The sequence below is a fragment of the Rattus norvegicus genome, chromosome 8, assembly GCF_021556685.1.
Source record: "Rattus norvegicus strain SHRSP/BbbUtx chromosome 8, alternate assembly SHRSP_T2T, whole genome shotgun sequence".
NCBI classification, from domain to species: domain Eukaryota; kingdom Metazoa; phylum Chordata; class Mammalia; order Rodentia; family Muridae; genus Rattus; species Rattus norvegicus.
In genome coordinates, this window is record NC_141541.1 from 131,461,992 (window position 1) to 131,534,080 (window position 72,089).

General features: G+C 40.0%; 1 protein-coding gene, 1 long non-coding RNA gene and 1 pseudogene across 2 annotated transcripts; all 3 read left to right on the forward strand.

Moving 5' to 3' along the window:
- Window positions 1-4,430: 4,430 nt before the first annotated feature.
- LOC120094308 (NADH dehydrogenase [ubiquinone] 1 beta subcomplex subunit 4-like) lies at window positions 4,431-4,832 on the forward strand (annotated as a pseudogene).
- Window positions 4,833-7,583: 2,751 nt separating this feature from the next.
- Window positions 7,584-13,769, forward strand: Ccr5 (C-C motif chemokine receptor 5). The gene is given in 2 exon segments (NM_053960.4): window positions 7,584-7,645; window positions 10,283-13,769. A coding segment is annotated over 1 exon segment (1,065 nt). The 5' UTR covers window positions 7,584-7,645; window positions 10,283-10,293; the 3' UTR covers window positions 11,359-13,769.
- Window positions 13,770-26,292: 12,523 nt separating this feature from the next.
- Window positions 26,293-38,743, forward strand: LOC148004406 (uncharacterized). The gene is made up of 5 exons (XR_015628179.1): window positions 26,293-26,561; window positions 27,206-27,476; window positions 30,341-30,452; window positions 31,268-32,938; window positions 35,441-38,743. It is a non-coding gene; the product is annotated as an uncharacterized LOC148004406 (long non-coding RNA).
- The last annotated feature ends 33,346 nt before the right edge of the window (window positions 38,744-72,089 follow it).

A 72,089-nucleotide genomic window follows, 5' to 3' on the forward strand; every position in this document is an offset into this window, starting at 1 on the left:
TTAAACCCCACTTAAAGCATTTAATTACTTTCCTAATCCAAAATCCCAAAGTCCACATCCTGCCAACAAGCATCATGGTTAGGCTTCTCATAGAACACTTTGCTCCTTGGTACCAACTTTTGTCTTAGTAACTGTTCTATTAAAGTTAAGAGGTAACATAACCATGACAATCTCTTTTAAAGGAAAGCATTTAATTGGGATTTGCTTATAGTTTCAGAGGTTTAGTCCATTAAGATCATGGTGGGGCACACGGCAGCATGCAGACATAGTGCTGAAGAAGTAGCCGAGAGTTCTATATCTAGATCCCAGGCAGAAGGAAGAGCAAGACACTGAACCTTGCTTGGCCCCTTGAAACCTCAACCCCCAGCCCCATAATCACGAATTTACTCTAAAAAAGGCCACACCTACTCCAACAAGGCCACAACTCCTAATCCTTTCAAGTGGTGCTGCTCCCTGGTGACCAAGCATTCAAATCTATGAGCTTATGAGAAGCCATTCTTATTCAAACCACGACACGTATTATATGTAACATTGAGAAGGTTCTGTTATGGTGTGGCATGTAGTGTGTGTGTGAGTGTGTGTGTGTGTGTGTGTGTGTGTGTGTGTGTTTAGATAAATCAAGACCTGTATCCCTGCTGGCCCCAGCATAAAGTTTGTTCCACATCAGCTGAGTAATTTTTGGTCCATTGACAGTGACTATTAAACCTTTTAGTGTAATCTATGTGCAATATGAAATAGTTTTCTTTCTCTTGAATAAAGTTCAATTGGTCCTTAGAGTCAATTGGATTCTGAAAGCCTGTGCCAAAAGCAAGTATGGGTTCTGCCTTTTCTGTCTCAACTCCACCCCTATCTTCAGCCCTGGTTTGTGGTCTGCCTCAAGGCGACCTCCTGTGCTTCTCCTTTCCAGGAATAGGCTAGCCACAAAGAAAGAGGATATGGCCAGGAGAAGGGCACACATGTGTTTACATAGCTGTTCCCTGCCACAGGCCCTTTTATGTTGACAAAGATGCCCAGAAAGATGGACACTAATTTGTCCTTTCTTCAGAGGACCCAGAACTAGTGATGATCACCATGACTCCTATTAGATATGAAAGATTTTCTTCAACTGGGCTTCTTCCAATCCACCATTTCATTGAGTGATAATATTACCTATCCGTGTTAGTGGGCTCTCAATACAACTGTAGACTTGCTGCCTCCTTTGATAGCCATGCAACATAGTGAACATGCAGTATTGAGATAGCTTTGCTTCTTCATTTATATTCCCAGCATCTATCTCCTACCTCCAATTCCATCCCTTGGTTCTCTGTCTAGCTGAACGACTGCCTTATGAAGAACTGTGGTATAAGAAATGCAACCCTTCCCTATCATAAGCCACTATTTCTAATTTTCCACCTAGATCTGAAGGGAAGGACTTTCAGGAGCCATCTAAGAGAAGATTAAAAACTAGCAGGTGATCGTCCTGAGACAGTTCACTGAAGACTGTGAAACTATGGTGGATGAGCCCTTTTAGGCAAGGCCAAAGGGACTACATTTTAGGAAAGATTCCTACTGTTAATATGATTGTCCTTTTGTTTATATATATATAAAACAATCACTTTTGAGCAGATTTCTGTAGATCAAACAAAATGTAGTCCTGTAGTGATGCTATACAGACAAATAGATTACTTCTTAAATCTCAATTATGATCCTATAAGAATTCCTGAAAGCATACCAGTAATTATTGAGCCCTTTATAACAGGAGTGCTGTTAAAGCCCTTTCTGACATGAAACTCGGCCAGTCTTCAAGTGTCATCAGTTAATTGCTTCTGAGGTAGAAAGAAGGCATTTACTACTTACATTACAAGAGGTCGAAAAACAACCTCAGGTTATAAAAAGGAACTAATGATTTATTGTAGGTACAAGGACAGAAGATGAAATATTGACTGGGTTTATCTATACAAAACTTCAATGATAGCTTAGTTTAACTCTCCATGAACCTGTAGAGCTAATGACAGATAATTAATGTCTAGTCTTAATGGGAACATAAGCAAACATTCTTTGCTGTAAACTTCTTATTTAATTTATGATTTGAATTTATGTTTGAACTTTTAGCGAACTTTTGTAAACAACAACTAAAAAGGATGCTTGGAAAAAATGTGATCCATTCCATTAGAAAAGGTATAAAGGTAATTAGAAAAGGTAACATTGCATGGCATTATTACATCAGAACAGCAGAGTAGAATAATTTAGAAATTAAAAGGGACTTAGAAATTAAGAGAAACTTTTTGGAGAATTTTTATAGTTTTTGGAGAAGAGAACATTTTTGGAGAAAAACTTAAAAATAAAAATTAAAATCACTTTTCAATGATTCCCCTTTTGTTCCCTGTGTCTTTCACTTTCAGTTTGAACCCCAAAGTTCCTCAGGAGATAAGAACAAAGGTTACTTTACTTAATACCCACCCACCACCCCCCACCCCCGAGGAAATACAGGCAGGCCAGCTACCTCTGCAAAGTAAGTAACTTAGACTTAAGACAAATAAATGTTTTCATATTAAAACGCAACCCTAATGCCTCTCAAGACCAAGTCTTGCTCCTGCTGACATTCTTTCCCTACAGCTACCTTCAAGAGTGAACAAGAACACTGGAACTGGCCTCTGATAAGAGGCCTCATCAATCTTGTCCTCCCCTAATTGACTATTTATACAGTATTAGGAAGAGTTGATGAGACAGCACAGGGATGGTTCTGTCACTTCTTAGTAAGCCTAAGAGAGGTGTCTAACCCCAAAGTGTCAGTGGTTTGCTCTATATTGGTGAAGCACTTAACACTCTTACCCTGAGTCGTAGGTTATAATTACCGGTTCCAGAGTCATCAGAAGATTCTTATGTAATATCCTGTTATGCATAGAGCTGCAGGTGTGATCTGACCCACTCAAGGTGATAGTAGCATGTTGTAAGCCTTAACTGGTACTTAGAACCTGTTACCATCTCCAAGATTGCCTTAGATTCATGTCTTAACACAGTTTTAAAATAAAGATTCCAAATACATTGGGAAGGATTCTAAACTCAGCTAAGTAGTTTATATGTCCAGACATATCTAATGAATGTATACAGCAGACACTGTCTTAGTATTTACATGTTTTGTTATTTTCCATGGTGCATACAAGTGGTATATAAGTTGGGGAGAAAGTTATATTTTCCATTACAAAATAAAGAAGACAAAGACAGAAATGAGAAAATAGCATAATACCTCCCAATTCCACTTTCCGTGACAGGGGTGTGAGGCAGAAGGTAAAAAGACCGGGAGTCATTGAACCCAAGCATCATTGTTCAGTCACAGAGATGACAATGTGTGACATTGAAAGGTGGTGAGTAGAATTTTCTTATTTCTGTAATGATTGAGAGGAGTTTCTGGCTACCCTAAAGGTAGTCTTGTGGGTAGTAAGGACTCTTTTCTCAATATGACAAAATAACGTTGACAATGACAGTTAGCAAGCCATTGTTCCTGTTAGTAAGTCACAGAAAAGACTCTATCTGCTTTGTAATGCAGTTAATGTTGTGATGTGGAGCTAAAGACACCAGGCAGGAGGAAGGAAGCATCTGGGATTCCCTTTTCATGAAGTTAAAAATCACCTGATCTATCTAAGGTCAGAATGATCCTCACAGGGTAGCAAGATAGAGGGCTCCTTCCTGGGCCATATGGAGGGTACATTCCTTATCACCAGATCTTCATGGTGGTTTTATAATTCTATGCAAATCAGAATTGGAAAAGCTATACAAATAAGATATAAGCCCTCAATTAAAACTACAATTAAAAATATATTCATAATAAAACATTTTTTACATAAGGTCTCACTATTTAGACCTAACTGCCCTGGAGCTCACTATGCAGAGTGGGCTAACCTCTTACTCAAAGACTAAAGGTGTCCCATTTTGCCTATCCAATAAACAAAATTTAAGAGCACAAGTAAATTACTGTGCTACAATATTGAGAAAACATTACCAAAAAAAATAAAAAAAAAACAACAAAAAAAAAAAACACCAGATGCTAAAATGGTATGTGTGTGAGAACAGTTTTAAAAGGTTCATGGGAAAGGGTAAGTATTAAAATGTATTTAAAAGGCTAGTTTTTTAAATTATGAGAATATGGCTAGTTTTTCTTATTTTTGTTTCCATCTACTACATATAATAAGCATAGTTGATGTTATAATTAGACATTTGTCTTGTGGGTCCATGAACCTACATGTGCACATGTGGAGGCCAGAGCTCAAATTAGTCATCTCCCTCTATCATTTTTCACCTTAGTTTTTGAGAGAGCATCTTTCACTGGACTGAAATCTCTCTAATTGTTAGTCTGGCTAGTGGTCCTCTAGGATCCTCCTGTCTCTGTCCCTCAGGACTGGGATTATAGGTATGCACTACCACATTTAACTTTTTTCTTTAAAAAAAAATCTGGGGGAGCCAAGATGTCGTTTTCCAAGTATAAGCCTGCACCCCTGGCCACTCTCCCCAGTACCCTCAACCCTGCCGAGTATGACGTGTCTCCGGAGACCCGAAAGGCGCAGGTCGAGCGCATGAGCATAAGGGCCCGGCTTGAACGGGAGTATCTGCTTCAGTACAACAACCCCAAACGCCAAACGCACATCGAAGATCCTGCCTTGATTCGTTGGACCTATGCAAGATCAGCAAATGTTTATCCTAATTTCAGACCCACTCCCAAGAACTCACTCTTAGGAGCGGTGGCAGGTTTAAGACCTCTCATCTTCTGGTATTATGTTATCAAAACAGACAGGGACAGAAAAGAAAGAGTTATCCAAGAAGGAAAACTGGACAGAAAATTTAGCATCTCCTACTAAGCTCGGCAAGGATGCCTCTGTTCTTGCATCAATAAATCTCCTATTGATTAATCACTGAAAAAAAATCTGAATGCTGGGGATCCAAACTCAGGTCCTCATACTTTCACAGTAAGCAGTTTACCCACTGAGCTGTTTCCCAAATCCTAGATACTTTGTTTTTTTAAGATTCATTTGCTGTTTTCACAGCTCATTTTACTACTGATAAGGACTTAGAATGAAGTTGCTGTGTCCTCATATTCTTGTTGAGTTCCCTTGAGCTCAAAGGGAAGATTGGCATCTCCCTATTTGTCAAGAATGCTCTGCATATTGGTTCAGTGATACTGTTGGCAATGAGAGCAAATCAAGGAGAGGGACATTAATACAATGACTAGAGATAGGGAACTTGCTCAAAGACTTACTGGTGTCCCAGAAGAGATGGCTTGAGATACTCCATATGGGCATTGAGTCTAGAGTGACGAACTAACCATAAGCATTACTTTGTTGAAGTCTAATTACAACATAGATGAGAACGAAGTCATGCAAACTAGGATGGACAAAGCAGTGAGATGAGCACAGAACAAAATCCAGGCTGCAGTACAGTGTGCTGTGGTTGTGATACACATAAAATGTACATTTATTTGCTAGTGAAGACTTCTTCATGGGTCTATAGTCCCTCACTTCTTTGTATATACCTGAGGCAAACTTATCCAGGAGGTGACTAGAACACACCTCTGGATCAGACACTTAACAGTGGGTAATGCCTTGCTTAGCTGGGCTTCTTTCTGCAAACTGCAATCCTGTCCCTGGCTGTATTCCAAGGCATACTTTCCAAACTGCATGGTCTCTCATAGCATTTATTCCTTCACATATCTGCTAGCACATCTTGAACAGGATTGGCAATGGAATTTCAGAAGTGAAGTATCTTGCCAGGGCCACTGGAGGCTGTATCTGAGTGACTTTTGAGCCTGTATAGCTGTTCCACACTGCCCTCTGGGGGGGTGAGCTAGATCTCCTAAATCTTCAGCTACCCTACTAAATTATCTCTGCACAGAGCTAAGCCCTAGATCTACTTGTTGACAATAAGAGTAAATAGTATTCACATACAAAATTATAACATTGGTATAGCAGCAGTGAAGAGGTCTACCTCAGAGAATGATTTTAAAACATAAAGATTTTAAATTGTGTTTATTTGGAAAAGATTACTGAGTATGTAACTAAGAGATTGTTTTTATTGTGTTGTGGTTTGTCTATAAACTTGCTGTGAGTGCCTCCGATTGCTACCAGATTCAGGTCTGGACATTTACCTTACAGAAAATTAATCACCAGGAGAAACAAATTGGTTAAGAACAAAAACAAAAACAAAAAAACCAGTGTTTACTGACAGTCACACAGAAGGAAGCAAACTGATGCCTCAACTCCCTCCTTCCAAGGTTTAGGGGGAAATGGGAGTTAGGGGTTATGTACAGATTAGCATTCCCAGGAACTTGAGTTAGACAATCCTATGCTAGCCAGAGTTATTAATCTCCTGGTGATTAGTCTACCTTGCTGACAAGATGCTCTGGAGTGCAAAGAGAAAGCCATATTTTGGGAATGAGGAGTAAGAATTAAGAAAGATAGAGTTACTAAAGGCAACAGCCTGTTATAACAAATCATGAAGTAACTACTGTTATTCAGCCTAACACACTGGCTACAGAAGTCTTGCTTGGGTCCATGTGTAAAACTGCCTCCTGTAGATTTAGGGACAAGTAATTCTTTTTCTGTTTGAAGTTTCCTTTGTCTTCCTATAGATTGCAAGTCAAAGCTGTTGCTTTTACAGTGAAGACCAAAGGGTCTCTTGTGTCTTATTGGCAGCTCTGTGCTGTGTTATTAGCTCTGCTGTCATTTCTTGATTTTTTTTAAATTCCACCAACCACCCAGTGGATCTGACATAGTCACATGTCATTATTATATTATTCTGAATTTTATCATACACTTCTGTTCACTGTTAAATGAAAATTCCTTCATGGTTCCAAATAAATTATGTTCTTGGAGTTAGATGTTATGTTACCTTCAAATCTTGCATAGAAAGGCACTCATGAATGCCTACTTGAAATGCATAATTTTGTATCTCACTAGCTACCAGATATATGGGTGGGGGAAGAGAAATATGTTTAGTTTCCAGGAAAATATATAGCAAACTCATTTGCTAACCAGTTGTTTTAGTTTACACAGATGAGTCATACTGAACAGTAAAAATTATGTGTATGAAATATAGGCAGGGAGGGGAAGATGAGTAAAAGAAGGAACAAGGTTAATGTCTGGAATAAAGCTCCTATCTCACTTTAAATTGGCTGGAGTTTACTTTAATCAAGAGCAACATGAGAAGAACAAATGCTCCTGCCATTTGGGATTTACTAGTGAGAAGCAGAGATATTGTGTGCATTATTTGTCTCTTGTCACTTGATTCAAACATGGGCTTTAATTAATGGAAATAAGCTCTCTTCTGTCAGTAATACCTTTAATTTTTTCTAATTTCTAACAAACTGTGTAGTTGAATGAGCAGAGAACATAAGTAAAAGAGTCTGAAGAGGGAAACTCCTTAGAAAACTTTCAGACCAGAGCTGCCTTCCATTTTCTGCTTTAAATGCAACTTTGAAGTAAAAAAAAAAGAAGAAGAAGAACTAATCTGACACCCCCAACCCTGAACACTACGTAATAACTTTTCTCTTAAACTCCACCCTCTCTGAAAGAAACTGTGTTTCTTACTTTATGCTTGATACTGTCTTTATATTTGATTTGTACTGCTCTCCTAGCAAGAGAAGGTGAGACATCCGTTCCCTCTACAAGAAACTCTGGTAAGTTACTTCTCAGCCCTTTGTTGGCTAGTTAGCTCAGTTTCTGTGATGAGTAAAAACTTGAACAGGAAATCCTGAGGGGACGTCTGTCAGCACCAGGTGCTCACAGAATTATCTGAAAATATAATCTTTAAGATACAGGAAAGGTAAGAATTTAGGATATGTTTCAGTATGTGATGACAATAAATATACAAAACATGATTGTGGATGAAAAACTTGAAAGAGACCATTTAAAAAAAACAAGCAGAGTCCTTACCTTTTAAAAATAGCTTCTAGAGCAATGATATTGGGTGATATCTGGTTGGATAATCATTATCTTCAGCTGAAAAGAGGTGAAGTCTCTCCATGGGTCATGTGTATATCCTTGAACATGTGTGTAATTGAAGCTCTAAGTTTCTTGTGTTCTCTTGTTCTCTCTTTTTCTCCTTGCCCTGCCTGTCTCCAAGAAAATAGGGAAACCTAAAAATTGTCTAAGTTCATATCAAATCACAAACATCAAAATTTCTATAGCACACTTAGTAGAGAATTCTTGTTCCGGCTTAATTCTTGAAGGTTAGGTTTTCTTTTTTTTGTTTGTTTGTTTGGTTGGTTGGTTTTTGTTTTTTTCAGAGTGCTTCTCTCAGCCACCTAAATGGGAAGAACTTTAGAGAATTAAGTAGAGAAATTTTTCAAGCAAAGCAGTGGAATTTAGATAGGACAAGCCAGTTGGTTGTACAGGCTGGACATTGAAAATCATGTAATATATTCACCCATGAAAATGGAAGAGTCATTTTCTACTTGATCATCTCTTCTACTTATATGCGAACTCTTGATGATGGCAACTCAGGAAGCAGATACAACTTTAGAGAAAAAATGAGGATGATTTGCTTTAATTACTGATGCTATATTCTATGACACTGTTAGAGTATTTGGACATTAGCCTGTTTCATCCTGACAACAGAGAAGCACTGCTGTCAGGAGCCATCTAGGAAAGGAGGCTAACAGGTGACCTTCATGGAGGCAGCTCTCCTTTTTGCGTGAACAAAGATGGGTGAGCTCTGAGAGGCAAGGTCCCAAAGAGCCTTCACCTCAGGATTGCTTCATGTAACTGATATGCCTTTTCTTATCACTATCACATAGCCTAACAATTCGTGGGCATCTGCCCACCCTGTTGGTCAGATTTCATGAATTAATTAATGCTATTTAGATGAATTAATAATTTTATAGAGTTCCTGATTTGATTCAAATAATCTTAGGAAGAAAGTTTTAAGAGATGGTTTTAGTTGTTTTCTAGAAAGATGTAACAAAGTTAAAATCAAGAATAGGATGTGCCCACTCCTCATAATAGTATAGTAGGTGAAGACTGCATAATAAGAAATACAATAAGCTCTCATCACTACACTAAAAAGAGAAATAGGTTTGGGACAAATTTGTGTTCAAGGAAAAAGCAGTCAGGTGGAAGGACGAAGCCACAGGTCTGTACTATGATAAGGTAAGTCTATGTGAAATGTTACTACGAACTTATAATGAGCTTATAGAATGAAAAGCTGCATTGAACTTAATATCAACAACCTTTTGTAACTCCCATTTTGTGTAACATTTTATCTATGAGGTAAGTTTTTAAGAATGTTTGTCTACAAAAAGATCAGAGAAAAGAAATAAAGATGAGGGGGTGGTTGGGGGGGGTCTGTGCCACCACCCACTCACCTATCCATCTATCCATTCACTCATTCACACAAATGTAGTCAGTCATGCAGCCATTTTCCTCTTCACCCAGTGTGTATGTGTCTGTGAGAGTGACATCTTTCCTTTCCCTTTTCTCTTGGGTTCAAAAAGAGTTAACCAGCCGGCCAGTGAAGGGAGCACTTGCAATAAATCTTTTACTTAATTCCCTGTTGTTAAGCAACAGGTGTTAATTTCTCTGAAACCAATGGCTTCTGGCTCCAGAATAATGAAGAATCAAGGAAAGTGAATATTATTTATACTAAGCAACATTTATTCTTGGAAAACCAAGTTTTGACCCCCACCCTGCCAATGCTCTCCATACAGAAAAAGCCAGTGGTTTGGAAAGCTCAGGGCAAACCATGTTACAAAAAAAGGAAAAAAATGCTTATTAGTTACCAAGGAGTAACAAATAACACGTGTCAGTTAAGGTTTCATACCGTCTGAATTCAAAACCAGTTACTTACTGGTGGTGTGGTTTTTGTATTAGCTTCTTTATTATCTCTGTACTTGGAGGGGGGGTTGTCTAGAAAAACATGAACAGTATATTGCCTGTCTCAAAGAGTTAACTCAAGCATTTACCAAATGCATAAGGAGCTTAGAACAGTAATTAGCACCCACTACTCATTCTTTCTGGCACTTGTGTGAAATCTAACATGTGTAGATAAATGCCTAGGAACAGCATCTTCAAGGAGCCCATGAATTACATAGGACCTGACTCAGTTTCACAGGTTAATTTACCCCACATTGATATGGAAAGCAAGATTTTATTTGATGAAATGCATCTTTGGTGAATTTTGACTCACCTGATAATGGGGAAATTAAATGTAAAAATCTATGCCTCAAAGACCTACTAAGTTATAAAACAATTTGAAATTGTGTTAGGCCAGTAGCTGCTTTAAACTTTATTAAGCGTTGTCTTTTATTTATTCATAGGCTCTTGCAGGATGGATTTTCAAGGGTCGATTCCAACCTATATCTATGACATCGATTATAGTATGTCAGCACCCTGCCAAAAAGTCAATGTGAAACAAATTGCAGCCCAGCTCCTGCCCCCACTCTACTCTCTGGTATTCATCTTTGGTTTTGTGGGTAACATGATGGTCTTCCTCATCCTGATAAGCTGCAAAAAGCTGAAGAGCATGACTGATATCTACCTGTTCAACCTGGCCATCTCTGACCTGCTCTTCCTGCTCACACTCCCATTCTGGGCTCACTATGCTGCAAATGAGTGGGTCTTTGGGAATATAATGTGCAAATTATTCACAGGGATCTATCACATTGGTTATTTCGGTGGAATCTTCTTCATTATCCTCCTGACAATTGATAGGTACTTGGCTATTGTCCATGCTGTGTTTGCTATAAAAGCCAGAACAGTCAACTTTGGGGTAATAACAAGTGTAGTCACTTGGGTGGTGGCTGTGTTTGTCTCTCTCCCAGAAATAATCTTTATGAGATCTCAAAAAGAAGGTTCTCATTATACATGCAGTCCTCATTTTCTACATATTCAATATCGTTTCTGGAAGCATTTTCAAACATTAAAGATGGTCATCTTGAGCCTGATCCTACCCCTACTTGTCATGGTCATCTGCTATTCAGGAATCCTCAACACCCTGTTTCGCTGTAGGAATGAGAAGAAGAGGCACAGGGCTGTAAGGCTCATCTTTGCCATCATGATTGTCTACTTTCTCTTCTGGACTCCCTACAACATTGTCCTCCTCCTGACCACCTTCCAGGAATACTTTGGACTGAATAATTGCAGTAGTTCTAATAGACTAGACCAGGCAATGCAGGTGACAGAGACTCTTGGGATGACACACTGCTGCCTCAACCCTGTCATCTATGCCTTTGTTGGGGAGAAGTTCCGGAATTATCTCTCTGTGTTCTTCCGAAAACACATTGTCAAACGCTTCTGCAAACACTGTTCAATTTTCCAGCAAGTCAATCCTGATCGTGTAAGCTCAGTCTATACCCGGTCCACAGGAGAACAGGAAGTTTCTACTGGTTTATGAACTAGGTTGAGTTTTGTGTATCACTTAGTTTTTTATGTAGCTTGAGGGTAGAGATGGTTCTTTTAGAAAAGAAATTAATATAGAGGGCCTAAGGTACGTGCATTGTTTTAATATTTATTTGAGATAGATTGGGTCTTTGAAAGCTGAGTAGTTTTATAAACGTGAATGAGAATGTATTGATGAGACAGTAATTTCTGGCTTCATTCCTATTTAACTACAATTATTCCCAAACTCTTCTTTAGCCACAAAAGTTCACTATTAAAAAATACTGAGCATTGGGATTTTTTTTTTAGAGCTTGAGTATCTGACCAAAAATAACATCATTTTTTCCCTATATAAAGCAAAATTCAGGCTACTTAAATCAGGTCTTTGTCTTGCCCTGAGAAGAAAGGATGAGACCATGACTAGTTAGGGAATAGATAACCAAGCTATATGAATTGCTTTATAGACTTGTATGATCAGTAAGTGCTCTGTGGCCTGAGAAGGCTGGGAACAAGTCTTTATAAAAAGAGATTTGAACTGGATCCTTGTTAGTAAATGAGAGGGAAGCCATTCTCTGGGTGGTATGGCTATATGAGTGAAGCAAGGGTAGAGCTGTGACTAGTTGAAGAGGACATGAAGAGAATGGTCAAGGCCGAATCCTAAGGCATCATATCAGCATTGCTTCTTCAGAGTTATGAGCATGGTGGGGAGCACCTAGACAGGTTTGTACAAAGCTTGTTTCATGGCTAAGAAAGTCTGGCAATGGTGAGCATTGAGGGCTAGTAAGTCAGCAGTAATAAGGTTAGGATGAAATCATGTCACCTGGGCTAGGCAGAGGAGAATGTTAGAAGAACAAATTACATCATGCAGCATGTAGGTCTCATGTGGGAGGTTTACTGGGAGGAGGAGACAGAAGTAGATTGTTGTGAAGTCAATTCTAGCTGTCCACGGATGTGCTTGATTGCTAACAGGGAAGAACCACTTCTGCACATAAAATATAGAGTCAGCAGAACTTGGGATAAATTGCAGTTAAAGGTGAACAAGAACCCCTAGGCTTAATTAGGTTGGAATAACCATTGAGGAAACAACAAATACAAAGTGAGAATAAAGGAAAGAGCTTGTCCTAGGAAGATGGTCTCATTTTGCAGCCTGAATATAATGTCTCAGGCTGTCATTTTGTTCCTGCATTCAGATGTAAATCCTACCGTACCAGCTTTGATCCTGAAGGGTCACCAGGGGGCTGTGAAATACCTGGATTAAGAATCATGAGCCTGGGGGTTGGGGACTTAGCTCAGTGGTAGAGCGCTTGCCTAGCAAGCGCAAGGCCCTGGGTTCGGTCCCCAGCTCCGAAAAAAAAAGAAAAAAAAAAAAAAAGAATCATGAGCCTGAGGTCTAGGAGTAATATGAACCCCTTGTGCTTCTAGATAAGGGCTGTTTACATAGTTTGAACCCAGAACTTTATAACCTTGAGCAGAGTCTCCAAGAGATGAGAGAAGAACGTCAATTTTCTCTATTTACTTAGCAATTATCAAATCTGGGAGATTTCTTTTAGAAACAAGTTGTTGTGCACTTCAAGAGCCATGAAAGTATAACCACTGCCCTCTGTGTTCCAGGCTGAGTGTGAGGGCTTCAGTCACTCTTTTCAGATGGCTTCTCCACACAAACAATGCTAAATTTAGTCATTTCAGAGAGCTTTAGGATTTTTTGTTGTTTTTGCAGTTGATATTGTTTTGAGTTTTAGAGAAGTTAAGACCTTCATAGTGAAGACTAGGGGAAGAAACAAAGGTATTAAAATCTCCCGGAAGATTAAAGTATTTGCCTAACAAGAGGTGCTACTGGTTTTTCTCAAGCTCCGACTCTGAAACCAGAGTCCTGTGACTGTGAAGGTTTGCTTCTTTCCTCCTGGGATCCAGCTCATGATCCTCCTGCCTACATCCCAAGACTGAGATTACAAGTATATATGAACATACCTAGCTGTAGTTTTATATTGTTTATCATATAGAAAGTAATAAATTCTTTGAAGATAATGAGTCTTATAAAAAGTGCTTTTTTGTATTTTATTTTTTCAATTGAGTGTACATTTAGTGAATAGTACATAAAATTATGAGAGTATTTTGCAAATAGTTGTTTTGGAGAACGCCCCCACATAATTCTCTATTCAAATATAGAGTTCTTAGATTAAATGAGTGGTGATGGTGATATTTCCTTTAAAATATTTTTAACAGTTAGCTTTCCTCCTGAAACAAATTTTCATAATACTTTGCTGTTAAAGATGTTATGTCTAAGCATGCAGTTTCTGAGCAGTATTGCCTTGAAAGATTGTAAATTTTAAATTGTGCTTACTCTGAATCAAAAGAGTTTTAACATATTTACAAATTTATTTCAGAAGAATCTGTTTGAAAATAAAGATATGCAACTTTGTAGTCTGGCATTTGAGTGGGAGTCACATGATAGGGAGGGTGGGCATTGCCTTTGTTTCTCTTTCTTCTTTCTCTCTCCCTTACTTCCTCTCTCTCTCTCTCTCTCTCTCTCTCTCTCTCTCTCTCTCTCTCTCTCTCTCGTGTGTTAATGATTTCAGTAATGGCAATTCTATAACACTGGGATTTCTGTGCATGTATTTCTTGTTCAGGGAGAGGATAGATGCTCCAAGGAGAGTTTGGAACACGTTGGTTTTCAGTCTGCTACAGACCCAGCTTCCAAAAAGGCTATGCAAAGATTTTGGGCTGTTCATGCTCCTAATGGAAGAGAAAAATGAGTAGGAAGTAAAACAGGCTCAGAGCAGTTCAGTAACTTCTCACCAGATTCAAAGGGTTTCTTTCCATCTCTTAGATTTGAAGGTAGAAAATGTCAAAGAAGAGCGGAAAGCAGTTAGGCTTAGAAGAGAGAAAAGAGCAGAGGAAGGGAGCCAGCCCTCTATCTGCTATGATAAAGCCAGCTTTTGTGGGGATGAAGGGAAATGTGCTAATAATTTATCTTGTTGCTATGACAAAATATCTGACAAAGGCAGCTTAAGGCAGGAGAGTTTACTGTTGTTGGTAGTTTGGAGGAATACACTCTATTGTCTGTGAGGAGTGTGAGCTTGGTGGTCACGTCACATCTGCATCCAGGAAGCAAAGAACTGAATGCTGGTGTCAGCTCTCTTCCTCCTTTTTATTCAGTCCAAGTTCCCAGTCCATGGAATGATGTTGTCCATATTCAGAGTGGGTCTTCGTTTCTCTGCTAATCCTTTCTGGGAACATCCTCATAGATACAGCCAGAAATATGGATCCTAGGTAATTCTAAATCCAGTAAAGCAATCAATCAATGCCAACCACTACAAAAAGTGTCCATTTCTTTCTTTTTTATGGCTGATATACACACTCCTTCTTACCTTTACATGTGTTAGATGAATTCACAAAGAAAAACTGCATGAGGTATCATATGAATCTCATAATTTTCTAAGTATTTTAATGTCCCATTTGGCTCCATATTGTTACTATTTAGATGAATTATAATTTCTGTGTTATTATAATTCTGTCATGCCTCAAGAGCTTATTTTGTTTTTAAAATAGGGAGGTTTGTTTGCTTGGTTTGCTTTGAGAGTTTCTCTGTGTAGCCCAGGCTGCACTGGAACTTCCTCTATAAATCAGGTTGGCCTCAAACTCAGAAATACGCCTGCCTCTGCTTCCCAATTACTGGGATTAAAGGCGTGCACCCCCATTGCCTGGCTCAAAAATGAGTTTTAAAGCATACATAGAGAAAAATGACCCTTTTTCCTGCTTGAGTCTAAGGGAAGGCTATCAAAACTGTGAATAGCCTAGGCTATATTGATTTTATACCGCCCTCCAGTGGCCAACTAGCAAATAACAAGGATGTTTGGCAACCAGCATGGACCACACCATAGGTTTCACTGAGTTGTTACTGTTTGTGTCTTTAATTCCAGTATGGACCGAGGCATATCCAGAGCAGCTCAGGGTAGATGACACACAGCTGTTTCTCACTGCTTCTAAAGAACAGGAAGAACATCAGTTGAAAATACAAGTTGACACTTTGAATGAAATAACTGTTTCAGGTGGATCTGTAGAATGCTGGAGCCCAAACCTTGAAAAGGCTCCAGAAATTGTTTATAAGCAGGTATTTTACATGCTTGAAAAGCCCCAAACTCTCCTTGCATTCCACTCTAAACATACATGTACCAAGTGTTTGCAGTGTTCCAATATAGTTGAGATGCGTGTGGTTTCTTTGATTCTTTTTATTCACTTTTCTTCATTACCATTATTACTCCACGTGGATGAAACACTCTTACAAAACAATATACCTTTAAAAAGGAAAATCTGTTGAGGATCACTCAGTCCAGGTGCCTCTTTGTGTAGGTGAAAAGCAGAGTCTACTCCATTCCCTGAAAGAGGGTTTCAGAAGGCCCAAGAATTAGCAAGTTATGGCAGTATTTTCCGATCTCAGTGTGCAGTCAGTGATAAGCCATTGAGTGAGTAGGTAGGGAGAGTCTGATACCAACTACAATTATGTCTAGATAAATTCAGGAGCTGGACTTAACAATTAATGAAGGCTATATCCTAGCCCTGGCTTAATCTTAGCTTTACTTTGAAATGACATGGGGAGTTTTAACACTAAGTCCCACTCCAATTCTACACCAAACAATTCTGTTTAATCAACCACATGTGCCTGTGTTTCTAACTCTTAGAGACTCCCAAGGTTTGAGACACTGGGAGTGAAGACTGGGTTGAAGTCTGTCCTGGGTATGATGGCTGGAGTCTGAGCATTGTCATCAAGAGTGTGAGGGTTGGGGGCGTGAAGGAGATCATAACCTGGTCAGGCAATATTAACTCTGAAAAGATTGAAAAGTTAGCATTAAGATAGTAACCCTTAGATGGCCTGGCTCCTAATTTAAATGTATGCACACATACACATGAAACAAAGCATGGCTTGTATTAGTTACTTTTGTATCTCTGTGACCATAGTACTCAGCTAAAACAACTGAAGGTAGGAGAAGTTTACTTTGGCTCATATTTTTAGTTCATTATGGGGAAGTCATAACATTGTATCAAAGTACATGGGTATGTACACCAGAGACTGTTCATGTTACAGAAGATCAGAAAGCAAAGTCCAGAAGCAGGGGCAAGCTCTGATTTTCAAAGGATCATCCCTAGTGCCTTAAAGCCAGCCCTCACCCCTAAAGAATCGATGGGCTTATCTATAATGCCACCCTCTGAACATGTTTTGCTACACACAAAACAACCCTGTGAAGGGTATTTCTGAAAAGCAGATGTAAGTTGCTCTTTTTGTTTTGAGTCCAGACAATGTCCCTTTGTGAAACTAAGTATCGCTGAACGTAATGCAACCAAGTTTAAAAATAAAAACATAGTGGAAATGCTTCAGGATAGTCTATATTTACTCCAGATTTTTTCTACTTACATTTACTTCCATTATCTTAGATTACTCAAAAATATCCTATAAAGAAGTTATAATGTTTTCTCAATATATAATCAAATCAACCATCTGTTGATTGGACAACTCAGTCTTTTCTACATGGTAAAGACCAAACTCTGGGCTCAGAAGGTAAGAACTTAAAAGTCATATTGGCCTGAATATCATCTTGAGGCAATGGGAGCTTAGGAAGTAATCTGAGTTCTTATAGCCTTTGGTTCCTTTTAATAATTTGAAGACTACTAATATCAGCTGTCAGGGATGTTTTGGATAGAAAATGTCTAGACCAGGCTGCCAAATAGAATTTCCCTGATGTCATGCTTTCTTTCTGTATCTTCTAATATGACAGCATATTAGATTGTAGAATGTGGCTAATATGGATTATAAATTGCATTTAATTTTAATGTGGCCAGAGTTATATTGAATATTCCAAGTCTGGTGTGCATATAAATGGTATAGTTTAAGTTGTGTTTGGTCATTAGGGTATTGAGTTACTATGGAAGTATACTATTTTTAAACCTTGGCTTTCTTGAGTATAATAATATCTGTCTCATAGTTTTGAGTAGGGGATAAGTAAGTTATTGCTTGGTAAGACCTTAACATAGTGTCACCTAGTTCACAGACATCCTTGTAGATATTTGCTATTGTAAAAGTTTTCTGAGACTGTCTATTTCCTTTTTAACTGGAAGCACATAAAGCACATAAAACACTAAATGACTGTGTAAACTGTCTTATGGTGTAGCTCAATGAGAACATGAGCCTTAAGAGTGAGGGCTCCAACATCTACAGTTATAACTGCGCAAACGACATATGCTTTAGAATCCAATATTAGTATCTAATTCCACAGTTTTGGGGCATATTCAAAATATGTAGAATTTTTTTTGTTTTGTGCTCTCTAATATTATTTCTTTCTTATTTAATCCACTGTTGTTTCTCCTAGAGCAGTTATTCTCAATGAGAGGATGTTAATACCTTCGGGATATCCAGCAGTTTCTAGATACATTTTGGTGACTGAACTGAGAGAATTTTTACTAATAGGACCTCACAGGTGAAGTCAAGGATGCCATTTAGCATTCTACAATATATACAACAATTCATTTTGTAATAGTTTTTATCACTCTTACAAAATCCCCAAACAAAACAACTTTAAGGAAGAAAGATTTATTTTGGCTCATAGTTTCAGAAGTTAGTCCATCATGGCAGAAAGATAATAGTAGAGCAGAATAGCTAACACAATGGTGGCCAGAAAGCATAGAAAACATGGCTACTTTGGTTGTTTTTCTTTTTCCCCCTTTTATTCCATCCATTTTAACCTGTACAATGGTGCTAACTACTTTCAGAACAGATCGCCCCCCCTTTAGATAAGTCCCTCTATAAACACCTTCACAAACTTACCTAGATGAGGGCTTTATTATGATCTTCTAGGTACTTCTCAATCCAATCAAGATGATGGACAAGATAAATCACACTACTCCATTATAAAAACTTATTAAATCCAGAGTATCCATAGAAACATGATTGAAAACTGTTGCAGTGTTTTTAGCTAACTGTAGCCACATGAAAGAGGGCTTTCCAAAAGGAGGAGACTTACACAGAGTCTGGCTAATTTCTGTGGTTGGTTTTATACTCATAGAATGACCTTGACTTTTTTTGCTTGAGCACAAGAGACGCAGACTGTCTCCAGACACCTTATTTTAAGCTACACAAGTGTCTTTGTGCCATGTCCATTGCCTTTCTTCATTAGTTGCTCCAGGGCCCAGAATTCCCCTCTCCTCAGCTTCCTTAGTGGCATAAGTGGTTCTGATGAGCATACGTAGCCTGTATCCTAACTGACAAGGTATACCTAATTCATGGGAGCACAAGACTACTGGAGTACAGCCTAGCAACACAGTTCCCTGAAAAAGGCAGCAGGAGTGGCACTGGTGATTCCATGGCAAAAAGCTGCTTACCTTTGGCAATTTAACTCTTTTTTAACTCTTTGCTGTTCTATGGCCAAAGCCACTGACATCTGACAATTTAACTCCTCCTGATAGCATCAGGGGAAAAAACTTAATTACTTTAGTTCTTTTCTCTGTGACTCAGGCCTCTGGCTAGCCAGGCAAGAGGCTTGGGGTTCGATTACTCTTCATGAGCCAGAGAGAAAACAGAAAAGAAAAGAAAAGAAAAGAAAAGAAAAGAAAAGAAAAGAAAAGAAAAGAAAAGAAAAGAGAAGAAAAGAAAAGAAAGAAGGAAGGAAAGAAAGGCACACATATACTGGACCAAGCAGAGAAGGGCTAAGTCACTGCTTTATTGTAGTTGCTCTTAGCTTTCATATATTCGCAGGATAATTCACTACACAGGTTTTATTTGTTTGTTTTTTCCACTCCATCTTTATTAATTCGGGTATTTCTTATTTTCATTTCGATTGTTGTTCCCTTTCCCGGTTTCCAGGCCAACATCCCCCTAACCCCTCCCCCTCCCCTTCTATGTGGGTGTTCCCCACCCCATCCTCCCCCCATTACTGCCCTCCCCCCAACAATCACAGTCACTGGGGGTTCAGTCTTAGCAGGACCAAGGGCTTCCCCTTCCACTGGTTCTCTTACTAGGCTATTCATTGCTACCTATGTGGTTGGAGCCCAGGGTCAGTCCATGTATAGTCTTTGGGTAGGGCCTTAGTCCCTGGAAGTTCTGGTTGGTTGACATTGTTGTTCATATGGGGTCTCAAGCCCCTTCAAGCTCTTCCAGTCCTTTCTCTGATTCCTTCAACTGGGGTCCCATTCTCAGTTCAGTGGTTTACTGCTGGTATTCACCTATGTATTTGCTGTATTCTGGCTGTGTCTCTCAGGAGAGATCCACATCTGGTTCCTGTCGGCCTGCACTTCTTTGCTTCATCCATCTTATCTAGTTTGGTGACTGTATATGTATGGGCGACATGTGGGGCAGGCGCCTATTGGGCATTCCTTCAGTCTCTGTTCTAAACTTTGCCTCCCTATCCCCTCCCAAGGGTATTCTTGTTCCCCTTTTAAAGAAGGAGTGAAGCATCTGCATTTTGGTCATCCTTCTTGAGTTTTATTTATTCTGTCCATCTTGGGTAATTTGAGCATTTGGGCTAATATCCACTTATCAATGACTGCATACCATGTGTGTTTTTCTGTGATTGGGTTACCTCACTCAGGATGATATTTTCCAGTTCCATCCATTTACCTATGAATTTCATAAAGTCATTGTTTTTGATAGCTGAGTAATATTCCATTGTGTAGATGTACCACATTTTCTGTATCCATTCCTCTGTTGAAGGGTATCTGGGTTCTTTCCAGCTTCTGGCTATTATAAATAAGGCTGCTATGAACATAGTGGAGCATGTGTCTTTGTTAGATGTTGGGTTATCTTTTGGGTCTATGCCCAAGAGAGGTATAGCTGGGTCCTCAGGTAGTTCAATGTCCAATTTTCTGAGGAACCTCCAGACTGATTTCCAGAATGGTTTTACCAGTCTGCAATCCCACCAACAATGGAGGAGTGTTCCTCTTTCTCCACATCCTCGCCAGCATCTGCTGTTACCTGAGTTTTTGATCTCAGCCATTCTCACTGGTGTGAGGTGGAATCTCAGTGTTGTTTGGATTTGCATTTCCCTTATGACTAAAGATGTTGAACATTTCTTTAGGTGTTTCTCAGTCATTCGGCATTCTTCAGCTGTGAATTCCTTGTTTAGCTCTGAACCCCATTTTTAATAGGGCTATTTGTCTCCCTGCAGTCTAACTTTCTGAGTTCTTTCTATATTTTGGATATTAGCCCTCTGTCAGTTGTAGGATTGGTAAAGATCTTTTCCCAATCTCTTGGTTGCCGTTTTGTCCTAACCACAGTGTCCTTTGCCTTACAGAAGCTTTGCAGTTTTATGAGATCCCATTTGCAGATTCTTGATCTTAGAGCATAAGCCATTGGTGTTTTATTCAGGAAGTTTTATCCACTGCCTGTGTGTTCGACATTCTTCCCTTCTTTTTCTTCTATTAGTTTGAGTGTATCTGGTTTCACTTGGACTTAAGCTTTGTACAGGGTGATAAGCATGGATCGATCTGCATTCTTCTACATGCTGACCTCCAGTTGAACCAGCACCATTTGCTGAAAATGCTATCTTTTTTCCATTGGATGGTTTTGGCTCCTTTGTCAAAAATCAAGTGACCAAAGGTATATGGGTTCAATTCTGGGTCTTCAATTCTATTTCACTGGTCTATCTGTCTGTCTCTATACCAATACCTTACAGTTTTTATACTATTGCTCTGTAATACCGCTTGAGTTCAGGGATAGTGATTCCCCCTGAAGTCCTTTTATTGTTGAGGATAGTTTTAGCTCTCCTGGGTTTTTTGTTATTCCAGATGAATTTGCAAATTGTTCTGTCTAACTCTATAAAGAATTGGGTTGGAATTTTGATGGGAATTGCATTGAATCTGTAGATCACTTTTGGTAAAATGGCTATTTTTACTATATTAATCCTGCCAATCCATGAGCTTGTGAGGTCTTTCCATCTTCTGAGATCTTCAATTTCTTTCTTCAGAGACTTGAAGTTCTTATCATACCGAGGTATTTTATATTATTTGGGACTATTATAAAGGATGTCATTTCCCTAATTTCTTTCTCGGCTTGTTTCTCTTCTGTGTAGAGGAAGGCTACTGATTTATTTGAGTTAATTTTATACCCAGACACTTTGCTGAAGGTGTTCATCAGGTTTGGTAGTTCTCTGGTGGAACTTTTGGGATCACTTAAGTATACAATCATATCGTCTGCAAATAGTGATATTTTGACTTCTTCTTTTCCAATCTGTATCCCTTTGATCTCCTTTTGTTGTCTGATTGCTCTGGCTAGGACTTCGAGGACTATATTGAATAAGTAGGGAGAGAGTGGGCAGCCTTGTCTATTCTCTGATTTTAGTGGGATTGCTTCAAGTTTCTCTCCATTTAGTTTAATATTAGCTACTGGTTTGGTGTATATGGCTTTTAGTATGTTTAGGTATGGGTCTTGAATTCCTGTTCTTTCCAGGACTTTTATCATGAAGGGGTGTTGAATTTTGTGAAATGCTTTCTCAGCATCTAATGAAATGATCATGTGGTTTTTATCTTTCAGTTTGTTTATATGGTGGATTATGTTGATGATTTTCTGTATATTAAACAATCCCTGCATGCCTGGGATGAAGCCTACTTGATCATGGTGGATGATTGTTTTGATGTGCTCTTGGATTCGTTCTGCAAGAATTTTATTGAGTATCTTTGCATCGATATTCATAAGGGAAATTGGTCTGAAGTTTTCTTTATTCGTTGGGTCTTTGTGTGGTTTAGGTATAAGAATAATTGTGGCTTCATAGAAGGAATTCGGTAGTGCTCCATCTGTTTCAATTTTTTGGAATAGTTTGGATAATACTGGTATGAGGTCTTCTATGAAGGTCTGATAGAATTCTACACTGAACCCATCTGTACTAGGCTCTCTTTGGTTGGGAGACCTTTAATGACTGCTTCTATTTCCTTAGGAGTTATAGGGTTGTTAAAATGGTTTATTTGTTCTTGATTTAACTTTGGTACCTGGTAACTGTCTAGGAAATTGTCCATTTCCTCCAGATTTTCAAGTTTTATTGACTATAGGCTTTTGTAGTAGGATCTGATGATTTTTTTAATTTCCTCTGGCTCTGTGGTCATGTCTCCCTTTTCATATCTGATTTTGTTAATTTGGACACACCCTCTGTGTCCTCTCATTAGTCTGGCTAAGGGTTTATCTATCTTGTTGATTTTCTCAAAGAACCAACTTTTGGTTCTGTCGATTCTTTCTATGGTCCTTTTTGTTTCTACTTGGTTAATTTCAGTTCTGAGTTTGATTATTTCCTGCCTTCTACTCCTCCTGGGTGTATTTGCTTCTTTTTGTTCTAGAGCTTTTAGATGTTCTGTCAAGCTGCTGACATATGCTCTCTCCTGTTTCTTTCTGCAGGCACTCAGAGCTATGAGTTTTCCTCTTAGCACAGCTTTCATTGTGTCCCATAAGTTTGGGTATGTTGAACCTTCATTTTCATTAAATTCTAAGAAGTCTTTAATTTCTTTCTTTATTTCTTCCTTGACCAGGTTATCATTGAGTAGAGCATTATTCAACTTCCATGTATATGTGGACATTCTTTCCTTATTGTTATTGAAGACCAGCTTTAGCCTGTGGTGGTCTGATAGGATGCATGGGATTATTTCTCTCTTTCTGTATCTGTTAAGGCCTGTTTTATGACCGATTATATGGTCAATTTTGGAGAAAGTACCATGAGGTGGTGAGAAGAAGATATATCCTTTTGTTTTAGGATAGAATGTTCTATAAATATCTGTTAAGTCCATTTGGTTCATGAATTCTCTTAGTCTATGTCTCTGCTTAATTTCTGTTTCCATGTCCTGTGCATTGATGAGAGTGGGGTGTTGAAATCTCCTACTATTATTGTGTGAGGACAATGTGTGCTTTGAGCTTTAGAAAGGTTTCTTTTATGTATGTAGGTGCACTTGTATTTGGAGCATAGATATTTAGGATTGAGAGTTCATCTTGGTGGATTTTTCCTTTGATGAATATGAAATGTACATCCCTTTTTTTTTTGACTTTTGGTTGAAAATCAATTTTATTTGATATTAGAATGGCTACTCCAGCTTGCTTCTTCAGACCATTTGCTTGGAAAGTTGTTTTCCAGCCTTTTACTCTGAGGTAGTGTCTGTCTTTGTCTCTGAGGTTTGTTTCCTGAAGGCAGCAAAATGTTGGGTCCTCATCGCGTATCCAGTTTGTTAATCTGTGTCTTTTTATTGGGGAGTTGAGTCCATTGATGTTGAGAGATATTAAGGAATAGTGATTGTTGCTTCCTGTTTTATTCGTGTTTGGATGTGAGATTATGTTTGTGCTTGTCTTCTCTCTCTCTCTCTCTTTTTTTTTTTGTTGTTGTTGTTGCAAAACGATTAGTTTCTTGCTTTGTCTAGGGTGTAGCTTGCCTCCTTGTGTTGGGCTTTACCATTTATTATCCTTTGTAGGGCTGGATATGTAGAAAGATATTGTGTAAATTTGGTTTTGTCATGGAATATCTTGGTTTCTCCATCTATGCTAATTGAGAGTTTTGCTGGATACAGTAACCTGGGCTGGCATTTGTGTTCTCTTAGGGTCTGTATGACATCTGTCCAGGATCTTCTGGCTTTCATAGTCTCTGGTGAGAAGTCTGTTGTGATTCTCATAGGTCTGCCTTTATATGTTACTTGACCTTTTTCACTTACTGCTTTTAATATTCTTTCTGTTTTGTGCATTTGTTTTGACTATTATGTGACGGGAGGAGTTTCTTTCTGGTCCAATCTATTTGGAGTTCTGTAGGCTTCCTATATGTTTATGGGCATCTCTTTCTTTAGGTTAGGGAAGTTTTCTTCTATGATTTTGTTGAAGATATTTACTGGTCCTTTGAGTTGGGACTCTTCACTCTCTTCTATACATATTATCTTAGGTTTGATCTTCTCATTGTGTCCTGGATTTCCTATATGTTTTGGGCTAGTAGCTTTTTCCGTTTTACATCATCTTTGACAGTTGTCAATGATTCCTATGGAATCATCTGCTCCTGAGATTTACTCTTCTATCTCTTACATTCTGTTGGTGATGCTTTTATCTATGACTCCTTGTCTCTTTCTTTGGTTTTCTATATCCAGGGTTGTCTCCCTTTGTGCTTTCTTTATTGCTTCTACCTCTATTTTTAATTCCTTCACCTATTTGATTGTGTTTTCCTGTAATTCTTTCAGGGACTTTTGTGATTCCTCTCTATATGCTTCTGCTTGTTTATTTGTGTTTTCCTGCATTTCTCTAAGGGAGTTCTTTATGTCTTTCTTGAAGTCCTCCATCATCATGATCAAATGTGATTTTAAATCCAGATCTTGCTTTTCTGGTGTGTTTGGATATTCAGTGTTTGCTTTGGTGGTAGAATTGGGCTCCATTGATGCCATATATTCCTGGTTTCTGTTGCTTGGGTTCTTGCACTTGCCTCTTGACATCACGTTGTCTCTGGTGTTACCTTGTTCTGCTATTTCTGACAGGGGTTAGACCGTCCTATAGGCCTGTGCATCAGAAGTGCTGTAGACCTGTTTTCCTGTTCTCTTTCAGCCAGTTATGGGAACAGAGTGTTCTGCTTTTAGGCCTGTAGTTGTTCCTGTCTACTGGTCTTCATGTGTTCCTGTGGGCATGTGTACTGAGTCCACCAGGCAGGTCACTTGGAGCAGAAAAGTTGATCTTATCTCTGGTCTCAGGCCTGGAGTTGCTTCTCAATGCTGGGTTTCAGCTCTCTGTGCTGGCAGCAACGAGAAGGGCCTGCCCCACCTTCGCTCATGACCCTGTGCACAGGGGGCCCAGATGACACTAGGCGTTTTCCTCTAGAGTCAGAAATGTGGGCAGAGAGTAGTCTCTTCTGGCTTCCCAGGTGTGTCTGCCCCTCTGAAGGTCTAGCTCTCCCTCCCATGGGATTTGGGTGCAGGGAGCTGTTTGAAAGGGTCCCTTCAGGTCCGGGAGGTGTCTGGACGTCAGTGTTGAGTAACCCTATCTTCCTGTTCCCAGAAGCCCTATACAGTTTCCACTTGGGCCAGAGATGTGGGCAGAGGTAGGCAGTACTGGCAGTTTCTCCTGCCCTGCAATCTCAGGAGTGCCCACTTGTCTGGGTGGTGAACTCTCTCTCCCACGGGGTTTGGGAGCAGGGAGCTATGGGCCGGGAACAGCGAGGTTCGGGGGTTTTTTTGTTTTGTTTTGTTTTGTTTTGTTTCTTTTAAGGTTTAAAGTCACCAAGTTACAGCAGAATTGTTTACATGTGTTCATTAAGACTAACCATTCATTATCTTTTACTGGCTCCACAAGTTCATTATAAGTTTAAAGCAATAATTTTATGTCATGTTAGCATGGTTTTGTCAAGAAACAAATCATCTGCCTTGTGTCTTATTATTTTGAAGTCTTGTATAGATAGACCTATCCACCATTTTGTAGGGCGCCCTCCAGTGGTGAACAACGGTACTGCGCATGCACAGGTTTTGCACCTGGTGTCAGTTAGCCGTTAATATGCTAATGAGGGGCAGTACCATGCTAGTGAGGTGATTCATTCTCTGCCAATCCCTGGAGGACAAGTAGTGGGGTGATAGTGGGGTGATCCGTGCCCCACCAATCCCTGAGAGATTATTAGCATACTGTTGTGTATATAAGGGGAGCAACTTTGCCGCTCGTGGTCCCCTGTCCCTGTTCAAGAGAGCTGTACAGTAAAGGCTTGTTCGCAGAAGAATCCTGTTGCCGCGAGTCGTTCTTACTGGTGAGACGTTGGACGCGAGACAAGTGGTGCCGAAAACTGGGAACCAACATCACCGGTGCCGAGGGGACCCTTCAGTGTGCTGAAGAGGATTCAGAACTGCGAGAAGGTAAATTAAAAGGTAAGCTTCGAGAGGCATGCCCCTTTTTGGATTTAAGAGAGCATGTCAGAAACGGAGCGGAGTGAGAAATTAGGAGCGCGCAAAAAGGAAAAGGTTACTAAAACAAAAGTGAAAGAGATACAAAAGGCGGAAGAAACGCTGCTGGAGGAAAAAATAGGTGTGCCCCGGAGGACGAAGTAGAAGTCATCTGGAGAGGATACTTTGTATCCATTTAAAGAATTAAAAGCCTTAGAACTGGCTGTCAGTGACTCTGAGCAAGAGTTGTCAGAGTCAGAGGAGGAGGAATTAGAGGAAGAGGCAGCCATATATGAGGAAGAAAGATATAGGCCTAGGTGGAGAGCCACTGTGAAGAAACCGAAAGTTATGGATCCTTTGTGGGCAAGGCTGGTAATTTTGTTTCTTTTTTTCTTTGTGTGGGATAGAGAAGCCACAGACAGCAAGCTTAAGCCCGGACCAAAACCTCTTTGGCAAATGGTCCCTGCCTACTTAGAGGATAAACGATGTGAGGAAGCCGTTAGAGCCGTTAGGACAGGTCAGAGGGTCCTTGCAGAGCAACAAGAAAGTATGTCAGAGGGAGAAAAGGTCTCAAAAGAAAAAAAGAAAAGGAAAGAAGATAAAAGGAACAGAGAGAAGGCAGAGATAAAAAAAAAAGAGGATAATCAGGACCAGGAAACAAATAAGATATATTCTTCTTTAAAAGCCTTGACCTTAGAAATGTCAGACAATCTAGAAAGCATCACCGACAGCTTAGAGAAAGTGAAACTAAAGGTAGAACCATCGGGTCCCGGGCCTCCCGCAGAGCAACAAAAGGAAGCACAGGACTCAACCTCAGTTCCACCACCAGACTCGTATTGACCCCTCGAATGGGAACTCAGGTGGTGGATACAGATTTTAAAGGCTGCAGTAAGCAGAATTCAGAAGGATCGCAGAAATTGAAAGCATGTGCAAAGATAAAGATTTGGGGTAGTGGTAGTGGTCAAAAGGGGACAAGGTAATAATGGTAAAATGTTTTTGTGTATGTGTTCTTTTAGAGTTATGTTAAAATCTAGAGAAGCAAAGTCGATTCTCATAGATGCTTTTAGTCTTTGGACCCTGACTAGAGACAGTTTACACCCTGGACAAGAGAGAGAATGGAGTTGAGAAAAACAGTCCTCCCGAACTCTCCACAGATGCTTTGGCAAAAGAAGGAAATGAGCTTAAACTTTTTGGACCTCTCCTGGGAACAGAAGGAGGTGGGAGACGTCTTGCCTCCTTGCTGGCTCCTATTGAAGAAGTGCTTATTTCTGGTTCTGGGTTCTTTAGGTAAGATGTCAGGGTCCCTTTGGTGGAACACCATCTAGTTCTTTTCCTCTGTGTCTATTGTCTGTCCTTGGTGCACCAAGCTGTCTATGTATGTCAATTTATGTCTGGGTTTTGCTTCTCGTTGCTTGAATGTTTTATGTTTCATGTTTAAAAGAAAAGGTTAAAATTTTAAAGGCTGGTTGATTCACCCATTGATGTAGCTTTAACTCCTTTCAAGAAAGGAACAAATAAATAAAAAGTTTCAATTAGCTTTTGGAGCCTGCATCTGTAGCTAGAAGCCTAAGTCGGCTGGGCAAGCTCCCCAGGGGGCTGGCTAAATGTTTATACTAGCTGATCCTAAAGACACCAGGAGCTTCACAGCTTCTAAGGAAATGGAACTGATGGCTGTCTCTCTTAGAAAAAATCTTTGACTGTGATTATTGGACTCAACAGGTGACAAGGTGTTTCTCTTAAAACTACAGCTAGAAAAAGTAAAAATGGTGATTGATTTAAATATTAAAGGTATGTGTAGCCACTTCAATTTTGTTTCTGATTGGTTTTAAATGTATACATATTCTCTACATGCCTTGGTTATGGACTATTGGCTTTTAAGTTATTGGATATGGTTAAAAAAATGTAACATTTGTAACAGAAAGTTGACATAAAACTGGTAAATTTGGATGGAGTCATTCTAGACAACATGTGGCATGAGCCAATCTAGGGAAACAGGTCTAAATTGGGATGATATTTTTATGGAAATCTTACCCTAGAAACCAGGCTTCTAAAAGATTTTAAGGCAATGTCTCTTTATTTAAGTATTGGAGACCGCACCATCATGCGTTCATATGTAGGAATTGGCAGTCAAACCTTGTAGCATGAAGGATAGACTCGGTGTTTTGGAGACTGGATTTTGGGATGATGAGGCTGATCTCAAGGAAGAGGCTGCTCAGTGTGAGAGGGAGAGATATGAAGATTGTGGCACCCTAGAAGTGGCTTATGCAAAAGTGGTTAAGGTGCTTGAAAATAATCAATTGTTCATAGCACCTGAAAAGGTTCAAATGGGCCAAATGGGGGAATATCTAGGAACTAAAATCACTCCTCATAGTATTTCCCCTCAGAAAATTGAATTACAAAAATATCATTTAAAAACATTAAATGATTTTCAAAAATTACTAGGAAGCATAAATTGGATTCGACCCTATATTAAAATGCCCAATGTAGATTTACAACCACTTTATGAGATCCTGAAAGGGGATTCTCAGCTTACTTCACCCCGTGCTTTAACCAAGGAAGCACGATTATCCTTGAGGAAAGTAGAAGAAAGGTTGGAAAAGGCAATGCTAAAAAGGTACAAGGAAAAGGAGGATCTCCTTTTGTGTATACTGAGAATCTTTCGTCAACCTACAGGAGTGCTATGGCAACAGGGAACGCTTCTTTGGATTTATCCCCATATTTCTCCTAATAAGACCCTTGAATATTACCCTTCTGCTGTTGCACAGCTTGTTGTGTTAGGCGTTAAATCTTGTATTCAGCATTTTGGTATTTTACCCAAGAAAATTATTATACCATATACAACTGCTCGGATAGAAACATTGTGTGCCTTGATAGATGATTGGGCGATATTACGCAGTAGTTTTGATGGAGAGTTTGACAATCATTATCCTAAGGATCCTTTGCTACAATTTTTTACTGAACATCCAGTGATATTTCCTAAGATCACTGCCTCAGAGCCTTTGTCTGGAGCGTTAGATATTTATACAGATGGCTCCAAAACAGGTGTAGGTGCCTATATGGTTGATTCTCAAGAACCAGTATTAATTCAATATAGTCCAGGCACCCCCCAAATTACAGAATGTAAAATTGTATTGGAAGTTTTCAAAAGATTTCATGATTCTTTTAATTTAATTTCTGACTCTGCTTATGTAGTTAATGCTGTGCGCTCACTTGAAATTGCAGGGCCAATTCGGTCGACTAGTACTGTATGTCAAATTCTTTTAGAATTACAAAATTTGATTTGGGCCAGAAAAAATAAATTTTTTATATAACATATTCGAGTCCATACTAATTTGCCTGGTCCCATGACCAGTAATAATGCCCTGGTGGATGCTAGTACTCGTAGAGAGTTTATTTTTCATGTCGCTCTGGTTGATCTCGCTAGAGAATTTCATCAAAAGTTTCATGTACCTGCCTTTACTCTTCAACAAAAATTTAAAATCTCTAGAGCTATAGCTCATGATGTGGTGTTACTTTGCCAGAATTGTGTTCAATTTCACCACCCTCCTCATGTGGGGATTAACCCTCATGGTCTGATCCCGCTAAAACTTTGGCAGATGGATGTCACACACATATCTCAATTTGGAAATTTAAAATATGCTCATGTTTCTGTTGATACCTGTTCCGGTATTATACACACTACTCTGATGACTGGTGAGAAGGCTTGTAATGCCATTAGCCATTGCTTAGAGGCATTGGCAGCCTGGGGAAAGCCTGATAGTCTCAAGACAGACAACGGGCCTGCCTACACTGCTAAATCCTTTCAGGCATTTTGCCAGACAATGCAGGTCAAACATACTAAAGGATTGCCATACAATCCTCAGGGTCAAGGAATTGTGGAAAGAGTACATCGTACCTTAAAAGAGCTTATACAAAAACAAAAAGAGGGAATTGCCAGCGGCCGAACACCAAAAGAACAACTTTCTTTAGCTCTTTTTACTCTAAATTTCTTAATTCTGGATGCGCATGGCTGCTCTGCTGCGGATAGCCATGCTACTACTACACCTATAACTAATGCAGAAGTAAAGTGGAAGGATGTCTTAACTAATGAATGGCGTGGCCCAGATCCTGTGATTTCGAGATCTAGGGGAGCTGTTTGTGTTTTTCCGCAGAATCAAGAAAATCCAATTTGGGTACCTGAGCGTTTGACTCGAAAATTGCCTTCTGCTCTTCCTGAAGATGAGACTACGAACCCTACTATTACTACTGGGAATAGTAATACAGGTTAATTCGCTCACCCTGTGGGCTATTGCCAGATCCTGGCCAGTACCCATGCCAATTCATAGCAATTCTACTGTTTTGAGAATAAGACTGGCAAGCATAATCTCTGGCCTTGGTTTCAATGGGTGCTGTCCAATGAGCAAGGGTTATATACATCCCTGACCCCCTTTGCTAGGTTGATGGGTGAGAACTTCGTGCTGTATAATGTTTCAGATACCAGACAAGGTGATACCAGGTTGATCAATATTCAATATAATAACCTCTTGGCAAATAATATTGCCACTAGTACTTCAGTATGTGTTAGATCACCTTTTTTCTTTCTGATAAGCACTAATGTCAGCAATGGTGTTTTTAATTGTAAGATGCTCTGATGTAGTCTGCTATTTAGCTGAATGCTGGGATGGCACCAATGACACCGCAGTGATGGTTAAGATTCCCTCCTTTGTGCCATTCCCAGTGGAGGCAAACCCAGATAGCTTTCCTATTCTTAATTTGCTGAGAGCCAAAAGAGATTTTGGAATTACGGCAGTCATAATTTCAGCCATTGTGCTGTCTGCTGCCGCAGCTACCACAGCTGCAATCGCTATGACCAATCAAATACAGACGGCTGAGACTGTCAATCAGATTGTAGAAAGAACTGCAGTGGCGCTAGAGATACAAGAAGAATTTAATACCCATTTGGCATCTGGCCTTCTATTAGCCAATCAAAGGATAGATTTAGTTCAAGAACAAATTGAAGCACTGTATCATATGACACAGCTGTCTTGCGTTTCCTCCCTTAGAGGTTTATGCATTACTCCTTTGCGAACTTTTTTCAGCATTCTCAACAGAACAAAGAAATCTCGAATTATCTGAAAGGAAACTGGTCCATGAAAGCAGAGCAACTATCAAGACAATTGCTGATGCAGATTTCTGTCCTCAACAGCACTAGGTTGGACCCCATCACAGTTGAAGATTTGACCTCATGGATTACCAATGCTTTCTCCCTTTTTAGGGAGTGGGCGGGCATGTTTGCCTGGGAAGCTATTGTCCTCCTGGGATGCGGAGTAGGTCTCTAGTTTATTGGCCGTTTAAAAAGAGAACATGCCAGACACAAAGTGGTTGTTTACCAGGCTATGACCACCATTAAAAAGGGTGCTTCTCCCAACATATGGCTGGCCTCTTTGAAAGATTAGGAGTTCGCCCTAGATCATTTTTGTCATTGTCATGTGGAGTCATTGTATCCAGAGACAGGCAACTTTCCTCGAGCTCAGACCAACCTAAGACATGGGGCCCGGTGGCGATAGGGTAACTCTACGACGGGTAAGGCCAAGTTTGGATGAGAACAACCTAAGACAGGAGCAATGACAAGATTGACGTGACACCCAGATCTAGACCACTCATTTTATTAAACAAAAAAGGGGGAGATGTAGGGCGCCCTCCAGTGGTGAACAACGGTACTGCGCATGCACAGGTTTTGCACCTGGTGTCAGTTGGCCGTTAATATGCTAATGAGGGGCGGTGCCATGCTAGTGAGGTGATTCATTCTCTGCCAATCCCTGGAGGACAAGTAGTGGGGTGATAGTGGGGTGATCCGTGCCCCACCAATCCCTGAGAGATTATTAGCATACTGTTGTGTATATAAGGCGAGCAACTTTGCCACTCGTGGTCCCCTGTCCCTGTTCAAGAGAGCTGTACAGTAAAGGCTTGTTCGCAGAAGAATCCTGTTGCTGCGCATCATTCTTACTGGTGAGACGTTGGGCACGCGGCACCATTTATTTTCTGTCTTTGTGTCTACAGTAAATTACCCATTCCCAGGTTTTGACCTTTAGTTACCATATTGTGGCCTTATTCCTGACCTAGAAGGAATGTTTCCTTGATTGTAAATTTGTTCAAAGCTTTCTTTCTTTTCCTCGTGCATTTGGCCTGTGACAGATGATGGTTTACAGAGTTCTATTTGCAGCTTTGATTCTAAAGGAGACTTGAGATTGCTTGTATCAGTTTATGAGTTCTAAAAAATCATTATCAGGAATTTGAAATCAGCGCTTCATCTACATAGCATTGCTACATGAAAGTACATCTTCATATTGATTCTTCAGGAAATCTGCTCAATAGGGTGGGCTGATGTTCACCAATCATTAGGCTATGTAATAGTGGCAAGAAAGGACTATCGGCAACAAGAAGCAGCACTAGGATAAAGTTCCTGAGGACCCTGCATCTCAGAACACACCCATCACAGTCTTGGAAAACATTGGGCCATCTTGAGAAAACTCACTTGCTATATGACTTCTGACCCTTCTTAGTTTGTATATGCATGGAGGTTGGGTTAAATCTCTTACACAAAGTATAAACAAAAGTATATCTGTAGAAAAATAAGTGGATTTCCAATGGAAATTATGTATAAACATGGAAACAACCTCAGAACGCTAAGTGGATTCTTTAAGAACGAAGAGTATTGGAACACTGGGAGATCAAAGGTGCCCACTGATCACTAGGGAAAACAAAGTATGGTAAGTACACAAGATTTCCCTCTCAAAGGAAAGTGTAAAAGTTTAATTTTATTAACCAGATGTCATCTCAGAGGCTTTCTGCTGAATAGCTTCACTGTTTCTAGTTCTTTCTGAACTCTGGCTGTCTGGTTCAACTCAGCAGTTCTGACACCAAACTCTTCTCCAAGTTCTGCTTCAAACTGGCTTCTCTCAGTTTCTGACTGAATTGCTCTGCTTGGCCTCAAACTAACTCTGGCAATCTGTTCTAATCTTCTGGCTCCTTCTCATCCTCTGGCCTCTGGCTCATTCTGTCTCCACCAGCAACATTTCTCTGTAAAACTGTCCTAGGGAAATTGCCTCCCCCCTCCTTCTTTCCCCCTCCTTCCCCCTCCCCCCTATCTGTTTTGCACTGCCCTCTTAAGTGGCCTCTCTTCCTGTCTGTTCTTATTATAGTTGGATGTATCCTATCTCTGACTCATTCTGTCAAATCTTTCTCTGATTTGTTACTTTGTCTGCCCCTCAATTAGACATGTCTTTCAAACATGACTGCCTTCTTTAATTTTTATTTTTATATATTCCTTCTTTTTTATTTGTTCTTTTTTTATACACTCCAGATTTTATTCCCCTCCTGGTCCACCCTCCAACTGTTCCACATCCCATACCTCCTCCCCACTCCCCTGTCTCCACAAGGATGTTGCCACCCCCATCCTACTAGACCTCCCCACTCCCTGGGGCATTAGGTGCATCTTCTCTGACTGAACCCAGACCCAACAGTCCTCTGCTGTATATGTGTTGGTGGCCTCATCGCAGCTGGTGTATGCTGCCTGGTTGGTGATCAATTCTGAGAGATCTCAGGGGTCCAGGTTAATTGAGACTGCTGGTCCTCCTACAGGGTCACCCTCCTCCTCAGCTTCTTCCAGCTTTTCCCTAATTCAACCACAGGGGTCAGTAGCTTCTGTTCATTGGTTGGGTGCACATATCTGCATCTGACTCTTTCATCTACTTATTGTATCTTTCAGAGGGCAGTCATGATAGGTCCCTTTTTGTGAGCTCTTCAAAGCCTCAGTAATAGTGTCAGGCCTTGGGGCCTCCTCTTGAGCTGGATCTCACTTTGGGCCTGTCACTGCACCTTCTTTACCTCAGACTCCTTTCCATTTCCATCCCCGCAGTTCTTTCAGACAGGAACAATTATGGGTCAGAGTTCTGACTGCAGGATGGAACCCCATCTCTCACTTGATGCCCTGTCTTTCTGCTGGTTTGGGTTCTACAAGTTCCTTCTCCCCACTGTAGGGCATTTCATCTAAGGTCCCTCCCTTTGAGTCCTGAGAGTCTCTCACCTCCAGGTCTCTGGTACGTTAAGGAGGGTTCCCCCAATCTCCTACCTCCCAAGGTCACCTGTTTCCATTCTTTCCACTGGCCCTCAGGGCTTCAGTCCTTTTCCCCACCCAATACCAGATCATGTTTCCCTCTTCCCAGACCACACCACCCCATCCCCTTTCCATCCCAGGTCCCTCCCTCCCTCTTCTCTTGTGATTGCTTTCTTCTCCCTACCAAGTGGGACTGAAGCATCCTCACTTGGGCCCTTCATCTTGTTGACCTTTTTGAGTTCTGTGGACTGTATCTTGGGTATTCTGTGCTCTTTTTTGGCCAATATCCACTTATTAGTGAGTACATACCATGCATATACTTTTGGATCTGAGTTACCTCACCCAGGATATTTTCTAGTTCCACCCTTTTGCCTAAAAAACTCAGGATGTCCTCATTCTTTTTTTTTCTTCTTTTTTCCTTTTTTCAGAGCTGGGGACCGAACCCAGGGCCTTGCGCTTGCTAGGCAAGTGCTCTACCACTGAGCTAAATCCCCAATCCCAGGATGTCCTCATTCTTAATAGCTGAATAGTATTCTGTTGTGTAAATGAACCACATTTTCTGTATCCATTCTTTTGTCGTGGGACATCTGGGTTGTTTCCAGCTTCTGGCTATCACAAATAAGGCCGCTATGAACATAGTAGAACATGTGCCCCTGTGGCATGGTAAGGTATCTTTTGGGTATATTCCCAAGAGTGGTATTTCTGGGTCTTCAGCACTGCTTCCAATTTTCTGAGGACTCTCCAGACTGATTTCCAAAGTGGTTGTACCAGTTTGCAATCCTACTAGCAATGGAGGAGTGTTCCTCTTTCTCCACATCCTCACCAACATGTGTTGTCATTTGAGGTTTTGATCTTAGCCACTCTGATTGGTGTATGGTGAAATCTTAGGGTTGTTTTGATTTGCATTTCTCTGATCACTAAGGACTTTGAACATTCTTTAGGTGTTTCTCAGCCATTTGAGATTCCTCTGTTGTAAATTCTTGGTTTATTCTATACTTACTTTTTTGGTTGGTTTGCTTGGTATTTTGGTGGTTAACTTCTTGAATTCTTTATATATTTTGATTATTACCCCTCTATCAGATGTGGGGTTACTGAAGATTTTTTCCCAATCTGTAGGTGCTGATTTGTCTTATTGACTATGTCCTTTGCCTTACAGAAGGGAGAATTGAAAAAAACAATGGAACTAGAATCCATTTCAGAGATGTTCATCTACTATAGTGAAAAGAAAATAGTACAGCAGAGTAACAAGCGTCATGGCCAGGAAGCACAGGAAGAAGAGCTGCTTTGGTTGGTTTTCTTTTTCTTCGTTTTTATTCCATCTGTGATCCTAACCTAAAGAATGGCACTCCCTACTTTCAGAGCTTATCTTCCCCCTCAATACTAGGGAGAGTAAGGAGAACTTTAAAGGCTACAAGAATACCACTGCAGATTGCAGCCATTGCCTATAGGTTGATGCAGAGAACCCAAAGAAGGTGAAGACAGAAGACATATAGGAGATTTTGCATGGAACATATAGGGTGAATAATACAGTATAAGCGCCAGTTTTAAACCTCTTATTGGTGATGGCTTGTGGAGACAGTGGTGGAAGAGTCAGGCTGAAGTCAGATATGTGACTAGTGATTCTTTAATAATAAAACAGAGGCACTGTCTCAGATATACAGGCCCTGTAGGAGGCATTAATGGCTCTAAGCGTGATGAGAGAAGCTGGAAGATCATGAAGACTTGAATATAGGGAGAGGTGAAAAGTCAAGCTTGGCTTTCAACTCATGGAAATGAAGAACATTGGCTTTAGAAAGCAGGATGATGGCTTCAGTTTTAAAGACAAGTTTAGTTAGAAACCATGAGAAAAATCTAGGCAGTAGGGAAACTGGGTGTGAAATACTGGCAGGGCACTAAGAAGAATAACTAAATATAGATATAATCCTGGTTGTCATGGGAAATGGATGCCACAGGGTGAACAAAATACCTTTTATAGAACTTAAAGTAATGCAAGCATCTAAAGAACAAGAAAATTTGCTAAGTGGGTCAGAAGTACATAGCAGCCCATGGAAGAGGACCCTGAAGGAAGAGGAAGTAAAGCGTCAACAATTGTAAATGCTGTGAAGATTGGCACATGGCATGGGTAGACAACAAAACATGCACAGCCTTGTGATGGTATATGAATGGGAGACCACTCAATTCATGCCTGCTTTTTCCTCGGCGATCTGTTGCAAAAGAATGGAAAACAAAACAAAAAAATACTTTTCTTCTTTACTCCAGAAAGACACTTCTCTTTTTTATCCCCGTGTCTGGTCTCTTCAGAAACTATGAGACGCCTTGTGGTCTAGAAAGTCTGGTTTACTTGGGGTGGAGGCATTTATTAATAATCATCCCAGAGGGTATGACTGAATCCTTTGAGAGGAAAAGATGAGGGTCAGATAGGGCAGATAGGAGTGGCTCAAATTACATCCTTGAAAACTCTGGAACCTGTGAAAGTAATGGTGTGCAACTCCTGAGGAGTCTCAGGGGCTGTCCCTGGGGATATCTAGCAGGAAAGAAGCAGAGCTTTCTAGCACTCAACAAGATTTAGAACCCAGGACATCCATCTAGGCTGTCACACAGACTGAGACTCTTTTCCTGTACAATTAGGATAAGACATAATTTAATTTTATTAGAAGTACTATTGTAAAATGAGGATGGTATCTAATTTATTAATTTTAAAATATTGAAACATTTTTATTAGAGGCTATCCAAACCCCATCAATCTTGGGTGTCCAAATAGTCATCTAAGAAGAGGAAATAGGAGAGTTAGAAAAATGGGGGCTGGGTAGATCTCTAATCTTTTTGTTCACATTCTGTGGACAGAATAAAAAGCCAACCTAATGGTCTGGTGGAGCAATAAATACTGTGTCCTCATTGGACACATGACTTCCTCTTTCAGGGTGAGGTGTCCCTGTGTGGTTTCTATAGTCTTACAAAATTGTGGTTTTATGAATTTTCGTTTTCATTTCTTATTATTCAGAGTAAATACAATTTGTAAGAAATCCAGATTCCCTTTTCTAATTATAAAGGATGCTGTGAGAGCTGTTCAGGTACTCTCTTCAGGGCCAATACACCTACCACTTTCTTGGTTACTAGGTATGGAGCTACTGAGACCTGGAACTACCTGTTCGGGCTATGTCGCTTCATAGTGAGTGGATGAATATGGGAGCTGGTGGAAAGACTTGGTCCAATTTCCAATATTCAGAACACTCCTCAGTGTAACTGGACTTTTACGGACTGGACAGCTATATAAATAAGGACATAGAGATTCTTGTATATTTTTAAAGTTTAGGGTTTAACTTGGGCTACCTCCCAGATCCTCTAACCAGACTAATTCTGCTCATGTCCCACCATGACCTGTTCTACCTCTCTACTCATGTTCACATTCATCCACCTCCAAGTCGTCTCCCTGAATCCCTGCTTCTGGTTTTTCCCCATTGCCCCTTTCTCTCTACCAGAAGTCCTACCTTCCACTTCATGCCAAGCTATTGGCCCTCAGATTTTTATTAAAGCCAATCAGAGAATCTCTTAGGTAGGTGAGGAAGGACAGAGACACACCTTTACACAGTGTACTCCAACACCTCAAGACCATCTTATTTCTACTGTTCCTTATAGTATTAGTTGAACACTGGTTGTTACTGCATTATGGCTCCTTCTATGCTGCCTGATTCCTCATCCTGTCCCATATAGGGAAGTCTCTGATCAACAAGCTTTCACACACACATGGTTCACACCTTCTTGGAGCTCTGAATTCCCAAGAATCCAAATAATCTGGATCTTAGTTTTAGTTTTTCTCTTTCACTGAAAATAACAGATGTCAACAGGTGATAAAATGTTTCCACTTGGATTCTGTGGCTTTTCCCCCCATACCTCATCTCTATATTACCAAAAAGTAGTTCTCCAAAATTCACAACATGTGAATATTTACTCATGTAAACTCAAACAACTAATACAGCAGAAAACAGATTGTTTCCTAAAAGTAGTTTTGGTACTTTTCCCACTAAGGATTATACAACTATTAGAATAGATGCTATTTGACAGTTTCATCATTATATATTCTTTTTGTAAACATTTTAAATTTTCTATATTGTAGTTAAAATTAGATGGCTAGATAGTCTATGAAATCATATTTTTGGAGACAGTTATAAGTAATATACCCAATTATGATACTTCCAAACAGTCTATTTTTGAATGACAGTTTAGAACCTTGATACATGTACTCAGTTAGCACTCACCATCTTGGCATTTCTACATTCTGTCACTGAGCTGAACTTAATGTTTATGTGTCAGGCAATACCCATGAGAAAGAAGCCCTCTTCCTAGGTTGGTATAAGTTGTGTTGAGGGGGGAATTTTGTGAACTATTAAGTGGTCAATAAGGGTTATACATGTTAAGTCTATAAGCCTGAAACTGCCTTAAATATATGAGTGATATTCACAAGATAGAGGTTCTCTTGTTATCCTTCATGCCTCTGTGTTATCCCATGAATATGAATTGTCCCACAGTAAGTTTATTGTGTTGAATTCTTGGTGCCATATGGTGATGGTATTTTGGGAGTTGGTGGAAGCCATTTGGGAGAATGGTTTTACTAGACGAAGCAGGTTATTGTAGGTGTGCTTTTGAAGGTATTTTCTTCCTCTGTCTCTTTCTGCTTGCTGTCTATCATGAGGTGAATAACCTCCTCCATCACATTGTTTGCCACCATGATATTGTGACCAAGTACATAGGGCCGAGCAAACATGAACTGAACATTCCCATTTATAACATTTCCTTGGAAAAGGTAATAAGGTGTCTGTTTTATTCAAATAAGTAAAAAACAATAGACCAAGAGTATGATTCTGCTTAAACATAACTTGGTAAACCATTGAATTTATTGGGATTACTTACAGGAACATGGTTAAGGGGCTACTTACAGAAACTTGTGTGACTCAGGCAGTCACGTCACTGAAAAGCCCATACCATCATGGATGTTAAAAGTAACATAACAGGAAGTTCCTGAACAATTTGCAGGCAGCTCCATCAAAGAGTATCCTCCCAGAGAATGTGTGCTATTTATGCTTCCTCAGGGAAGAACCACCAGTTTCATGGGCTGCTGAATATGTTTCTTGTGAATCTCATGATTTTTTTGCCTCACCTAAATGTTTCAATATGCAGGAAGTAGCGATATCTTTGAAACCATAAACTAAAATAAAGAATTCCTTCATTCTGCTTTATGACCATTTCCTCTGTGAAAACCACATGCAAACAACTGTGGTGAAAGGAAATTCTGACTATCCCAGCTGCAAAGAAAAGAGATCTTCTGACTGGTTTCCTTAAGCTGTACAGAAAGCTCCAGAGTTGCAGTCCTTATGAGTCATGCAGCTACTTTTGAGTCATTCCTAATTCTTTTAAGTAACTCCTCACCCATATTCCTGTTAGTAACCCCAATAAAAATATTGGTTTATCGAATTGTATATTGATGCAATCTTTATACATAATTGATTCCTTTTCTGGGGTGAATTTGTTTGTGTCGTGTCTCCCCATGTAAATTCTGCCAAGTAACACCTTAATGTTTTTGAAAAGGTGACTATATGCTTTGTTAAGAAATATATTACCAAGATGCCAGAAAGTTTTACTAGAGGCTACCTATTCTGTCAACAAAATTCAGTAGGAAGACACCGAGAGTTCTATTTAGCTCATTTTGGAGGTTTAAGGTTACAAATTCACACCAACTCAGCTCTGATGAAGACCTAAAGGAATCATTTTATAACAGGAGAATGAGGAAAACAGAAAAAGTCACATAGTGAGATAAGAATCCAGAAACCCAGAAGTTACCATTTTTGTTTATTTATATTAACTCAGTCTTACATGAACTTATCAAGACCATGTATGGACTGCATCAGTGCCCCTTTCTAATGAACTCTCACTCTCTTCTTCCAACATCACCTCGCTAAAACAAAGCTTCAAACACATGAAATTTTGTGAAACACAGACTATATCCAATTCATAGTATGGATGCTTGCAAAATTAGTGAAAGGTGGTCCCTACAGTCTGTATCCAATACTGCAAAGGGTAGATTAGGAGTTGAAAGCACTACGTTGTTGATGATATGGACTGTGTATCTTTTGCTTTTAAAATTGAATCAATACTACATTACAGAGTATTTCTGTTTATTTTAAAGTTATTGCTAAAAGTAGGACCTAATGTATACTTTCAGTACCATAGATATAAGAATGTTGCAAAAAAGAATGGGCAACTGCTGTTTTTATTGGACTGATCCTTTGCTGATTTCTTTCTTTTATATTAACTATTTTGTTGACATTTCAAATGATATCCCCCTTTCCAGTTACCCCTCCACAAACCTCCCATCCAACCCCCTCCTATCCCCTACCTTTTGCCTCTATGAGGGTGCTGCTCCACCCACTTACCCACTCCTACCTCACTGCTCTAGCATCTCCCTACACTAGGGCATCAAGCCTCCACAGGACTAAGGGCCTCCCCTCCCACTGATGCCAGATAAGGCCATCCTCTGCTACATAATGTATCTGGAGCCATGAATTCCTCCATGTGTACTCTTTGGTTGGTGATTAGTCTCTGAAAGCTCTGGATGATCTGGTTAGTTGATATTGTTCTTCCTATGTGGTTGCCATCCCCTTCGGCTCCTTCAGTCCTTCCCCTAGCTCTTCCACTGGGGTCCCCAGGAGATAGAACCTGTAGAGATCACCTCCAGTAGATAAACACAGCCCCCATTTGAGGGATAGGGCCACCCATCCATATTAAAATTGTTGACCCAGAAATGTTCCTGTCCAAAGAAAAGACGGGGACAAAAAAATGGAGCAGAGGTTGAAGGAAAGGCCATCCAGAGACCACCCCACCTAGAGATCCATCCCATCTACAAATACCAAACCCTGCCACTATTGCTGATGCCAAGAAGCGCTTGCTAACAGGAGCCTGGTGTGCCTGTTCCTTGAGAGATTCTACCAGCACCTGACCAGATGCAGATACTCACACTCAACCACTGGACTGAGCGTGGGGACCCCAATGGAAGAGCTAGGGTAAGGACTGAAGGACCTTTGCTGATTTCTTGCCTATCCTCTCAGCAAGGCTGCCTCTTGCTACTGATCCACCCAGTCCTTCAATTCTCTTTTATAACTTTACTGGCCCATGAATGCACCATGCTACTACCTACCGTTCACTTACTTACTTTTGACTGTTGAGTTTGAGCTCCATGAAGTTCGGGATTTTATCTTCTAGTTTGTTGATGAATCCTTGGTATCTAGAACAGGGCTGGACAGATTCTGGGTAACCTATGAATAGTTGTTGAGTGAATGAATGAATGAATGAATGAATGAATGAATGATTTACATGAAGGGGATAGTGAGAGTACAAAGTGACACTTTCTATTATGGAAGTGGAATATAACTACTGTGATAAGCAAGAATTCAGACTTTCAAAGCTAAAGTTTTCAAGGGCCAAAGCCACAGAACATAGTTTAATGCCACGAAAAGGACATGAATGTGGTTTCAATAAATGTCTCCAAAGCCTATGTATTAAAGGCTTGGTCCCCATCCTGAATTCATTCTCTCTCTCTCTCTCTCTCTCTCTCTCTCTCTCTCTCTCTCTCACCCTCCCCCCCACCTTGTGTGTGTGTGTGTGTGTGTGTGTGTGTGTGTGTGTGTGTGTTCGTGTTTATTTAAGTGTATGTGAATGTTGGCATGAGTTCCGGTATACACATAAATGTCAGGGTACATCTGTGGAGAGAACATTCTTGAATGTCAGACCTCAATTTGCACCTTTTTTGAGGTTCTTTATTTTGTAATTTGCTGCTGTGTATGCCAACCTATCCAATCTGTGAGCTTTTGGGTACTCTCCTGTCTCTTCTTGCTGTCTCTCTATAGATACACCAGGATTACAAAATTGAGCTACTGTACCTGGGCATGGGTTCCAGGCACTTGAATTCTGGCCCTCAGGATTACACATTTTAGTCTTTCACCCATTCCCTGAGCCCAACTTTCCCTCTCTTTTTTGAGTTATCTCAGATATTCTGTCTGCAATGGAAATCTGGGTGTCACAATGGCTTTATATTTTCTCATTAGAATGGTAAAAAGGACTTTCACTGTTACTTAGTTTCAGACCTCTAAGCTTTACTTTTCTTCTAATTCTGAATATATTTAAAAATTATCCTGGTCTGAGTGCTATTAGGCAGAATGCTTGAAATAAAGCAAAAGAAATTGATACTGCAAGTGGGAAGTTGGAATGATCCTGGATTTACACAATGGTGCTTTTCTTTTGAAGACTAAGCATCATGTGATTCTGTGACATATAGCAAGAAAGTTCTATAGTTAGGTTAGTGTCTTAGTTAACATTCCATTGCTATGAGAAAACACCATGACCAAGTCAATTCTTATAAAGGACAGCATTTCAGTGGGGCCGTCTTACCGTTTCATAGGTTTCGTCCATTATCACCATGGTGGGAAGCATGGTAGTGTGCATTCAGATTTGGTGCTGGAAGAGCTAGAGTTCTACATTTTTATCTGAAAGCAGCAGAAAGAGACTGTCCCACATTGGGTGGAGCTTGAAAATAGGAAACCTCAAATCCCACCATAACAGTGACACACTTCTTCCAACAAGGCCACACCTACTCCAAAATACCGTCACTCCATATGGGCTAAGCCCTATCTATGAGGGCCAAACTTATTCAAACCACTACAGTTAGAAGTAGGGTTGGGCTGCTATTTCATTTCGACTTCCACTTAGCCATCTAACAAGCAGTTGTGCACTCATGACTTTCTTTCTTTCTCCTGTCTGCCATTGTCCAAGCCTCCTCTATCAACTCACACATGGTACTGGATATCCTGCTGTCTTCCAAGTTCCTTGCCTGCAAGACACAGGAGAAGGGGCGTGACTAACTCTGATTGTGGCAGCCACCAGAGGCAGACTTCTCTCCAGGGCCCAATGATCCTTGCTTCGTTACAGAACTCCATGCACTGAGTAGAGGAAGGGTGTAGTGTGATTTATCTTGTGTGCCTGGACCTTTAAATAATCTCTTATTGCTTGTCAGATGTGTCCTTAAGAATTGTTAGCAGTTAGAACTACTTAGCCATAGTTCAGTGTTGGTTCGTTGCCTCTTAGATTTCTGGGAAGAGAAGATGATTTTAAAAAGGGGGGGGGGGGGTTGGGGATTTAGCGCTTGCCTAGGAAGCACAAAGCCCTGGGTTCGGTCCCCAGCCCCGAAAAAAAGAACCAAAAAAAAAAAAAAAAAAAAAAAAAAAAAAAAGCAGAGGCTGAGAAAGAGAGACCGAGTGAAATGAGAGGAGAAGTCAGTTGATGCAGAAGATATTGTTAGGAGACAGTTGAACCAGGAGAAGCTGAGCTGAGCAGATATGCTAGAAAAGTTGTTAGTTTGAAGCTGCTACTATTGGGAAACCTGGGAGAAGGGACCGTTTAAGTGGACTATTGTGGAACTAAGTGAGGAACGGTTGGGAGAAATATTTGAAGGAGCTAGGCTGTAAACTGGGAGAAATGGTTAGGAAAGAAATTAGATTCAGCAATCCCCCCCTCCCCACTGCCCTTCTTTCTCTCCTATCTAGTGTTAGAGGGTGAAACCAGGTGGATAAAACATAGGAAAAAGACAAGAAGCTTGTCTTCGCTACCCACGAAGTAGCAAAGACAAGCAGCAAGAGAAGAAATGTGGTATGATTTATCTTGTGCACCTGGCTCTTTAAGGTGTTGCCAGTTGCTAGTCAACCTTCATGAGGGTCTTCTGGGAAGTGGCCCCAGCCTGGGTACTCACTGTACCAACCTGGGTTTCCCCTTCTTTTTCAGCATTGGGCATTTTTGGAGCACAATGCCTGAGAATGTTTGACTGGGCTTCTCTTTGCTATATTTTTCTCTTAGCATTTCCTCACTTTCTATTTTTATTTTTATATGGACTCTTTTTATAACTATTACTCCAAAGGTACCTTGTTGATGATAATACCAATGCTGCCATTATAAAAACTATGCCAATATACCGGACTGGTTCCCAAGTCAAGTTGATTACAGCTGCGTAGTCATTGGCCCAGGAGCAGTTCATTCAAACTTTTTCTTAGTTCAAGTTTCTCCTCTTAGTCCAACCCTTTTCATTTCATATCCTCACCTTTTCCTCAAACTTCCCAGCCCAGGTAACACTCTCTTTATCTCTTTTTCTTCGACCTTTATTAAACTTTTCTTCATCACTGTATTTACTTGTCACTTTTATAGCTTCACAGAGTTTTCTTCCTCTGGATCCTTTTGTGAGCTGAATCAACTCCCAAAGCATCACTAATTATTCTCTGCTTCTCACAACATTTCTATTTCTCTCAACATGAAAACTTGGAGGAACCCTATACTCACGAGGTCAAACACCAATTTCTGCCACACTTTATCTTCAAATTTTTTCCTAACCTATAATATGACTTTCATTTTCCCTAAATCCTCTTGGGATCTCATCTCTAGTCAAGCATATCATCCTTCAAGTATGGTAATAAAAACCCAAATACCAGGGAAAGCCATGAGTAAGATGAAGAGCTGGAAGGAGGCAGAGACAACGGGCAGGAAATCCAAATCTCCTCTCAAAGTGTCCATTGTGATTCAAGACAATAGCCTTCCCATCAGGCCCCCTCCACAGATCTGCATCCTCATCAGTCCTCATTCCACCAGCAGGCACCAGAAATGTGACCAGACAGCTGTTGGGTCCTGATGGGTCACAAGGCTTCAAACAGGGCAGATAAATGCCACCCTGCTTGCCTGGTCCCCTCTAATGGAAGCGAAGGGCAGGCTGCATCTGCACATTGAGAACTTGCAAGAGCGGCTCTTCCAGTTCTCTGTCTGGCCAGATAAGGCCGCACCTACACTGCCCCTGCGCCTCCCACGCCCACCAGCGGTCAGGCATTTGGCCTTCTAGATGGAGAGGTGGCCAGGAACGACTAAAGAAGTAACAGAGGGAAGACTGGTGTGTGTGTGTGTGTGTGTGTGTGTGTGTGTGTGTGTGTGTGTGTGTGTGTGTGTGTGTGGTTTATTTTTGTGTGTATGTTTTCCTTTTTTCTTTTTTTTTTTTTTTGTAATTGTCTATAACTCCATAAGTGCTTTTTTTTTCTTTCTGTCTTAAATAAGTTGCAGGCTTTGGTTTGGAAATCCCTTGGGATGAAGGGCAGGACCCTGAGACTGCTGCCCCTTTGTCTGCCTTCATGGTATGGTCCCTTCCCCCAGCTCTTCCCCGACCCCATGAGCCAGGCCTCAGCCCTTCCAGCTAACCACTTCCCATGAGCCACTACTCTGATGTCAGCCTATAACCAAAGAAGCTGGGGGTTCGGGTCTGGTGACCAGTCTTCTCAGTTCCCTCAGTCAGGGTGCTCCCCACCTACAGAAAGGAGGCAACACCCTATCTGCTGCCATCAGCCCCTTCCAGAGCCCACCTGTCCTGCCCAGCCCTGTCCTGCCCTGTCATGCCCTGCTCTGCCCCATCTGGGAGTGTGGCGCTCAGGGATAGGCCAGCAGGACTGCATCCAGTACCCCTGGTAAGCAGAGATTCAAGAAAACCTCGGGGTCCTGCTTCTGGTCATATGACCCAGGAGGCGGGCCCTTGGGCACCTGAATAGAAGGAACTGGGATGGAGGGCCACCGCACCTTGCAGTCCTCCTCTGCTGATCCTCATCCAAACCCACAGCTCCTGAGTTGGCAGATTAAGCATTTTATAAATTGTATTTTAAATACATGTTTTAAACTTGGAAAAAAAACAAATACATGCCACATGCTATACTCCTTGACACAGATTGTCTTATTTTAGGGAGCAGTCCTTCATCAGAGATAGTGAGACACTACTTGAAGGCTGGGACCCTTAAGTCTGAACTGGAAACATTGGGAACTGTTATGCTTTCTCTATCATTGGAAACAATAGCAACTTACTTCCCTTAACTGGGTGGCCTGGAGGACAGATGACTAAAGGAAACAGGGAAGTCAACGATTGGGTAATAGAGAGGATCAAGAAAAGAAGAACTTCATATTTTCCCTCAGTGGCTCAACATAGAGCCTCATACTGTCTGAGAAACTCAAATTTCTTGATTCCATCTGGTCCTTGAGCTCTGTGACTGTGGTTTCTCTGGACCAGTCCATTTAAAAGGAAGCAGTATTTCCTTGCCCCATTAATTTCAGGTCTCCTGAATCGTATGTCGAGAGTCTAGGCCCTTCTTCCTTTCAGTTCAATCAAGAGGTAAGATATTAGACCTCATCAACTCTCTGTCTATGAGGATTAAAACAGTTACATATTTGCAAACATTTTCATAACCAAATGAAGCAAAACATAACCTGTCTATAAACCACTTCAAAGGGTGAGAAAACTTCCTACCTAATAAAAAGTAGATGCTCCATTTTCTCTTTACCCATGGTATCTGATTATCATCAGCAAATCTTATTTCAGCCAGAAGAATTTAAGTGAAGACAGTGTGACACCTCTTTGTGCTTTTTAATGGGACCTGGCATATTAAACCCCTGCGTATTTAATTAATATGCAGAGCATAGCCTCCAATCTGAGGAAGTAGGCACATGTTAAAGAAATGTTTACTTTAGTCTTCTGAGATCTTACCTACAATTGGCTAAATCAACCCTCAAGAAGTGCAAAGTATGGCTATGTGGGTCCAATCCTGTTTGTGTTTTCCTCTGGAAGGATACATGCATGGAATGACCCTGGAATAGGAGGATGGTCTGGAGAACAGTTATGTGGAACAACATGACAGATGCAACACCAGTCCCCTCCAGCTGGTAGGGCCACAGCTGTGCTCTACTGTGTTTTCTGTTGTGATAGGATAACATATTGGTTATATTCATCCTGGTGAAATACAAAGGGAGTATGTAGGCATGTAGGAAGTGTGTACTTTCTAAAGTTTCTAATTTTTGTTTCTTGGCTCTCCTGCCATATGGCTTCACAGTGCTTTCCATAGAGAAAGCCTTGGTGAATTCGTGTTTAAAGTTCTCATTGAACTACGCTCTGCAAGCTTACACTGTGAGATGCCTTTTAACACCCTTCTTGGTTTTGTTCAATTCCTTCACCTGTTTGGTTGTATTTTCCCATAATTCTTTAAGGAATTTTTGTGTTTCCTCTTTAAGGGCTTCTGCTTGTCTACCTGTATTGTACTATATTTCTTTAAGGGAGTTATTTATGCCCTTCTTAAAATCTTCTATCATCATGAGATGTGATTTTAAATCCAAATCATGGTTTTCCAGTGCATTTGGATATTCAGTATTTGGTTTGGTGGGAGGACCAGGCTCTGATGATGCCAAGTAGTCTTGGTTTCTGTTCCTTAGGTCCCTGCACTTGCCTCTCTCCATCAGGTTGTCTCTGGTGTTAGTTTGTCTTGTTGTCTCTGACAGTGGCATGACCCTCCTGTAAGCCTGTGTATCAACACTCCTATAGACCTGTTTTTTTTTTTCAGCCTGATCTGGGAACAGAGAGCTGCTCCTGGGTTTGTGTGTCCTGAAGCCTCCAGGAGGGTTGTCTGGAGCAGAAAACTTGGTCTTACCTCTGCTCTCAGGTGTGTTGACACTCCTGGCGACAGACTTGAAAGTCTATTTTATTAAATATTAGAATAGCTATTCCACCTTGTTTCTTGGGTCTGTTTTTTGGAAATCCTTTTCCCAACCCTTTACTCTGAAATAATGTTGCTGAGGTGTGTTTCTTGTATGCACCAGAAAGATGGATTCTGCTTATGTGTCCGTTCTGCTAGCCTGTTACTTTTTATTGGGGAATTAAAACCATTCATGTAGAGATTTTAATAACTAATTGTTGTTAATTCTTTTTTTATTTTGATATTGGTTCTCTCTCTCTCTCTCTCTCTCTCTCTGTGTGTGTATGTGTGTGTGTGTGTGTGTGTGTGTGTGTGTGTGTGTGTGTTTCTCTGGTTTTGAATTTGCTTCTCTGGGATTATCTATTTCCTGTGTTTTCTTGTGTGTAATTGTCCTCCTTGTGCTGGAGATTTCGTTCTAGTATCCTTTACAGTGCTGGATTAGTGGAAAGATACTGTTTAAATTTGGTTTTGTCATAGAATATCTTCATATCCATCTACAGTGATGGAAAGTTCTGATGAGCATAGTCTGGACTGATATCTGTGGTCTCTTAGTACCTGCTATATCTATCATGAGGCCCTTCTAGCTTTTAGAGTTTCAGATGAGAAATCAGGTGCAATTCTGTTAGGTCTGTCTTGTATATTACTTGGCCTTTTTCCCTTGCTGCTTGGAAAATTCTTTCTTTGTTCTGTATATTTAGCATTTTTAATTTTATGTGATGAGAGAATTTTTTGTGTTCTGATATATTCATTGTTCTGTAAGCTTCTTGTAACTTGATAGGCATCTCTTTCTTTAGATTAGGAAAATTTTCTTCTATGGTTTTGTTGAAGAATTTTCTGGGCCTTTGAGCTGAAAATCATCCTCCTCCTCCACCACCACCTCCTCCTCCTCCCCCATCTCCTCCTCCTCCACCACCTCCTCCTCCTCCTTCTATTCCTATTATTTTTAGGTTTGGTCTTTTCAAAGTGTCCCAGATTTATTGGCTGTTTTGTGTAGTAGACTTTTTAGATTTTGCATTTTCTTTGACATTTTTATATATTTCTTCTATCGTATCTTCTACACCTGAGATTCTCTCTCTTCTATCTCCTGTATTCTGTTGGTGATGCTTATGTGCCTATAGTTCCTGTTCTCTAGGTTTTCCATCTCCAGAATTATTTAGGTTTGTGGTTTTTTAAATTGCTTCCATTTCCCTTTTCACATCTTGGAGAGTTTTAGTCATAATGTTCACCTGTTTGATTGTAACTTTCTGTATTTCTTCAGTGTTATTTTCTATTTCTTTTGATGAGATTTGATTTGAAGACTATTTTATCATGTATTAAAATGTCAATCAATACCTGATTAACACTTGGGGCCATTTGCTTGGAATGCATTTATTCATCCTTTTACCTTGAAATAGTATCTATCCTTGAGGGTAAGGTGTGTTTCTTGGATGCAGCAGAAAGATGGATCCTGTTTTCTTTATTATCCTGTGTCTTCTTACTGGGGAACTGAGACCACTAATATTGAAAGTTATCAATGTGTAGTATTTATCGAGTCCTGTTATTTTGTTGTTATTGTGTGAGTTATTTTTCTGCTCTTTTGATTTACTATTCTAGAATTATTTATTTCTTCTCTTTCTTGGGTATGGTTAACCTCTTTATGTAGGCTTTGATTTTTCAAAACAAACTTTTAATAAGGATTCTAAAATGCTTTGACCCATGTAGACCTGATTAGAAGTAGTTCTTTTGGGATGATTCCAATCTTCATTAGTCAGGATACCAGCAGTCCAGTTCAGAAATATCAGTATACCGAACACAAATCAGCAGTTGTGGATCAATCCAGCAGAAACAGCCAGTCCTCCACTGAATTGGCACAAGTCAGTGGGAATAACCAGTACCAACCAGGATGCCAGGAGAAATTCATTGCTGTGCCTCTCTCAACAGAATGAAGATCAGTGATGACTGAAGACCAATGAAGCATTGCAAGGCTAGCTACACAAGCATGCCATCACTGTCCATTGAGTCCCATTTATACTCTCCCAAACATCACATGTCTTCCCACTGGTCTTGCTTCAACAAAACCTCATAAGAGTCTGCCTCAGGAAGACACCGCATGTGTCTGCATCACATGACACAATCAGAAACTTTCACTTCATATCCCCACTTTTGTTTAAAAATTGTACTTTTCCCTAACATTAACAATCTGCATACAATAATAAATAATTATAAGAACCATAAAAGTAGAGCTTTACATTATATTTTAAATAAGCAGCTTACGTTCAATACAGTCTAACAAAACCACCTTAAATATCTATAATCATACAATAATTCAAAGAAAACCTTAAATTTCTGCTGATTTATACTAAAAACAAAACAACCTTAAATTCCTATAAGTATACAATTATTCAAAAAATAAACTTAAATTTCTATCAATAATTCAAACAAAATAACCTGAAATTCCCATCAGTATACTATAATTTAAACCTACCATCCTCGATGATAAAAACCATAGCACATCAAACAACCAAAACCATCCTTTCCAACTTAAGGGATCAGGACAACCGTCTTCTTATATTTGACTCATGCTGAATTGGGGCAAAGAATTTCTGTTTGGGGCCCAAGAAAAGAATGGTTAATACAAACAAACAAATAACAACTAACTGTAGCATTTGTTACAGTCTCTGTTTTTATCCAGTCTCTGTGTTGTCTGTCAAGCCTATGTGTTGTCCAGTCTCTGTGTGGTTGATTATTTGGGCTAGTCCTTTTGAAGTTGGTGTGCATTCATATTTTGTAGAAACCAGTAACTGAAACAGTCTGTGAGGGTGAATCACTTTGGGTTTATTTGCTTTGTGAAGACATTCACAAATGTCTTCTGCTATGAGGTTTTCCCTTAAAGATCTAAACTTTACAAGTTTTGTTGGTGACAATATTTTCTCATTCCCCAGAAATACATAAGAATAACCATGTTTCCATCTAATAACTATTGCAGGTTTTCATTCTAATGTCAACACATATTTATATTATGTTGGCCAAGTTTCTCAGGTTTTTGATAACCCAGCTGCTGTTGTTCCAAATTTAGACGTAGGAAGTCATTATTTAATCTGTTCCTCGGGTGGGGGGGATTTACTCTCCATTTCTTGTTTAATAAGCATCTGTTTTAAGGTACAATTGACTCTTTCTATAACTGCTTGTCCAATGGGATTATGTGGTATACCAGGAACATGTTTTATATTGTAATATGGAAATAATTATTTCATTTTATTGGATACAAATACAGGAACATTATCAGTTTTAATTTGTGCAAGTATCCCGATAATTGGCATTATTTCCAATAATAGCACAATCAGTCTTTTCAGAATTTAAAACTGTTGCCCATTGAAACCCTGAGTGTGAGTCAATGGTTTGGTGTAATATACCTTTGTTTTCCAAATTCTGCAAAATGGAAAAACGTCCATGTGCCAGATGTCATTTCTTTTGGAACCCCTTGGGTTACTACCAGCAGATAACAGAATTTGTTTGCATAGAGATCACATAGGATTTTTTTATTATTACTTCTTTGCTTGTTGCCAAGAGATGGAAAATTTTTTCTTTAAACCTCTCCTATTAATATCATGTTTTTCATGAAATTTTGAAGCTTCTAACACATTTCCTATTTTTGGTCATTTCTCTGTCTATGGTAATTGAAAGTTTTGCTGGGTATTGAAGTGAAAGCTTCTTTATATATGATGCAGATTTACAAGGTGCTTTACTGAGGCAGACTCTCATGGTATTTTGCTGAAGTAAGAACCACAGGAGAGCATGTGCTGTTTAGAAAGCATATAAACAGAACTCAATAGACAGTGATGGCTTGCTTGCATAGTATCAATTTCTTTCTTTAAGTTAGAGAAATTTTCTTCTATAATTTGTGTCAAAGATATTTTCTGGGACTTTGTATTGGGAGTTTTCTCCTCTATTTCTATTATTCTTAGGTTTGGTGTTTTTCATAGTGTCCGAAAATTCCTGGATGTTTTGTGTTAGAAAGTTTTTAGCTTTAGCATTTTCTTTGACTGGTGTATCAATTTCTTCTATGGTATCTTCTATGCCTGAGATTCTCGGTTATATCTCTTGTATTCTGTTGGTAATGCTTGTGTCTATAGTTCCTACTTTCTTTCCAAGGTTTTCCATCTCCAGGATTGCCTCAAATTGTGTTTTTTTTATTGCTTCTATTTTTCATTTCCAAGTTTTGAACAGTTTTATTCATTACTTTCATCTGTTTGATTGTAGTTTCCTGTATTTCTTAAGGGGGTTATTCATTTCCTCTTTAAAGGCCTCTGTCATCTTCATAAGATTAGATTTAAGCCCATTTTCTTCTGATTCAATTATGTTAGGATATTCTGTGCTTGCTGTAGTAGGAGAGGTGGGTTCTAGGATTGCCATATTACCCTGACTTTTGTTGATTGTTTTCTTATGCTGGTCTTTAGCCATCTGTTTGTCCCTAGTGTTGACAAGCCTGGTAGTCCCTGATGTGAGTAGGCCTGAGATTGCAGGTAGACCTGGTTGCCCTTGTGATAGCAGGCTTCCAGAGATGCAGGCAGAGCTGGTGGTTTCAGACTGCTAGTTGTCCCTGGTAAGGGGAGGTCTCCAGGGATCCTGGTAGACATGGTGGTCGCTGAAGATTTTAGGCCTCTGTTTGTCCTGGTCAGCAGCAGGCCTCCAGGGATACAAGTGGAGTTGTGGCCTGGAAAATGAAACACAAATGGGGCAGGGTGGAGCTTACTGCTGCTGGGTTTGCTCAGTGTGGCTAGCAGGTAGGGAAATCATCTGCCACCCACCTAGTCTCACCTAGTGGTTCATGATGGCTGTGGAGCCAGAAGCAGGATTCTGGGGCTTGGGAACTCAGCTGATTGTCCATAGCAACAGCAGGCCTCTAGAGATGGCAGGTGGAGCTGTCTCATTAGGAGTTCTTAATTGGTCTCTCCTGATTCTTTGGTGGAATATTTTGATCTAACATATATTCTAGATAATTAGTAGAATCTCTTCTTTACATTTTTTCAGTAGCAATTCTTTTCTTTTTTTTAACATTTAGTTATTTATTATGTATACCTCATACAGCTTTCTGCCTGCATGTATGCCTGCAGGCCAGAAGAGGGCACCAGACCTGATTATAGATGGTTGTGAGCCACCATGTGGTTGCTGGGAATTGAACTCAGGACCTCTGGAAGAGCAGACAGTGCTCTTAACTTCTGAGCCATCTCTCCAGCCCCTCGGTAGCAATTCTTAATCTCCAATGAGGCAAATTTTTCTTTACTTCATCAAACGTTTTTTCCTAAGATATCTGAATCAGCCAACAAACTATTATCCATATAATTGTAAATTATGGAATGAGGAAACTGTTTAAGAATTATTTTTAATGTCTGTTATACAAAGAATTGGCATAAAGTAGGACTATTAAATATCTCCTGTGGTAAGATTTTCCAATGTTATGCCTTTATTGGACAATTTCTATTATAAATAGATACTAAGAAAAGAAACATACCTATCATGCTTATGTAAATGGATTGCAATAAAGCAATACTTTAAATAATTAAGTATAATTGTCTATTCCTTAGTTAACAAGGAAGGCAATGAGTTTCCAGTTATAAAAAGCCCACTGACTGAAAGATTTTATTAATGGTTCTCAGATCTCCCAACATCCATCATTTGCCAAACTCCTTTTTTAATGACAACTATTGGAGAACCCCAAGGGTTAGTGGACTCTTCTATATATTGAGCCTCCTGCTGCTCCAACACTAGGCGTAGTGCCTATAGCTTTTCTTTTGTAATAGGCCATTGTTTTATCTGAACAGGTTTGTCAGTTTGCTGTTAGTGGTAGAGCAGCTAGTGGTCTACCAGCAGTGGCTCCCCATACACAGTTAAAGCATCAGCCTCTCTTCTATTTTGTTTATGAACAGCTTGAACAGTCTGTAGCTGTCTTTGATAACATCTTTTAATTTTTTTATTAGAAAAATATCCTCCTGTCTCTAAAGTTGTGGGAATGCTAATCTGTGTTTCCCATTGTTGCAATAGATCTCTTTCCTAAGTTCATGGCTTTATCTGCCATATCTTGTTCTATGCATTTAATCCATTTTAGATTTTGTTTTACCATGAACAATATACCAGTCTCTAGGAGCTATGTGGCCACACCAGATTCTAGGAATCTTCTGTTATTAAAGTTACATCTGCTCCGCTGTCCATTAATCCTTTAATCTCGGTTCCTTCTAATTATAATTTTAGCTTGGTCTCTTATCCTTTATAGTAGTTTGCCAAAATATCTGGGGGTTTTTTTCTTAAAATCTTTTGTTTTATTCCTAGGAACTGCTCTATCTCTGTTAAATAGTTTATTTACATTTTGAGCAGCTCTGTTTGTTCTATAAGGCCTTGAATTTTCTAGATGTTTTTCAGAAGTATTTTTTCTTGGTGAACAGGAAACAAATGGCTCATACTGGTTTTAGTCTGGTCTTGAGTTTCCCACCATTAAGGATTGCCTTGAATATTTTTGGATGACTGACATTCATGAGTCATATGACCATTCCTTCCACATCTTATAAATTGCATAAGAAACTTCCTCCCTGAATTATCACTATTATAGAAGAATTTATTCTTAGGTACTGTTTGGCTACAGTTTTTTAGGAGATGACTTGATTTTTCACAGCCATAGCAATGGGTGTGTACTGTGATTGTTTGTCCAGTTGTCACAACTGTATTGTGAGCATTTGTTTTTTATCTACAGTACTTTTAATCCATTCATAAAGAGGTACAGATCTTGCCCTTAAAGATCTAATAGCCTTTTTGCACTTAGCATAAACATTTTCAAAAGTTAGAGATTCAATTAAAATTTCTGTAGCAGATGGATCTGATATTGTTCTATTCAGAGCTATAGTTAATCAGTGAAAGATTCTTTTGAACCCTAGGTTATCTTTGTAAATGATTCAGCTCAACATTGTTGTTCAAGCTTGTCCAAGCATTTAAGGCTATTGTGCACATTGTTCCAGGACAGCATCCTCAAAAGTAATCTGTACTCTTAATTCGCAGTACAAACCTTCACCTAGTAATGGATTCTTTACAATGTCAATGCCTCAAGTCCTATTTCATTGCTCCACAACTGAAGCCTCCTCTTTCCATCATGCTTGCCATTAAAATTGAAGTCCAGGCTCTGGGATATCTGTCATCAAGTTTCTCCAATCTTTTGGAATTATACAATTCTTTGTGGCCCAGTTATTAATTATCTGTTTGGCATATGACGAATATAAGCCATAACTTGTTACTGCTTCCTCAAATCTTTTTAAATTTTTGCCTCTATAGGTTGTTACTCTAATTGTTGATTACCCTGGAGTTACATTCATCTCCTACTAATTACTCTATTAAGGATGAAAACAGCATTTTTTTAAAATCTGATATAGACTTCCCTTTTGAAGTCTTGTTAGAAAGACTGAAGGTTCTACCCTTCCTTCTTCTGTATTTTATAATCTGCTTTATTTTTGCTTATAATTCCTTGTAACTTTTCTTCTAAAATGTTTCCAATTTTTATTATTTCCCTTTTCTAGTATCTCTATTATCTTAAAATTCTCCTCAATTTTGCTTACAAATTTCTCTAATTTTTCTTCTTTTTTTTGTTAAAAAACTTTATTGGATATATTTTTTATTTACATTTCTTTTTTTTATTAACTTGAGTATTTCTTATATACATTTCGAGTGTTATTCCCTTTCCCGGTATCCGGGCAAACATCCCCCTCCCCCCTCCCCTTCCTTATGGGTGTTCCCCTCCCAACCCTCCCCCCATTGCCGCCCTCCCCCCACCAGTCTAGTTCACTGGGGGTTCAGTCTTAGCAGGACCCAGGGCTTCCCCTTCCACTGGTGCTCTTACTAGGATATTCATTACTACCTATGAGGTCAGAGTCCAGGGTCAGTCCATGTATATCCTTTAGGTAGTGGCTTAGTCCCTGGAAGCTCTGGTTGCTTGGCATTGTTGTACATATGGGGTCTCGAGCCCCTTCAAGCTCTTCCAGTTCTTTCTCTGATTCCTTCAATAGGGGACCTATTCTCAGTTCAGTGGTTTGCTGCTGGCATTCGCCTCTGTATTTGCTGTATTCTGGCTGTGTCTCTCAGGAGAGATCTACATCCGGCTCCTGTCGGTCTGCACTTCTTTGCTTCATCCATCTTGTCTAATTGGGTGGCTGTATATGTATGGGCCACATGTGGGGCAGGCTCTGAATGGGTGTTCCTTCAGTCTCTGTTTTAATCTTTGCCTCTCCCTTCCCTGCCAAGGGTATTCTTTTTCCTCATTTAAAGGAGTGAAGCATTCACATTTTGATCATCCGTCTTGAGTTTCGTTTGTTCTAGGGATCTAGGGTAATTCAAGCATTTGGGCTAATAGCCACTTATCAATGAGTGCATACCATGTATGTCTTTCTGTGATTGGGTTAGCTCACTCAGGATGATATTTTCCAGTTCCAACCATTTGCCTACGAATTTCATAAAGTCATTGTTTTTGATAGCTGAGTAATATTCCATTGTGTAGATGTACCACATTTTCTGTATCCATTCCTCTATTGAAGGGCATCTGGGTTCTTTCCAGTTTCTGGCTATTATAAATAAGGCTGCAATGAACATAGTGGAGCACGTGTCTTTTTTATATGTTGGGGCATCTTTTGGGTATATGCCCAAGAGAGGTATAGCTGGATCCTCAGGCAGTTCAATGTCCAATTTTCTGAGGAACCTCAATACTGATTTCCAGAATGGTTCTACCAGTCTGCAATCCCACCAACAATGGAGGAGTGTTCCTCTTTCTCCACATCCTCGCCAGCATCTGCTGTCACCTGAGTTTTTGATCTTAGCCATTCTCACTGGTGTGAGGTGAAATCTCAGGGTTGTTTTGATTTGCATTTCCCTTATGACTAAAGATGTTGAACATTTCTTTAGGTGTTTCTCAGCCATTCGGCATTCCTCAGCTGTGAATTCTTTGTTTAGCTCTGAACCCCATTTTTAATAGGGTTATTTGTTTCCCTGTGCTCTAACTTCTTGAGTTCTTTGTATATTTTGGATATAAGGCCTCTATCTGTTGTAGGATTGGTAAAGATCTTTTCCCAATCTGTTGGTTGCCGTTTTGTCCTGACCACAGTGTCCTTTGCCTTACAGAAGCTTTGCAGTTTTATGAGATCCCATTTGTCGATTCTTGATCTTAGAGCGTAAGCCATTGGTGTTTTGTTTAGGAAATTTTTTCCAGTGCCCATGTGTTCCAGATGCTTCCCTAGTTTTTCTTCTATTAGTTTGACTGTGTCTGGTTTGATGTGGAGGTCCTTGATCCACTTGGACTTAAGCTTTGTACAGGGTAATAAGCATGGATCGATCTGCATTCTTCTACATGCTGACCTCCAGTTGAACCAGCACCATTTGCTGAAAATGCTATCTTTTTTCCATTGGATGGTTTTGGCTCCTTTGTCAAAAATCAAGTGACCATAGGTGTGTGGGTTCATTTCTGGGTCTTCAATTCTATTCCATTGGTCTGTCTGTCTGTCTCTGTACCAATCCCATGCAGTTTTTATCACTATTGCTCTGTAATACTGCTTGAGTTCAGGGATAGTGATTCCCCCTGAAGTCCTTTTATTGGTGAGGATAGTTTTAGCTATCCTGGGTTTTTTGTTATTCCAGATGAATTTGCAAATTGTTCTGTCTAACTCTTTGAAGAATTGGATTGGTATTTTGATGGGGATTGCATTGAATCTGTAGATTGCTTTTGGTAAAATGGCCATTTTTACTATATTAATCCTGCCAATCCATGAGCATGGGAGATCTTTCCATCTTCTGAGGTCTTCTTCAATTTCCTTCTTCAGTGTCTTGAAGTTTTTATTGTACAGATCATTTACTTGCTTTGTTAAAGTCACACCGAGGTACTTTATATTATTTGGGTCTATTATGAAGGGTGTCGTTTCCCTAATTTCTTTCTCGGCTTGTTTCTCTTTTGTATAGAGGAAGGCAACTGATTTATTTGAGTTAATTTTAAACCCAGCCACTTTGCTGAAGTTGTTTATCAGCTTTAGTAGTTCTCTGGTGGAACTTCTGGGATCACTTAAATATACTATCATATCATCTGCAAATAGTGATATTTTGACTTCTTCTTTTCCGATCTGTATCCCCTTGACCTCCTTTTGTTGTCTGATTGCTCTGGCTAGAACTTCAAGAACTATATTGAATAAGTAGGGAGAGAGTGGGCAGCCTTGTCTAGTCCCTGATTTTAGTGGGATTGCTTCAAGTTCCTCTCCATTTAGTTTAATGTTAGCAACTGGTTTGCTGTATATGGCTTTTACTATGTTCAGGTATGGGCCTTGAATTCCTATTCTTTCCAGGACTTTTATCATGAAGGGGTGTTGAATTTTGTCAAATGCTTTCTCAGTGTCTAATGAAATGATCATGTGGTTTTGTTCTTTCAGTTTGTTTATATAATGGATCACGTTGATGGTTTTCCGTATATTAAACCATCCCTGCATGCCTGGGATGAAGCCTACTTGGTCATGGTGGATGATTGTTTTGATGTGCTCTTGGATTCGGTTTGCCAGAATTTTGTTGAGTATTTTTGCGTCGATATTCATAAGGGAAATTGGTCTGAAGTTCTCTTTCTTTGTTGTGTCTTTGTGTAGTTTAGGTATAAGAGTAATTGTGGCTTCGTAGAAGGTATTCAGTAGTGATCCATCTGTTTCAATTTTGTGGAATAGTTTGGATAATATTGGTATGAGGTCTTCTATGAAGGTTTGATAGAATTCTGCACTAAACCCGTCTGGACCTGGGCTCTTTTTGGTTGGGAGACCTTTAATGACTGCTTCTATTTCCTTAGGAGTTATGGGGTTGTTTAACTGGTTTATCTGTTCCTGATTTAACTTCGGTACCTGGTATCTGTCTAGGAAATTGTCCATTTCCTGAAGATTTTCAAGTTTTGTTGAATATAGGTTTTTATAGTAAGATCTGATGATTTTTTGAATTTCCTCTGAATCTGTTGTTATGTCTCCCTTTTCATTTCTGATTTTGTTAATTTGGACGCACTCTCTGTGTCCTTTCGTTAGTCTGGCTAAGGGTTTATCTATCTTGTTGATTTTCTCAAAGAACCAACTTTTGGTTCTGTTGATTCTTTCTATGGTCCTTTTTATTTCTACTTGGTTGATTTCAGCTCTGAGTTTGATTATTTCCTGCCTTCTACTCCTCCTGGGTGTATTTGCTTCTTTTTGTTCTAGAGCTTTTAGGTGTGCTGTCAAGCTGCTGACATATGCTCTTTCCTGTTTCTTTCTGCAGGCACTCAGCGCTATGAGTTTTCCTCTTAGCACAGCTTTCATTGTGTCCCATAAGTTTGGGTATGTTGTACCTTCATTTTCATTAAATTCTAAAAAGTTTTTAATTTCTTTCTTTATTTCTTCCTTGACCAGGTTATCATTGAGTAGAGCATTGTTCAATTTCCAAGTATATGTGGGCATTCTTCCTTGATTGTTATTGAAGACCAGTTTTAGGCCGTGGTGGTCCGATAGCACGCATGGGATTATTTCTATCTTTCTGTACCTGTTGAGGCCCGTTTTTTGACCAATTATATGGTCAATTTTGGAGAAAGTACCATGAGGAGCTGAGAAGAAGGTATATCCTTTTGCTTTAGGATAGAATGTTCTATAAATATCTGTTAAGTCCATTTGGCTCATGACTTCTCTTAGTCTGTCTACATCTCTGTTTAATTTCTGTTTCCATGATCTGTCCATTGATGAGAGTGGGGTGTTGAAATCTCCCACTATTATTGTGTGAGGTGCAATGTGTGTTTTGAGCTTTAGTAAGGTTTCTTTTACATATGTAGGTGCCCTTGTATTTGGGGCATAGATATTTAGGATTGAGAGTTCATCTTGGTGGATTTTTCCTTTGATGAATATGAAGTGTCCTTCCTTATCTTTTTTGATGACTTTTAGTTGAAAATTGATTTTATTTGATATTAGAATGGCTACTCCAGCTTGCTTCTTCTGACCATTTGCTTGGAGAATTGTTTTCCAGCCTTTCACTCTGAGGTAGTGTCTGTCTTTGTCTCTGAGGTGTGTTTCCTGTAGGCAGCAGAATGCAGGGTCCTCGTTGCGTATCCAGTTTGTTAATCTATGTCTTTTTATTGGGGAGTTGAGGCCATTGATGTTGAGAGATATTAAGGAATAGTGATTATTGCTTCCCGTTATATTCATATTTGGATGTGAGGTTATGTTTGTGTGCTTTCATTCTCTTTGTTTTGTTGCCAAGACGATTAGTTTCTTGCTTCTTCTAGGGTATAGCTTGCCTCCTTATGTTGGGCTTTACCATTTATTATCCTTTGTAGTGCTGGATTTGTAGAAAGATATTGTGTAAATTTGGTTTTGTCATGGAATATCTTGGTTTCTCCATCTATGTTAATTGAGAGTTTTGCAGGATACAGTAACCTGGGCTGGCATTTGTGTTCTCTTAGGGTCTGTATGACATCAGTAGAGGATCTTCTGGCTTTCGTAGTCTCTGGTGAGAAGTCTGGTGTGATTCTGATAGGTCTCCCTTTATATGTTACTTGACCTTTTTCCCTTACTGCTTTTAATATTCTTTCTTTATTTTGTGCGTTTGGTGTTTTGACTATTATGTGACGGGAGGTGTTTCTTTTCTGGTCCAATCTATTTGGAGTTCTGTAGGCTTCTTGTATGTCTATGGGTATCTCTTTTTTTAGGTTAGGGAAGTTTTCTTCTATGATTTTGTTGAAGATATTTACTGGTCCTTTGAGCTGGGAGTCTTCACTCTCTTCTATACCTATTATCCTTAGGTTTGATCTTCTCATTGAGTCCTGGATTTCCTGTATGTCTTGGACCAGTAACTTTTTCTGCTTTACATTATCTTTGACAGTTGAGTCAATGATTTCTATGGAATCTTCTGCTCCTGCGATTCTCTCTTCCATCTCTTGTATTCTGTTGGTGAAGCTTGTATCTACAGCTCCTTGTCTCTTCTTTTGGTTTTCTATATCCAGGGTTGTTTCCATGTGTTCTTTCTTGATTGCTTCTATTTCCATTTTTAATCCTTCAACTGTTTGATTGTGTTTTCCTGGAATTCTTTCAGGGATTTTTGTGACTCCTCTCTATCGGCTTCTACTTGTTAATTTATGATTTCCTGATATTCTTTCAGGGATTTTTGTGTCTCCTCTCTATGGGCTTCTACTTGTTTATTTATGTTTTCCTGGAATTCTTTCAGGCATTTTTGCGATTCCTCTCTGTAGGCTTCTACTTGTTTATTAATGTTTTCCTATGTTTCTCTAAGGGAGTTCTTCACGTCTTTCTTGAAGTCCTCCAGCATCATGATCAAATATGATTTTGAAACTAGATCTTGCTTTTCTGGTGTGTTTGGACATTCCATGTTTGTTTTGGTGGGAGAATTGGGCTCCGATGATGCCATGTAGTCTTGGTTTCTGTTGCTTGGGTTCCTGCGCTTGCCTCTCGCCATCAGATTATCTCTAGTGTTACTTTGTTCTGCTATTTCTGACAGTGGCTAGACTGTCCTATAAGCCTGTGTGTCAGGAGTGCTGTAGACCTGTTTTACTGTTTTCTTTCAGTCAGTTATGGGGACAGAGTGTTCTGCTTTCGGGCGTGTAGTTTTTCCTCTCTACAGGTCTTCAGCTGTTCCTGTGGGCCTGTGTCTTGAGTTCATCAGGCAGGTCACTTGCAGCATACAAGTTGGTCTTACCTGTGGTCCCGAGGCTCAAGTTCGCTCGCGGGGTGCTGCCCACGGGCTCTCAGCAGCAACCAGGAAGACCTGTGCTGCCCCTTCTGGGAGCTTCAGTGCACCAGGGTTCCAGATGGCCTTTGGTGTTTTCCTCTGGCGTCCGAGATGTGTGTGCAGAGAGCAGTCTCTTCTGGTTTCCCAGGCTTGTCTGCCTCTCTGAAGGTTTAGCTCTCCCTCCCACGGGATTTGGGTGCAGAGAACTGTTTATCCGGTCTGTTTCCTTCAGGTTCCGGCGGTGTCTCAGGCAGGGGTCCTGCGGCTCCTGGGCCCTCCCCCACAGGAGCCCAGAGGCCTTATACAGTTTCCTCTTGGGCCAGGGATGTGGGCAGGGGTGGGCAGTGTTGGTGGTCTCTTCTGCTCTGCAGCCTCAGGAGTGCCCACCTGACCAGGTGGTGAGGTCTCTTTCCCACGGGGTCTGGGAGCAGAGAGCTGCTGCGGTCCGGGGTCTAATTTTTCTTCTAATGTTTGTCTCTATATCTTTATTTTCTTAGTACTTTCCTCAGTCTGTTTTATAATTTTTTGTTAATGTCCCCCTAAATCTTGTGGCTTCGCTAAGATTTGAGAAGACACAGAAAGCCAGTATGCTTATTTAAGGAAAAAATGAGGTTTATTAATTCAACAGTAATCATAAGCAATGCTGTGTCAGTTTCAGTTAGGTCATCTCCTCTCTCTCTCTCTCTCTCTCTCTCTCTCTCTCTCTCTCTCTCTCTCCCATTTAAAAGAGAAATAGATAAATTCCAAAACCTCTGTGATATTGTGGCTCTCATCTTTAATTTATTTATTTCAATTCATTTATATTTGTCTGTGAAATTTTGTGTCCAGATACTTTTCCTCTTTAAAGTTAAGTCATCTAATTCCAAACTCCTTTTACTTGGTCAGGTCTGTAGTGTTAGTTTCCTCTTTGTGTTCTCTGTCTCCCTCTGCTGCTCAGCTCAGGTCACTTACAGTAGTTAGTCCAGTCTAGGTTTTTTGCTCACATGAAGGGGTGGAAAAGCCTCTCAACTGGAAAAACCACTTCGAGTCACTGATGTCCCAGGTCCTGGTGACACCTTGACATTTCATGCTGAGCCAGTGCTCATAACTTGTCCCAGTCTCAGGGGAAGGAAAGGATTGGTGCCAGGTTCCAGAAAGGCTTTGGTTTAAGTCCACCTTCTTTCTGGCATGCCCCTAAGCCTCTGCAGGTGTCCTGGGGAAGGCTCTAGAAAAGCTGCAGTGGAGTTCTTGACCACTTGGGCTGAGTCATCCTGTGGCGATTTTCAGAGCTGTGTGCAGATCCAAGCTCTGTGGCTGGTGCACAAGACCAAGCACAGTCCTTGCAGGACTAGTTCTGCCACCATGGTCATGCTTGGGCTGTGCCACTGCTGTTCTCCCAGCTACTGCACTCTATGCAGAGTGACTCTATCCAGGCTAAAACCAGTCCTCTGCCCACCCCCACAGCAGACCCTAACTGGGAGATCTGCTACACCTATATCTGTTGGCCCAAGTTAAATTATGGGCTCAAGGGCCTCATTCATGTGTTTGGTAGCTCAGCAGGGCCTTAGGAGCCACACTTTCATTTTTAGGGAAACTTTAGTGACTCTACCAAGGACTTTCTCAGGTCAGCTTGGATTCTTTGCCCCACATAAAATATGCCAAATAATGTGCCAACTGTATGGAGGCTTTCCTGTCCCACTCTGTCCTGTTTAGTTTCATAGTAAACAACAGAGTAAACAAGAGACATCAAAACTTATTAATGAGCTACAAAACTAAACTAGGCAGTTTCTGTGCTATTCTAATTTATATTCAAACCTTAGACACCATGCTACTTGCAGTTTGAGTCTCACTTGGCTTACTCTGCTCCATGTATGTTCTCATTGGGAGTTTCTTTTGCCACATGGTCATGGTCCATCCTCATGGTCCATCCTGCCTCACAGGGACCTCATTCTTCTTTCTGTTCTCTCTTCCTCCTTGTGGTCCCTACTTGAGACCCCCTACTCAATCTCAAGTTCCTCCTTCCTCTCTTTCCTGCCCAGTCGAATGCTCTAGCCTTTTATTAATCAATCACAGATTGCTGGGGAACATTCTTTACAACACATTGGTCATTACAGTGCCCCAATAACAAGTTACAATCTGATCAGGACACACAACTCAGCTTCTGAACACACAGCTCACAAGACTAACCCCAATAGGGGTTAACTTAAGTTTTAAGAGCTGGTTGGGAACAAGCCCTAAGGTAAAGCCAAGATTTCATAAATAATAAAAAGTCTCTGGGTCATAACTTGGGCAGCTCTTGTGTTGAGATAGTCTAGCAGTAATTGGTACCCAACAGTTTTAATTAGAGTGCCATTCATAGGGCATATAATCCAAATGTGGGCTTTCAGGTGATACCACTCACTGTTATGTTTTTGATGGGGATTTTAAGAAATGTCTCTGTAGTCCATTGCCATGGTGTATAATAACTAGTGTTTATTGTACAATAGCTATACCAACGGAAGTTCATGAATGTTGTACTGTACTGTAAATTAGTAAATTAATTTATATCAAAGGCACAAGGAAAATAAACACTGGATTTTGTCTGCATTGATTCATGTAATTTTTATACATTTGTGAACAATATAGAACATAAGGAACAGATGGGAAATGAGCAAGTGTTTGTCATGCATTATATTCATTGCAGACACGACTCTAAACGTTGCAGTTCAAGCTCTTTTACTCCTCATTGCTTTTCAATATTGTGGGTGGTTTTAGTCTCACTTCTCTGAAAAGAGCCTGAAGCTCAGAAGTTGTCTAAATACTTTGAAGTGGCAGGACTCAGACAGTCCCATGAATCATTTATTCTAGCGACTATACTTTATCTAGGAATGCAAAGCTTTCAAACTGTTTAGCAAAAACAATAATATAATTATGTGCTTTAGAAACCAAACTTTACTACATGCAAAAGCTGAAGAAAGCATTAATGTGGAAGCAATTTTTCAGGCATATTCTCCTGTAGTTCATGAGAGCCAGCTCACTATAGGTTACAGAAATCAAAGGTGAGGAGACTTATTTTGTGGGAATTCTTTAAGTTACCTTGACTACTCACTACACCTAACTTTCCCTGGTCTCTTCATGCTGAGAGCCTCCCATGGGTTCTAGACTTGCCTCTGACTCTTCCACGGAAGTTACAGTATCTTAGGAAATCTAACAACAATAACTGTGAAAATATATTTCTAAATGTCAAAAAAAAAAACACTCAACACTGTTACCTTTTAAATATACCACAGACTTCAAGCCTCATCCACCTGTGACTACTGAATAATGTCCCACTTCCTTTCCCTGTTGAGTTAATAAAATATAAGATTTCAGCTGACATATCAACAGCACAGAAATCTGATACCTGTTAGAGTGATTCATCCTTGATGTTAAAGCCACTTCCTGCCTGTGGCATTCAGAACTGATTGCCCACCCTTTAGTCACTTGATTATCTCACACCTAACCTGGAGGCAACTACTCTTTGGCTGCTTAGGGTAGGATTAGGGATAGAGTTAGGGTTAGGGTCCATTTACAAGTTGGCAAGGAAACAGAAAAAAAAAAGAAGGCACTAACTCCATGGTGACAATTGTAAGTACTCTGTTCTTGAGTTCCATATAACTGCAAGTGCTGTATTTTTAAAAAGATAAAGAGAGGATATGTTTGGTAGAAGTGTAGTCGGGTATGGGTAAGGGGTGCCTCTGCAGGCCCTTCCTCCTGAGGGACAGCCACATGACAGTATAGTACAGAATAAAGTTTATTGAGGGCATGGGCAGGGGGTTGAGAGGGTAGTAGAGGCCAAGAAAGGCAGAGAATGAGAGATTAGAGAAGTAGAGGCTGGCCATGAGCATGTGGAGAGAGAGCGGGGAGGGCAATGGGAAGAGGAAGGAAGGTGTGAGGGGAAAGAGTGGGAGCAAGAAGGCAAAAGCAAGAGAGAGAAGAGGGGGGCAAGCAGCCCTTTTATAGTGAGTCAGGCACATCTGGCTGTTGCCAGGTAACTGTGGAGCAGAGCACACCTGGCTGTTGCTCACAGGAAGGAGTCTCACACTCCCCATTGTCATTCAACTTTAGTGTTTACTCACTGAGGATTAACAATGTCGTGAGGTCCAACCTGAAGTCTATAACAGGCATTTCCCCACTTTTATGTAACACACCTACACCATGCTTTCACTACTATATTTTAAATGCTTTTATTCAAAAACATTTTTCCCTTATTGTAGGTGAACAACACTTATGAGACTATTATTATACAAGAACATGGAATTTGTATTAATCTAATCTGTTTTACTAGGTCATGATTGTCAAAGCTGCCAAGGATGTCATTGACATGCTTTGCCATCCAGGGGGTAAATCGAGGCAGGCAGCGTGGTGTGGCATTGGTGATTAGGATCAGCGCTGAGAGCAGCTGACAGGGTTTAGCATCAAGAGAGGCTGAAAGGGGGTCAATCCAGATAATGACTGATGGAGGCTGCTGCCTCTGGCAGCCAGGGATTACAGAACTTACTCAGGAGACTTTTCTCTAAAGGAACAAAGCACTCCCAGTGGCCTGTGAAAAACTCTGAACTCATTGAACTCTTAGGAACCACCGAGATAGAAAAGGAAAGAGAAGATTCACACACACACACACACACACACACACACACACACACACACCACCTATATGAGTGGTTGAAGCATCTTCAATAACTTCATACATACAAATACATACATTTATGTATACATACATATTTTATCTACTTTAAATTCTGAGTGCATATCTATTCATCAGCAATTTTTATTAAATCATATCATAAAACAAAAATCATGAGGGCAAAAATGAGTAAAAGAAATCAGTCATCACCAGTCCAGCCTTAGCGAGAGTTACATCAGCCAGTGCTGCCATTGTTCTTGTTCCCTGACTTAAAAAAAAAAAAAAAAAAAAAAAAAGAAAATCCCTTGCTTAACTATTAGGAGTATTCCTTTCTGAACTTCAAGTTGTTCTGTAAGATTTTCAACATCAAGGGGTTGGGGATTTAGCTCAGTGGTAGAGCGCTTGCCTAGCAAGCACAAGGCCCTGGGTTCGGTCCCCATCTCCGAAAAAAAAAGAAAAAAAAAAAAAAACCAAGATTTTCAACATCAGAGTCAAGAGCAAAACCGACTCAACCTGGCTTCATTAACAATTTAATCTTTTCAAATGCTTTCTAAGGATGGTGGTCGTTGCTGAAAATCTACATCTCTCCTAGAGAGGTGATTGAATCATTAATCTGCTCCAGTAGTAATATCTGAAAGAGATCAAACACTATTATTGTGAGTGCCAGAGATACTGCTCAGTGAGCAGCTGGAAGCACCCTTAGAGTTTTCATACAATTCTTAGAATAAAAGGGATGTGAGGGCAACAAGCAGAGCAAAACTCCACACCAGCATGAAGTATTCAAGGCCTGTAGACCTCAGGGCCATGCCTCTCTGAGGCTCACTCTTTGCGGCTCTCTCACCTCTGGACCACATTCCATGAGTTCTGTCATTTATTGTTCTTGTATGAACCTCAGCACATGGTCATTGACATTTTGCTCCAGAATTAATGTTTCTGGTTTGAATGTGAAATAATCTCCAGAGTTCATGGATTTGAACATTGGACCCCACACTGGCAATGCAGTTGTGCAACCTTTAACACAGGGACCCCAATGGAGGAGTTAGGGGAAGGACTGAAGGAGCTGAACGGAACTTTTCTGGCATACTCTTAAGAGATGGAGTTGAGGCCTTTGGTCCTGTGAAGGTTTGATGCCCCCGTGTAGAGGAATGCTAGAGCAGTGAGGTGAGAGCGGGTAGATGGGTGGGGGAGCACCCTCACAGATGCAGGGTAACGGGGGATGAGATGGAGGTTTGCAGAGAAGAAACCAGGAAAGGCAATAACATTTGAAATGTAAATAAATAAAAAATATCCAATTTTTAAAAAATCCTTACATCACTGGTCATATCATCAATATAAGCACATTTTTAAACAGTGCAGACAATAAAGTACAACTGTCTTAATACTTAAAAAAAGAATTAAAACTTTATTTAGATCCTTTAAAAAATAAATAGAAAAAAAGAAATGGAGGCACCTTTGAGGAATGGATTGTTGTCAAGTACTCAAGATTTAAATCTGTTGTAAGTTTCTATTTGATCTCTGATTCTTGACATCAGCTCAATTATCAAGCTAGATTCACAACACTATCCCCAAATATTTCCTACCATAATGGAGTATTTCCCTGGAACTATTAGCTATAATATACCTTTCATTCCTACATCACATGTTATCAGTTACTGCCAGAGGGCAGCTACTCATGTTTCCTTGCAGGACAGAAGTACATTTTTATGTCACTAACATATTGAATAACAAAATGTATATCACTATACATTTTAGATCTATATTTCAGGACTCAAAGCAAGCGTCTCATTTATGTAATCACCCAAGTCAATGCCAGTCACAGCTTATATCCAACTATTTAGATTTACGTTGCTAAGGAACTTTAGATACAGACCATTGTGAGCTGCCATGTGAGTGCTAGGAATGAAACTGGTTTTAACAGAGCTCTTAACAACTGAATGATCTCTCCAGCCCCACCAACCCACTCTCAATAAAATAGAATTATACACAAGAGATCGTGCAGCAGGTATCAGGCAAACCACACTAATAGATGGGAATGAAAATCCAGTGCAGATTGACATGAGGGATCAGACTGGGGGACTCTAATACTAGGCAGTTCATTGCCAACATATTTAAAACACAGTGCAATTTTGGGAAAGATTTCCAGGCAACCATCGACCCAATCAGTCCAGTTCCAGGTGCACAGTAAAGTTTAAGGTGTAACTACATAGAAACTCTTTTACAAAGTACACGTGACCATGAGGGTGATGCTATAGCCAAAAAGCCTAGAATTTAATGAGGACTCTAACCAACAGCACAGAGATCAGGCAGTCATAAAATATATATGACATCTCCGCTAACACTATAATAGTCTAGGGAAGAGTCTGGAATGATCATTCTTAAGAATCTGGGTGAGGTCTGCCTCCACAGATAGCAATGGGGTAATCAGATCATTAACAAAATCTACTCCCAGCCTTTTGGATTGACTGCAGTTATTTTATCTCCTTCATTGAGAAGTCCCTGTGTGTGTTTGCCATTCCTAGTTTCCCCAGTGATCTGTGGGAGCAAGGACATTTGTCCCTTCAAAATCCTGTTGTTCATTAAAGAATGGGACTCTCTTGCAAGTGGGAAAATTAGCCTTGGGCAAAGATGAGCTCTGTCTTAGGGTTTCCATTGCTGTGAAAGGACACCATGACCAAGGCAACTCTTATAAAGGACAACATTTAATTGGGAGTGGCTAATAGTTTCAAATGTTCAGTCCAGTCAAGAAAGAAATAAAGAAAGAAATTAAAGACTTCTTAGAATTTAATGAAAACGAAGGTACAACATACCCAAACTTATGGGACACAATGAAAGCTGTGCTAAGAGGAAAACTCATAGCGCTGAGTGCCTGCAGAAAGGAACAGGAGAGAGCATATATCAGCAGCTTGAAAGCACACCGTAAAGCTCTAGAATAAAAAGAAGCAAATACACCCAGGAGGAGTAGAAGGCAGGAAATAATCAAACTCAGAGCTGAAATCAACCAAGTAGAAACAAAAAGGACCATAGAAAGAATCAACAGAACCAAAAATTGGTTCTTTGAGAAAATCAACAAGATAGATAAACCCTTAGCCAGACTAACCAGAGGACACAGAGAGTGTGTCCAAATTAACAAAATCAGAAATGAAAAGGGAGGCATAACAACAGAATCAGAGGAAATTCAAAAAATCATCAGATCCTACTACAAAAGCCTATATTCAACAAAATTTGAAAATCTGCAGGAAATGGACAATTTCCTAGACAGATACCAGGTACCGATGTTAAATCAGGAACAGATAATCCAGTTAAACAACCCCATAACATCTTGAAGTCACTTAAGATTCAAGGCTGCTCAACCAACCAGAGCTTCCAGGGACTAAGCCACTACCCAAAAACTATACATGGACTGACCCTGGGCTCCAACCTCATAGGTAGCAATGAATAGCCTAGAAAGAGCACCAGTGGAAGGGGAAGCCCTGGGTCCTGCCAAGACTGAACCCCCAGTGAATGTGATTGTTGGGAGGAGGGTGGCAATGGGGGGAGGATGGGGAGGGGAACACCCATAGAGAAAGGGAGGGGGAGAAGTTAGGGGGATGTTGGCCGGGAAACCAGGAAGGGGAATAACAATCGAAACGTAAATATGAAATACTCAAGTTAATAAAGACGGGCAAAAAAGAAATGTAAATAAATAAAATAATTAATAAAAAAACAAAAAAAAAGTTTAGTCCATTATCATCGTGGCAGGAAGCATGGCAGGGTCCAGGCATACCTGGTGCTGGAGAAGGAACAAAGGCATCCAGAAGGGGACTGTCTTCTGCAGGCAGCCAGGGGGAGTGTCCCATTCCACACTGGGCAGGGCCTGAGCATAGAAACCTCAAAACCCACCCCTACAGTGGCACACTATGTCCAACAAGGCCACACCTCCTAATAATGCCACTCCCTGGGCCAACTATATTCAAACCACCACAAACTCTGTCTTTGGCTATCCAATGCAATGTGGTCAGTCCTGAAACCATATACATGCAGCCAACGAAAATGAAATCAGCTGTTGCAAGATAGTTGATCACACTGTGAGCACTGAACTGGAAAAACCTGTTTTCTAGTTGTGACGTGGCTCAACCCTAGTACACAGCTTTGATCCAAGAGCTTTCTGTTTATTGTGCAAGAGTAAATAAAGTCAACTGTAGGTCAAGAAGTGGAGAAAGCAACCAGTTAACAGGGATTGAACAAAAGAAAAAAAAAGAGAGAGTAAGAGGAAGTCAGGAAGGCAGAGAGATGCACAGGAAGTAGAAAGGAGAAACATTCAGTTTGAAGGTTTTTTAGAGACAGAATGGAGAAGGAGAACTCTCTCTTTTCCTTTTGGGACACTGGCTGAGGAAGAAGGTCAGAGAACTGCTGTGTGCTTTGTCTTTATCTCTGAGCTGGCAGGCTTTCACCCCAGCATCTGGCTCCAAGTCTTCATTGGTAAAATCAAACAATTAAGATTTTGTTAAAAGCAGCTCTCAGCAAGTGTTACTCATGTATCTGAGCAACTTATTCACCCATACATAACAAGGAAGAAATTGATTGGGAAGAATTTGGGAAGTGATGGAGAGAGGACAGGAATGGGGAAAATGATACAATGTATTTGAATTAAAATGTGTAAAAATAAATTTTAAATTATAAGGGCAATGGGTGTTGTTACAGAGAACACAGGTTCATTCCCCCCGAAACCACATAGTAGCTAACCATTTGCTAAAACTCCAGACCCAAGCATCTCCTGCCTTTCTCTGGCCTCTGTTGGCACTGTACAAAGGCACACACACACACACACACACACACACACACACACACACACACACACACACACACACATTAAAATAAAGCTTAAAAATGTTTTATACAGTGGTGTCAGCCCTGAGACAGAGATCAGTCAGGGCTAATTAAAATGAACTCATTCTGGTCTTGCATCGAGGCAGCTGTGGCCTTCCTCTGAGCCAGCCCCTTAGAGACTAAAGCAGTCTATTGTGAGATTTGAATGGCTCAGCAAACTGTTCCTCTAAGAACAGTGCACAGTGATGATAGGTGACTTTTCCTTGATGTTTTCTGAATTTGGGTTCTCTGTGTTTGTATTTGTGAGAATTGAGGCACTGGTACATGTATCAGTTACATCATGCATCATGATTAACAGGTAGCATTGGCTCCTGAGAAATCTATGTTCACAGTGTCACTTATTTGATTTTCAGCTAAGACCTTACAGTATATGGTGAGCATTCCAGAGGCATTTCTGTCCCTCATTTATAATTTATGTATGTTTCTGCATCACTTTGAGCTAAGAATGCCCTGAAATATCTCTGCTTTGACATTGTGACCACATCCAGTAGAGGATTTGACTTAACATCTCTGGGAGTAGGAAAATCTATATGTGAACATATCCAGACTCTCTCAGTAAAACCCCAGTGATTCTTTTGTTGAAGAACATTATTCCTTTAGAAATGAGCCCATGCTCTCCTTGCCTACCACAGAAGAAAATCTTTCACAGCTTTTCTGTCTTGGCTATTCTGATGGCTATTATTGGTAGTCAAACGGACAAAATCTGGAATTAACTAAAATCCAAAAAGTTGGTACCATGTGGAATTATTCTAAACTATAGCATTTGAAGTGGGAAAATCCTTCCTTAATCTTTATCTCTTGAGTTGCTAAGATCTAGCTTTAAACTAGGCTTCTGGTGACTATATATATATATATATATATATATATATATATATATATATATATGATGGTAGCTCTTTTTCTTTGTCTGCTTTTTCTATCTGACTAACAAGTTCTTTTTCTTTTTCTTTCTTTCTTTCTTCCTTTCTTTCTTTTTTCTTTTTCTTTTTCTTTCTTTCTTTCTTTTT